Source organism: Lathyrus oleraceus, chromosome 5, assembly GCF_024323335.1.
Source record: "Lathyrus oleraceus cultivar Zhongwan6 chromosome 5, CAAS_Psat_ZW6_1.0, whole genome shotgun sequence".
Taxonomy (NCBI): Eukaryota; Viridiplantae; Streptophyta; class Magnoliopsida; order Fabales; family Fabaceae; genus Lathyrus; species Lathyrus oleraceus.
In genome coordinates, this window is record NC_066583.1 from 168,271,800 (window position 1) to 168,343,888 (window position 72,089).

General features: G+C 33.9%; 3 protein-coding genes, 1 long non-coding RNA gene and 2 pseudogenes across 4 annotated transcripts; 3 read left to right on the forward strand and 3 right to left on the reverse strand.

Moving 5' to 3' along the window:
* The first annotated feature begins 3,037 nt into the window (after positions 1-3,037).
* LOC127080828 (uncharacterized) lies at positions 3,038-8,456 on the forward strand. The gene is made up of 12 exons (XM_051021121.1): positions 3,038-3,285; positions 3,579-3,674; positions 3,887-4,057; positions 4,413-4,478; positions 5,502-5,567; positions 5,883-5,999; positions 6,882-7,087; positions 7,230-7,320; positions 7,420-7,488; positions 7,605-7,696; positions 7,989-8,052; positions 8,136-8,456. Exons 1-12 carry the CDS (start codon positions 3,217-3,219, stop codon positions 8,238-8,240), a joined length of 1,212 nt encoding a protein of 403 aa, XP_050877078.1. The 5' UTR covers positions 3,038-3,216; the 3' UTR covers positions 8,241-8,456.
* Positions 8,457-9,367: 911 nt separating this feature from the next.
* Positions 9,368-10,650, reverse strand: LOC127079471 (proline-rich receptor-like protein kinase PERK1; the record flags this gene model as incomplete). Its single annotated transcript, XM_051019850.1, has 5 exons — positions 10,586-10,650; positions 10,374-10,450; positions 9,986-10,133; positions 9,670-9,831; positions 9,368-9,484 (listed from the first exon to the last, which is right to left on the reverse strand). Coding segments are annotated over exons 2-5 (441 nt in total), but the record flags the coding sequence as incomplete, so codon positions are not given.
* A 1,385-nt stretch (positions 10,651-12,035) lies between these two features.
* Positions 12,036-14,078, reverse strand: LOC127080829 (uncharacterized). Its single transcript, XR_007788051.1, has 3 exons — positions 12,650-14,078; positions 12,480-12,546; positions 12,036-12,410 (listed from the first exon to the last, which is right to left on the reverse strand). It is a non-coding gene; the product is annotated as an uncharacterized LOC127080829 (long non-coding RNA).
* A 15-nt stretch (positions 14,079-14,093) lies between these two features.
* LOC127079472 (uncharacterized) lies at positions 14,094-14,841 on the reverse strand. The gene is made up of 3 exons (XM_051019851.1): positions 14,745-14,841; positions 14,216-14,655; positions 14,094-14,138 (listed from the first exon to the last, which is right to left on the reverse strand). The coding sequence occupies exons 1-3, from the start codon at positions 14,839-14,841 to the stop codon at positions 14,094-14,096; spliced, it is 582 nt and encodes a 193-aa protein (XP_050875808.1).
* A 29,192-nt stretch (positions 14,842-44,033) lies between these two features.
* LOC127079473 (cytochrome b6-like) lies at positions 44,034-44,741 on the forward strand (annotated as a pseudogene).
* Positions 44,742-46,759: 2,018 nt separating this feature from the next.
* LOC127079475 (cytochrome b6-f complex subunit 4-like) lies at positions 46,760-47,314 on the forward strand (annotated as a pseudogene).
* The last annotated feature ends 24,775 nt before the right edge of the window (positions 47,315-72,089 follow it).

Consider the following 72,089-nt stretch of genomic DNA (forward strand, 5'->3'; position numbering starts at 1 on the left):
AAAATCATTTTTTTTGAAAAATACCAAAATTTGATTTGATTTTCGAAAATTTTATTTTTTTACGAATATAAAAAAAATATATTTTTTCGAAAATAAAAAATAAAAGATTTTTAAATTATTTTTTTCGAAAATACAAAAATATTTTTTTTTTCGAAAAAAAATCTTTTTTTTTAAATACCAAAATTTGATTTTATTTTCAATTTTTTTTTACGAATATAAAAAAAACGAAAATAAAAAAAAAATTTAAATTATTTTTTTCAAAAATACAAAAAAATATTTTTTTTTGAAAAAAAAAACTGATATTGTTTTATTAAAAAAAAGTAAAAAACTTTTTTAAAAAAATAAATTTTAAAGGAAAAAAAAATGGATGGATGGATATCCCTCCACTAAAAATAGGGGTGTTCAAAACCAAACCAACCCAATAGAAAACCGCAAACCAAACCAAACCAAACCGAAACCGCAAAAAACCGCATTTGGTTCGGATTCGTTTGGGTCATTTTTTAATAAAACCGCACGGTTTGGTTTGGTTTGTGGTTTGTATTTTGCAAACCGAACTAAACCAAATCAAACCGCATTATGTTCCAACCCAAACTTCACTTATCCCACATCCAACCCAAACCTCAAACCTAGTATGCCTTAACCTTACAATTACAAACGATTTTCTCTTAATCACACTTAGGGTTTCAATTTCAACCTTCTTAAATCACTCATAATAGTATCACACGTTCTTCTCATCTTCTTTTCCATGTAGGTCTCGCATATTCTACTCTAATAAGTCCTCTATTATGTTCTTTCTTTTTTATCTTATATGTTACTATTTTCTTTTCCAATTACGTTTTTATTGCACTTTTCTTCTCAATCTCGCATTTCTTATGTTCTTTTTTTCATCTTCTCTAATCCCTCATCTAATATGTTTTTTTTATGTTTTATTATAATGTCTTTGATATTATTTTATGCTACTATTTATATTTGTCTTTTATTCCACTTTTGTCTAATCTGACTTTTTGTATATTGAATGAAACGTTTTTGTCTAAATATGATGAATTTTGATGTTATTTAGTAATGTATGAATGACTAAACACAAAGTTATGTCATTATTTATAGGAGTATATATGGCTCAATAAAAATATTATAAAAAACCGAACCAACCGAACCAACCCAAACCGTATTGATTTGGTTTGGTTTGGTTTGATTTTATTTCTAAAAGCCAACCGAACCAAACCAAACCGCATGCTTATTTCTCTTGCGGTTCGGGTGATTTTTATCAGAAAAACCGCCCAAACCGCACCGCGAACACCCCTAACTAAAAATATGATAATGGATGGATTTGATGGATTTTTATTCTTAATGGATGGATTGGATTGGATATTTTTAAAAACAATTTAGTGGATTGTTAATGGATAATGGATTGTTTTGATCCATCCATTAACGATCCAATCCATATCCATCCAATCCATCCATTTTGCCACCCCTAGATGAGAGTCACAAAAATCCTAAACAAAATAAACTAAAGGATCATAAAATTAGATTTTGTAATAGGGGGATCAATAGTTTAAAATATCTAAACTAGGAAGACCAAAAATACATTTAAGCTTATAGTAAATTTTTTATGATATATGAGATAACTTTTTTATTGTCCTTATTAGCTTTTGCCATGGGAATGTGGTGAAAATATGAGATAATTCGTTGTCCTTATTTTAATAGCAGCATAAAGTAGAAATAAAATGGAAGAATAATAATAAAGTGGAAGGGTCGAGGAGATACATAAGTATATTTTCAAAAATATATTTTTAAACTATTTTTTTAGTAAAAATGTGTATGACTCATTTACGAAGGAACATGGTATATATGAGATGAATTCGAAAATGCATTTCTAAATTCCGGAGATATTTTTGTATCTCCACAAGACAACTCTCCGTTAGGTTGGGAGAAACAATTTCTTTTGGGGAATAATCTTTCATCCTTACATGTGCGTATCACACTTTTGAAAATCTAAAACTATCATTCAAACGTCCGGAGATGCACTCAGGACCCACCCAAATCACAATTAAAATGCATTATTCTGAGATCACCATATTTTTTTTTACCAAATTATGATCCGGAGATGCATCTCCGTATGTGTATTTGGTGTATTCGAAGATGCATATCCAAAATGTCCCTGAAAAGTTTTTGAAAACGTGGTAAATACAAATAGGAAATTATTTTGGAGATGTATCTCCGGAATCCTCCCTGAATCATATCAGAACAACACCATTGTCCACAAATTCAACTTTTGTGAGACTAACTTATATTAACATAAAATCAAAATAAAGTTCTTATATTAAAGGTAAAGGAGTGTGAAAATTCATCCATAAATAAAAAATGTCAATATAATTCATATATCATTTGTCCGAGAATACATTAAAAATACATACAAAAATTATACATCCCAATATAAACTATTAGTATGTTTAACCGTCTGCCTCCTAGTACTGCACGATATTCTGTAACTCAGAAATCATGCGCTCCACTAGGGACAACTGGGGACTGCCATCCATAAAGAGTCCAGACTCTATGATTGCTCTATCCATCTCCGCAACACGTCGATGCCGTCACGCTCTCTGCCTGCTCATCCCAAACCTCAAATACCTACTGGTTAACTGATTTAGGTGGTTTTCCAAGAGCGTCTGGTCTCAAGATAGGGTGTGACACCCTATAGAACCATCTTCGAACAACCAACACGTTTTTGAATAAATGATATTTATGGAGATACATTTTCGGATACACTTTTAATACATTTAAAATGCATCTCCAGATTAAATTTTATCGTAAAAAAAGATGCTCTTCAATTTAATTCAAGAAATGGTGAAAGTAAATGCGTCCGAAGTTGTATCTCCGGATACTAGGGACATTAAAGACTTTTCATGATAGCGTGGAAGCACTCATAAGGATGGAAAAAACATTCTCTTTTTCATTATTTAAAGTCCGGCTCAAAATATTGGTTAATGGGCCTTCTAGTGTATCGAATAGGCCCAATGTTGAAATCCAATGGAAGCTAAGAAACCATTTCTCATTTCTCAATTGAAACAACCAGTAACCAAGAACACGACATACCCAAAAGAAATCAGCCAGAAACCTAAACCTAAAACCCTACATAGTGTGCAAGCACAATTTTGCAGATATACATAATTTGAAGTTCAAAGGAGAATACTAATTTTCATTCACCACTCCTCAGAAATGGCGTCCGTTGATTCCAGAAAGAAATCACTAGTTCTGGCTCTCTCCAAGCACTTTTCATTGAATCCTGTAAGTGCATGCTTTGTCCTATTATGCAATTTTCAATTTCATGCCGTATTGCACTCAACTGTGTTTTAGTGTGATTTATCATTATTCTTTGTAAGGATAGATTTTGCTACTTAGATATAAACTCGAGTTATGAATTGATTTCAGAGGACATTAGAATATTAGTTTTGTTATCGAAATTTGAAATATTCCTCAAGAAATACTCATAGATAGTAAAATATTAGATTGGTTCCTTCAATTTGAATGGGATATACATATGTTTCATGCAAATTCCATGACTCTATCATTGCTTGCAGAGTGTTATTCCAGCTGATGGTTTAGACGGCGATATTAAGTCTCTTTACTTGAGCATCACTGTGGCATCTGGACACGAGGTTAATCATTCTGACGAGGTAACCGTATCTTCGATGTTTTACTTCTTGTTCTTTTACTGGATTCGTTGTATGCTTCTGCATGCAGTTAACTGATATAAATCCATCAGAAATTGATCATTGGTTTTGAACATTAAAATCAAATGCTAATTTCGGAGTATATGCTCCATAGAATCTATTTGTTTTGCACTTGATCGGTTAATAATTCCGAGTGGTATATTCTTCATTTTTAGGTGTTGAAGTGGGTCGCATTTGCAGAGTCCTTTCCTGTGGCCCTTGATGAATCCTTTGAGAATCTCAAGAGATTAAATGATGAACTTTCTGGAAAGTCTGTGCTCCTTGGCAATGGATTGAAACCCTCTGAAGCTGATGTTATAGTGTTTTCAGTAGTTCATCCTTCCCTGGTATGCAAGTTGTTCTATTCACCATACTTACTTGCTTTTAGAAGAGATAACTACATATTCCCCTTGAACTAAAATGGTTTTGAGGCTGGTGTTTTTTTTTTAATGATAATCTATGTTTCTTGTTTTGTCAATATATATGGATCTAACTTTTATCAACATCGATGAGACTTTTGATTTGTGTTGGGTTACTTATATCAGTGATTATGTTAGGTTAATGTTATCTTTATTTTCCTTTGTAATAAAGAGAAGGCGTTGGTATAATTTTAAGAACAAAACAAAATACATTAAATTGGTTTGTTAAACAATGATTAAACTTTTAAGCTTTAACAGGATGTCTTTGGTTGCTTATTGCCAGATCAGTCTTCCAGATACTAACAAGGAAAAGTTGCCACATGTGTTGAGATGGATTGACTACATCCAGGTATTGTTAGTTTGCTACCGCTTAAGCGTGCTTCAGTTTAGTAAACTAGTGGCTATAGCAGCGCTATAGCGTCATAATGTAGTGAAATTTGACCAAACCACCATTGTGCTATAGCTTAGTGAAATTTGAACAAAACACCATTTTCTGCAAACCTCAATCGACAACACTGCTATGCTTATATGTTAATAACTGTTTTTTTCACTTTAAAGATTGCATTGCATTGTCATTAAGTGATACTGTACACGATATTTGTGGTGATTAGTGCAATGTCCATTGTAAATTTTTGGCTTCTTGAGAAACTGAATTATAGTAAATGTGTTGGTTGCTGTTGGCTTACAAGGCTGTGTTTTATTTTCATGTTTCATTCCTACAACAAATGGCACAGACCAAATGCTATCAGTCTCTTTTAAATAGTACATAAAGTAAACCACTGGCCCTTGATACTTGGTAATGAAAATTGAGCGATACCTTCTGATGTGATCAGAAATGGTGGAAGATTCTGTTCTGCAGTTTGAATATTATTTATTGAACTTATTTAGTTCCACATGGATGCGTGAACCTAAGTTCATTTAAATGTTTTTGGATGGGAAATTCAGATGTTTTTATGAGGCAAGATAATCCTACCTTTGAGTACACTTTATGTTTTTACTAAGGAAATGCCTTTCCTAAGGTAAAAATGTAAGTGTTTGAATTTCCATAAGTTATAGTCATATATGACCTCAAAGTTGCAGTTCTAATAGTTGAGTTTCCAACATGAAGTCCAAGTTCATTTCTTAATAATTATATAAGCACGTGCATCACTAAGTTGACTAAATCAAGAAGTGTTTTAACATGTATTATACAATATCCTCTGCTTTAGTACACACTTGTTTAGCCATGTTCAATAATATGCATGCATTAACAAATAGTACATTTTATTCAGTTTTGCTTTCACCTTTGTAGTAAAACCATTTGTTAATTGTTCAAAGTTTTGACTTTCTGACTGCTATTTTTTCCGGGACCCGACTGCTATTCTTTATTCAGCACAAACAGGAATATGTAGGCTTATTTGAGGAAATAGTGTTGCAGAAGCCTGAATTTGAGCCTCCGGTGAGAAATAATTCCTTCATGACTTCTTAGTGTTCTCGTCAGTCTTTTGGGTTGCAAATGCTACTGTACTGAGGCAAAATCTGAAACCTTGTAACTAGAAGACCTCAAGTTTTCACTTCAACTTGACGGCATTTGCTTTACATGAGAATCAGAGTAATCCTGTGAGAACTGCAGATGCCATTTAGAAAAAATAATGTTTCCATGTCTGTTTTAATGTATTTAGAAGTATTATTATGCACTTTTAAGCATCATTATGGAGATTTGCCAAGTTTAATAGGCACCAAAATTTTCATTTTCTTATTATTTTTATGCTAGGTGACAAAATCTGTTAGTGCCGTGGAATCTGATTTAAAATCAAACAAGACTGAGCAAGGCATAAAGAATGCAAGCAAGCCAGAGACAGACATAAGCAAGGATAAAAACAAAGCTGAGGTAAGCCTTTTTTTGGAGAAAATTATAGCTTAGTAATTGTTGCACATGTTGGGTAGATATTATTGCATGTTCATCTAGCTTGATCCTTATGTAATAATGCCACAATACATCAATATTTTTAAAACTTGAAAATTGATCTTGGTACTACAAATCTCACAACATGGTAAAATTATATTCATTATAGATTATAGATCTATTATAGGCATGCTTACCTTGAAATGTTCTAAATTATATTCAACGATGATTAAGATACTAAATTATCCTTTTTATACTGAGTGGATAAATCATTCAACTACATGCATTAATTGTTTTTGATTGAAATGGATGGTGTATTAAGAATAATAATATTAAATGTTTCTGAATTAAATGAATGGTATATTAGGAATATTAGCCTTAAAAATTTCAAAAGTAGTGAACTTTTGCTTATAATAGTGATCAAGATTCCCTGTCAAAAAATAGTGATTAAGATTTAAAGCATTTTTTTTGCTTATAATAGTGAACTGTAACTATGCCACTATGCCGATTCCACAAACTAATCTGACATTCTAATCACACAAAGAACTCCAAATGTTGTTCCAACAGTCTCCTTCAAATTTGAAAATTGATCATCATACTTAGAATTTGACAAACATAATGCTACAGTAAGAAAATAAAAATAGTAAAATGGTCTGAATTCTGAATACTACTTTAATTCCGGGCTGACGGTTCTTGACATAGTATGAATTTCTCCGGCAGTTGTCACTTATGTGGATAATCAGTTTTTTGTTGCTAGTAAAGAGTGTTACAACTTACGATTTCTCCTATTCTTTGTCCCTTACTAATTGCATCTCAGTACAGTTGTTTCACCATGGCTTTACAATTCAATTCATTTATTTTTGTAAGGTTAACGGAAAGTCCACAGGAGACACTGAACCTGCTAAAGCCAAGTCCACAGGAAACACTGAACCGGCTAAAGCCAAAGCCAAAGCAAAAGCCACGAAACCTGCTGGCAAAGAGGTAGCTGAGAAAGAGAATGAACTTAGTGTCAGTTTGCTTAATATTCAAGTTGGATTAATTCGTAAAGCATGGAAGCATCCGTCAGCAGATAGGTACTTTGGCAAACCTACCAAAGAATCTTATGACTAAACAGAATGTTAAATTTTTTGTCATCGAGTTGATGCTTCAGTACTTCGATATGTTTCACATCTGTTTTGATGAAAATTGATATATCTATAAAATTAATTAATGCAGTTTGCTAGTTGAGGAGATAGATGTTGGCGACGCCAAATTGCGGCAGGTTGTCAGTGGTTTGGCAAAGTACTGTAGTCCTGATGAGTTAACGGTAATGTAGTTATCTAACCAAGTGTGGTGTTTGACCGTATTCGTTTTGAATTGTAATTAAGTCTTGTTGTCCTGCTGTTTGATGTTGCACTTTGCACAGAATCGTCGAGTTGCACTTATTACAAATGTCAAACCTGGAAAACTACGGGATGTGACGTCTGAAGGACTGGTATTGCTTTAGCTTGTTGTGCCGTTACTTGTTACAGATGTTCCATTGTTTTCTGTCTGTATTGTGATGGCCAATTAGTCTGAAGGGCTGTTTGTGCAATTGGCTTCTCTTTCCAGGTCTTATGTGCTTCAAATGAAGGTTCCACCATTGTTGAGCCCTTGCTCCCTCCTGAAGGAGCTAAAATTGGGGAGCGTGTGTCTTTTGCCGGGTATGCTATTTGAAATCTTTTAATTAAGCAGTCAGATGCATATTTTCTATTCTCATGACTTTAATTCTCTAGCTAAAGCATTAAAGTGAATATCACTATTTCATTCGAGTTAGCAAGAGTTAGGTATATAGACCGAAGTCCGTGGTCAAACCCCTTAAAACCTGCTGCTCGCGGGGGGGCTTTGGAGACCAATCCCTTGGAACCTGCAGCTCGCTCGAGCTTTGGAGCAATTTTTTTGGTCCATTTAATTTTTAGTAATAGTTTGCTATTATTCTTGTAATTCATCATTCAGGATTGATGGAAAACCAGAAGACGTACTAAACCCGAAAAAGAAACAGCTCGAGAAGATCACACCGGTATATATATTCTTTGCACATATAGTTATTGCTTGTATTTATGATGTTCAGAAGCTCATGCATATTCCATTTTGCGCATGCAGCATCTTTTCACTGATGACAATGGCGTGGCCACATTCAAGGGGATACCATTTATGACTTCTGGTGGACCATGCACATCATCCATTTCCAGAGCAACTATAAAGTGATCAAGACATGTCCCATTCATTGTTGTTGACCACTCAGGTTGTTAGTACTGTGAATTATTTAATGTTTTGAACTACGTGAATTTAAACGTAGTAGTACAGTAACATTTACTAGTATGTTGCCGTTGTTTTAAGATGGTCTTGAATACTACAAAAATGATCTCGAATCCAATGTCTTCAAAAAACTCAGACTATAAGAAACTGCTAAAAACTTCCAAAGTTATTGATTTTAGAACGAATAAATCATTGCTTAATCTTTAAAATTCTGTTTGAATGATGATTTTGGGACGAACCAAGTAGAGGGGAAAATAAATAAAAATTTATTATTTTTTTAGAGTGTATTTTTTTGAAATTATTAAAGAATATTTGTTATTAATATGTTTTTAATTTTAAGAGAAGAGTTTATCCAAATCTATCAAACTTGATATAGTCTAAAATATCAATATCTTCGATTTAGTTTATATAGTATAAAATTAATAGGTTTAGATGTATTTTTGGTATCTTCATTTTGACTAAAGTTATTTTTTAGTTTATCTATAAAACTGAGTTTGATATGAAGTCAAACTTGTTGAAGTAAAAGATACCACTTGCAATAAAAAACCCAGTTGCAATTTGATACCACTTATTAGGGGTGGACATCGGTTGGGTTGGATCGGTTTTCGGGCTCAAATTCCCAATCCGACCTAACCATCGGTTGGAAAAAACATAACCAAAACCGACCGGTTTGCAATTCGGTTATTTTCGGTTTCGGTTTTGTTCGGTTCGGTTTCATAATGCGGTTTATTCGGTTTTAAAAATAATTGAGCTCATTCCAAAATAAACCCAACACAAGTGGATTTTATCTAGGAAATAATGTACCATTCCTAGTGAAAACATTGAAATCGCAAACTCGCTCCAACCGATTTCTGTCGCAACTTGAGCCGCCACCAAGTTTCCTATAACAGAAACAAGGTTAACAGGGTTTGCTACCACTGATAGAAACCTCTTTTCAGTAGGTAAACTTTGAGAACAATGGTCTTGTACTCACCAAAAACAAACATGGTAGCTCTGAATCCACCTTTCTTTCTCTTCCATTCAGCAAGAAGCTTGAGCTATTCAGTCTCCTCTTGATATGCCTGCAAAACAAAAAAAATTGAATTGTAGCTTTGAATCCACCTTTCGTGAGAACTGTAGACACTGCTGTGTCCAGGTCTTACTCCTTCATTAAGATCTGCTAGTGACACGTCTCCTTCTAAGGCACGCACAACCTACGGTTTGTTCCATTATTAGACCCAAAAAGATGCTTACATATACAAGGAACTCAGAATGGAAAGTAAGACCTAGGTTTGATTTTACAGTAGCAGCACAACGAATGATAGTTTTTCTTCTTAAAAAGACAGTTCAAAAGGAATGGAGTGCAGTAATAAATGATAGAACAAATTATTCACTTTACCTGGCTCATCCTTGGTCGACGCTTTGCTGAGTGGCGTGTGCAAGCTGCAGCACATGCTACCATACGCGTCATCTCACTAGGGTCAAATTCATTCTGAAGTCTTGGATCAATCAGAGAATCTAAATTATTTTCTTCTAAAGCACGCATGAGCAAAGGCCTAGCCTGTGATGACAATATGTCATCTTGTTCTCTTCCAATAAAAGAAATATTACACAGAAAACTCTTTATTTCATAATATATTATAAATGACTGAATTTTCAGTTGCAAATTATATTTAGCCCTCAAGAAAAGAGGAGGATGGTAACATGACACTTACCCATTCCACCAAACTATCATCCATGTAAGTCTGATTTTTATCAACCGGTCGACGTCCAGTTAATAGCTCAAGGAGCATGACTCCATAAGAGAAAACATCTGATTTGTCTGTAAGTTTTCCACTTGCTGCATATTCTGGAGCCAGATACCTGTAAGAAAGCAGTAATTGATAATTCATGAGTTTAGCATATCAGAACTGATATTTTGACACAAATTTAACAACTAATTTCAACAACAATTTGATTGGTTAACGCAGTTCTAAACCACCATATAGCACATTTCATGCCCTTTAATGCATTAATTCAATCTACCATAAACAATAGCAGATTAGAAAATACATTTCTTGCAATATCCAAATTTTGAGAGGAAGGGAATAAATTAGTTCTTACCCAAAAGTCCCCATCACTCGAGTAGAAACATGAGTGTTGAGATCGGAAGCAATCTTTGCAAGACCAAAATCAGCAACCTGTTAATAGAAATTTGACACTAAATTATAACTAAAATCCACACTTCATATTAAACAATTATTGCACAGAACTTCTTAGGGCATTTTAAATGGAGCATCACCACTGCTGCAAGGAAGATATATTAAAGAGCATACCTTTGCTTCAAACTTAAAATCGAGAAGGATGTTAGCAGCTTTAATATCACGATGAATGATCTTAGGATGACCTACACAAACAGATAATTACAATAAACATTGAGTTTGACAAAAACTAGCTTTGCTGAAAAAATTACAGTCAAGTACAGAGCATAGAATCTTCATGAAGATAAGCAAGTCCTTTTGCAGATCCTAAAGCAATTCGCAATCTTGTTGGCCAATCCATCGTTGGTCGTCCATTTCCTGCCGTTAAAAAATAATCATAAGAATTAAGAACACTTCTGGCATAAGCATTGTGCTACACAAAAGAATGACAAAAAAAAAATACCATGTAAATGAAATTCCAATGTATTGTTGGGAACAAACTCATAAACAAGTAGCCTCTGAAACTCGGTGCTGCAGTATCCAACAAGAGAAACAAGATGTTTATGATGAACACGGCTAATATCAAGGAAAGAAACAGATCTTAATTCACCCAAATGAAATAAAACAAACAAAAGCATGTACTATATCAAGAGCTCAATATTCATTCATATTAACTGTTCCTACATGATCTATAACAGTGTGCTTTATGATTAAATGAGAAACAACATGCTAGTTTAAGACAACCGAGCCCCTTTCTATCCCTATTTCATTCATTTCTATCATTCTTGCATCATATTTTCAAATCATGAATTGAGTGGCATCTTAAACTAGTGGAAATAATGCATCATGCTTGTGAAAACAGAAAACAGAAAGTTACCTGCATATGTGGGCCAAGGGATGCTTCCACAACCTCTGGCAGTACAGTGTAGTTCCCATCAATATAATGCAAACGAACCTGAATGTTGCTGCTCCCCACCTGAGAAACTGGCAAGGGGTGTTGCAGACCAGAAGTTCGGCGACAGAGGTCCATAACTACTAGAAAAAGAACCTTGACCTGCATTACTAGTGCTTTAAAACCTCAAGTGAAATAACAGTTCAACTGCTGTAAGCAAAGGAATGAATTGCCATGGTTTCCAAACATTTATGTCAGTCACAAATAACAAAAATAAGATATTTTAGGCAAGTTGTAACTAAGTTATACCTCTTCAAAAGTATACCCCTGACCTGCATTTCCAGTACCAAATCTTGAACGCCCTAGAGACTGTTCTTCACCTCCTCTTGACCTAGGCACAAGCTGAACTCGTCCTGTCTGATTGTCATCTCCAGGATGTCACTGTCCTTCAAGACTTGAGCAATCTTTGAATAAATAAAACTTCAACCAAACACATGCATGATCCATCAAGCATACATGACATGAAAATGTGCAGAAATGCACATGCACGCAGATTATGAACAGTTAACTAATCTTATAAAAAGTTTACTAATCTTAAATCATACCTTGGTGCGAACCCAACACACTCAATGGAACTTGAATGAGAAGGCACAAAACTAACAACCTGCCAATAGGATATAAGGTTTCTTAGAAATCAGGCAGAAAGCTAAATTTATATGCTCAAACGTCTTGGTTAGTGGTATTACACAGGCAAGAGAACATTACACAGGCCATCTCCTCAAGTAACATCATCCCAGTATACTGCACCACCAAAAACAGATTAGCATAACATGCAGTATTCAAACTCAGTTTGTAAGCTTGAGCACAAATGCAAAAGAAATACAAGTGACATTATGTTTGTGTACTTCGGTAAGAACAATTGCATAAGCCCAAGACAACGTGCCTGATGACCAGCAAACGCAGTAGCTACTGAAACGGTTCCATCCTTAGTTTCAAAAATGACTCCAAAAAAGAAAGGCTTGTCTTATTGAATCACAAAGTGACTCCAAAATATTCAAAAATTCACAGCTGCAAATCAAATCAAATCAGTATAGTTAAACCAATGTAAGACATAAAACAAAACTATATTTTTCATACCTAGGCGAGAATTAAACAGGCCCAGCCTGTGTAGGAGCAGCTGCTCCACCAGTAGCTACTTGAAACTCTACAAGTTATTTAAACATACGTTAAACATATAGCAAGAGGCTTAATTTTAACAAATATTTAAAATAATGTTAAAAGAGACAAAGTTTTCATTAATAACGTACCTGAAACAATTGATTCACTAATCTCATATTCTTCAGTCATATTAAGGACATTTAGATCATTGTCAGAAGGCTTCAACCAGTTTTGAGTACATATAAGCGCTTCGACCATATCTGGACTCAAAGAGCTCCTATAGATATCTAAAATCCTCCCCCCCGTGCTAAAAGCACTTTATGAGGCTACACTAGAAACAGGTGTTGCCAACACATCCCGAACCAAGGTTGCTAATATAGGATAACGGGTGCAATTTTCCTTCCACCAATTAAGAATACTAAAATTTTCCCCCTCCCCGCAACAAGGGTCACCTAAGTACTTCTCTAGTTCATTTTCATTTTCAATTGTGTCTTTTTCCTTCAGATGTTTCTTAAAAGCATTAGCCCTTGTAAAAGGTGATGGTTCTTTTGGTTGGGAAGATGCTTCTCCAAGGGAAGTGCTCCCTGGTGCACTTAAAGGACTAGCCCCAACATTCTTATCATGATCAGATTTATGCCAATTATATAGTTTAAACAAACTAGTTTTGACACATTCAATATTTTTCTTGGCAAGGTCACTAGAATGCCCATACATATCATTAAAAGACCACTCAATATAGTTAAACTTAAACCTAGGATCAAAGATCACTCCATAGTAAAGAAAATGATTCACTTTTCCCACATCCCCCCAATACTTATCATATTTAACCTTCATATGTGAAATCATTGGAGCCACATAAGAATTCAAGTTAAATGAAGCTTCTTGAAGCTCACACAAAATTGAAGACAAGTTATGAAAAGCTAAATGCAAGGACACTTCTTGCGAAGTTGAAAACACTTTGGTTGCCTCATAGAAGGTTTGTAAGAAACCACAAAAGCCCTAACTTTTTTCCAATCCTGAGAACCGGGTGGACCGGTAAGGAGGTCAAAATATTCGATGTATCCAGGATCCTCATCAATCATATTGTCAAATGCAGCTTCAAACTTTTCAGCAGCATCCAACATTAGGTAAGTGGAATTCCACCTTGTAGAAACATCAAGACAAAGTTTTTTTTTACAAGTTATGCCCGCAAGTTCAACACACTCCTTAAACTTCATAGCTCTTTGTGGAGAAGACCTTACAAACCTAACAACAGTGCGAACTGATTCAATAGACCCTTCATGTTCTTTTTCACCATCTCTCACTACCAAGTTCAAGACATGGGCAGCACACCTCATATGCAAATAATCACCTACACCCAGTAAAGCATTCTTGCTCTTAAGTCTTCTATCCAAATAACTCACAGCCACATCATTTGCTGTTGCGTTATCCAGGGTAATTGTAGACACTTTCCTAAGCCCCCATTCCCTCAAAACGTCCTCGACTTTCATGCCAATGGTATCACCTTTGTGATTTGGAACTAAAGAGAAACTAATAATTTTTTTTTGGTACTTCCAAGCAGTGTCAATGAAGTGTGCAGTGGTGTCCATATAACTAAGGTTTTGTATCGAAGTCCAACAGTCTATGGTTAGTGCAACCCTAGTACAATCAGATTTAAAAAAAGCTTTAAGACGTGACTTTTCAGCTAGGTAAAGCTGAAAACAATCCCTAGCAACGGTCCTCCTAGTAGGGATATCCATTTGGGGTTGCAATTGTTTACACATTTGCTTAAAACCAACACCCTCAACCACTCTAAAGGAATGTTCATCAAGGATAACAAAGGTATTAATGGCCTTCCTACAGGCTGCAGCATTAAACCTTTGACTAGTTGGAACTAAAAACCCACCCTCGCCGCTTACAAGGTTTGTCTGATTGGGGTCTTTCAACAAAAGGGCAGGGTTTTTGTAACACACTTTCGAGTGAGCTAGCATGTTAGAAGTACCATGTGTTTTAGGGTCACATCGGTACCTTTTATGACAGTGTTTACACGCGGCTATAGGTTCAGGCTCATCCGGTAAAATGTTAAACTCTTCCCAAACCGTAGAAGTTTTTCTACTACCACTAGCATTAAGTTTCCTTTTTCGAAGTGGAGGGAGTGCAGTACCAGCAGCTGCTCCTATAATTCATACATTTAAAAATGACAGCATAACATGTATCACTTATTAAACAAACACTCAGTATAAAAATGACAGGTGATGGCATTACCTTGACTCACTCCTTGATCTACAACTCCGCTAGGAACTCCAACTCCTTGCAAGCTAGGAACTCCAACTCCTTGCAAGCTACTTTTGCCGCGCTCCATTGGCGGCAGGACTCATCCAACTCCTTGATCTAACAAGCTCGGTGGTGATTTGTGGTTGAATAATGGACGGCGACGGTTCTTTGTTAAACGATGAAACCACGAACTAGCATCAACCGAAAATTGGAAGGTAGAAAGAGTTAGTTCTTAAACGATGAAACCACGAACTGGAAATTGAAAGGATGAACCCTAGAATCAACCGATTACCTGAGAGAATGATGAACCCTAGCGGAGTAACGTTGCTGTTTGTGCGTATGAATCTCACGAAGAAGTGGAACTAATGAATTGAGATTTGAGACTGAGAGAGAGTCTTGGTTTTTTGTTAGTTCTCTGTGGATACATCGAATATTTTGTGCGTATGAAAAAGTGAGATTCATACCACATCTCTAACTATAGGATTAGGAATGAACCTTAGATTTCTGTTTAGATTGGGCCTAGCCATAAAAATAACCTTAGATTCGGTCGGATTCGGTTTCCGACGGGCCCAAAACCAATCTCCGAATTCGACCGCACAAACCCGTAAAAACCTCTTGCTACTTTCCAACCTAACCCACCAACCGACTAAACCCGAACGGTGTCTCAAATTTTGGATCGGAACGGTCGGATACCGTCGGGTGGTTGCATTATGTCCACCCCTACCACTTATGACTTATTATGTAGTAAGAGTGACAAGAATGATAAAGTTTTGGACAAGCACAATAAATGAGCGGTGGAACTAAAACCCAGTTAAAAGACCCCGGATAAAAGAACCCAAAATAAAATAAGAGGGGGAACTAAAACCCAGTTAAAAGACCCCGGATAAAAGAACCCAGTTGCAATTAAAAGACCAACTTATTGACTAAATTTAAAAGATTAGTCAAATTGCATGAGTGACATTTAGCATCAGCCGGTTATTTAATGTTGATGGTTGAGATTGATTATTGATTATCTGTTAATTATTTATTATTATGTTTTAATTATTAAATATTTAATTAATTAAAAAAATTAAGTTTATCATGAATAGTGATTAGTTGGAAAATATCTAAAATAAGTTGGAAAATTAAGTTTATCATGAATAGTGATTATTGATGAATAGTGATTAGTTGGAAAATATCTAAAATAAAATCAATGAGTATTGATTAATTAAAAATATATGAAAATAAATACTTAAAATTATTATTTTAATATGATCAGATTACCGGCTAGGTAAAAAAACAACTTTTTCATTGTGGACAAAAAGTTGCTATTGCACGTGGTTAATTTAGTTTATGTTGGTATTTTAATTTCATGTTATTATAAGATTTTTTTTTAAATAATCACTTTTTTCAATTTAAATACTTAAGTAACATATTTTTAAAATTAATTACCTAAATAACCGCATTTGATTACTTATGCGTCAATTGGACTGACGCATCTAATTGCCATTTAAAGGAGGCGCCATATACATTGGCGCATGCCCTTGAAGCAAATGAGCAGAGACGCCAATGCCCTTGGATATGCATGCCTTGGCGCCACATGCTTTGGCGCATGCATGTAGGCATCTGAGTGTGCGTCATATGCATTGGCGCATGCATGTGTCATGTGTGTGTGCGCGCGCCTAAGACAATGATGCATGCATGTGCTCTATAAATACAGAGCGTTTCTCCTATAATTTTTCACGCAACTTCTTACCCTCCTTCCATTTTTCTTCAATCTCCTTCAATTTTCTTTTCTTTAACCATGTCTGAATATTTAAGAGAAATGTCGATTTAATCTTTTCAGTAGTGCAACCTCCAATAAAGATCAGACTTTGGAATATAGAAACGTTCGAACGTCTTAATAGGACGTTGAACCGTTGGTTAGATGGAGAAATTGCAGAAGGTGAAAAGATCATAAGAATTCAATGGCTTGAGTTCACGTTCAACCAAAATGGAGAAATTCGTGTATGGATGGATATTAAGACTGACAAAGACGTTCACAGGATGATGTATACGATGTTCAAAATTGTTTTGATGGTTGTAATCACATAGTTATGTTGTTTATGCGTTGTATTTGTTAGTAATAATATTTTATTTGTTGTAGTTTGTTGTGTTGTTGTTTATGTGTTGTATTTGTTAGTAATGGTATTTTATTTGTTGTAGTTTGTTGTGTTGTTGTTTATGTGTTGCTTATGTGTTGTATTTGATTGTGATGGTATTTTCTCACAAAGTTATCATATGAAATAAATGTTATTTTTAATATAAAGCAAAAGAGTTACAATTAAAATTGTCTTGTTTTGTTTGTTCCAACACTGTGACAATTAGTACGATTATGACCGGGCTGGCGACATGAACTACATAATCTAACCATTTTGTTCGCCGTATCTAATTTGGTTCGAATGCGGGTGCTGTTTAGGCGACTGTTTTCTTTCTTCACATTATTTCATTGTGCCAGAGAATGTCCCCTTGATATGCAGGCGAGTAATCCTCTTTTGCTACCATTGAAAAGCTAATTTTGTAAATAGGCTTATGACTTTGTAAACGTCAGATAGTAAGTAGGATGGATCCCATCGAAGCTTTGAACATGCTGCTATGACATGGGAGCAGGGCATACGAAAGGCTTGGAACTTTCTGCAGTTGCACTAACCTCTATCTAGTTCCACTCGATAGTGTCCCCTCGACACGCCTTCATTGTGATCCATGGACTCAACAACACTGTACCAACCTTTAGCACGGTTAAACACCGTGACCACATGTGTGTTAGCTTTGATAACTTCCTCTCTAATGAATTTCATTTAAGCATCACTAAACAACTTCCTAGATTGTAACACTGAACTCCATTTGGAACGTCCGATCTCAAACAGTGCCCCTAGCCTGAAATAGGTTGCTTGCACTAAAGCGGTTATAAGTAGTTTTCAGATGCCTTTGAAGACAAAGTTCATTGATTCCACAAGATTTGTTGTCATGTGGCCCAAACGTTGACCGTTGTAGTATGCCCTAGTCCACTTCTCCAATGGAATATTGTCGATCCACCTTACTGCATCTGTGTTTGACAATCTGATGTCTTCGCGATAGTGTTTGGAAGAATGTTCTATTAATGCATACCCTACGTTGACAACCTTCTTCTACAACGTTTTGTCTTTGATCTCCCCGCATGAAATTTTGAGCGATATGTCTAATGTAGTAGCCATGCGTCGTCGGAGGATCCTGTCAGCCATTATCAATGTTTTTGTAGGCACTCACTATTGAAGGGTTTCAGTTTGAGATCAAACATAAGTTAGGCTGAGAGCAATGTGCAATCTGAGTTTTTTTTAGGAAAAAACTCAATCCCTCAGCAATCTCCCCTTCAACTAGGGCAAAGGCGATTGCAAAAATCTTGATGTTGCCATCTTGTGCCATTGCCATCAGTAGCGTTCCTTTATATTTCCCATACAACCATGTACCACCAATTTGGATAATAGGTTACAAAAAGCAAAAGCTTCGATGCATGGTTGATACGCCTAGAAGAGTCGGTGGAATATTCCATTACCAATAGCACAAGTCCCGTCTGGGGTATAGGCCGACAATGTTTCCAAATTGACAATTGTCCCTAGAGCATAATGTTTAAGAGCCACCAAGCATTTTGGAAATTGTTTTGTAAGACTCCTCCCAATTTCCAAACACTTTTTCAACCGCCTTAGTCCTAGCTATCCAAGCCTTCCTGTATGATGGAGTATAGTTGTATAGTGTTACAATAAACGAGATTATTGTACTCACCTTTAACGATAAATTGTCGCTAATGACAGACAAAATTTCATCGCATATTAACTAAGAGCTAAGTTTGCGATGGTCTTGCACTGAGTTCGTGATTAAGCATGTGTGAATTGGACCCATAAAACCAATCTCCCAAGAATCACTCCTCTTCCGGTAAGATGCTGACAACCGGAACAGGCAGAGCTCATTTCGATAATAAATCTTATACCTCGTTGCATTAGTTTGATCAATCCTATAATCAGCTGATAATTCCATGTGATACTTTTTAATGGCTCTGACACAGTCTTCTTTTGTGCGAAATGTGTCTCCTTCTTTCAATGATCCTTGAATTTTCACATAAGGATTATAAAATATATCTGACGAAGGTTCATCTGCACCCAAATTTAAGTTTGTCATGTGTTGAGGTGGACAATATACATGACTAACTGGTAATGACTCTTCTTCTTCTTCATCATTCACCGTTGAATCAACCAATAACTCAACTTCTTCTTCTTCCTCGTCAACAATATTGACTTCAGCTTGTTCGTCATCATCAGTTTCACATAACACTTGTGAGAGATCAACGAACTGAGAAACTTGATTTTGTTGTGTTAAGGCAAGTGTACTGATTACATAAAGAATATGCAGGATTCCATGCAGAGACAAGACAAGGCAAGCGCCCTTACCAGTGGTGCCTGCAAGATTCTTCTTCCCTAATAATCCAAGGCATGCGCCTGCATGATTCTCTATAAAGATGCTTCTTCCCTAACAAGACAATGCATGCGCCCTTATCAACGACGCTTGATCACATGCATAAAGCAACCCATGTTCCCTTACCTTTGGTGCATCCTCACATGCATAGAAAAGTAAAAGGCACGCGCCCTTACCTTTGGTGCATCCTCACATGCATGCAAAAGTAAAAGGCATGCGCCCTTCCCAATTGCGCCTACACTTATACATCACATGCTGCAACTTGCCAACCTATCTCATCTATAAATATTGCAACAACTCAACCTCTGCAACACTCAACATCTGCAACACTCAATATTTGCAACACTCAATACCTACAACACTCAACCTCTGCAACACTCAACCTCTGCAACACTTAACCTCTACAACACTCAACCTCTACAACACTCAACATCACTGTAACACTCAACCTCTCTCTGTAACAGTCAATCTCTCTGTAACAATATGTCTCTATTGACTATGGGTGATGAACATCGATGAACAATCGATAATATTGTGACATTTGTATGTTATTACTTAATCTATATTGTTTATTACTTATTCTTATTCTTATCTCGTAACAAAATATCTCTATTGTTTATTACTTCTTCTTACTTATTTATTACTTATGTTTTATTAGGGCCCAAAGAGATTTCGATGTCGTGTACGTGAATATGTACCACACAATCCTTTGATAGAACCATGTATTTGAGGATGCGGTTTTGATAATCTACTCAACATAGTCTCATACTTGGTTGACTACAAATTTATTCTTGCTTTGTTAGAGAGATGGAGACCCGAGACCTACACATTTCACCTTCCTTTCGGTGAGTGTACCGTCACACTTGAGGACATCTACATGTTGTTAGGTCTACGTATCGATGGTAAGACCGTAAATGATAGAGTTAACCAAGATAACTCTATATGCAATGAATTGTTGGGTGCCACTTTGTGTGAAGACACAACTACGGGAGAGACTTCTAGTCAACCTATGAGTCAAGGTATTAATTTAAAATATATTAAACAATATTATTCTAGTATAACATTAAACGAAGAATCTACCGAGTATGAAAAGATGATTAAAGCTCGGTGTTATATTATGATTCTATTTGTTAATTTTTTATTTTCTGAAAGTACTGGTAATACGGTAAATATTATGTATTTGCCATTGTTACGAAACATAAATAAGGTAAACACATATAGTTGAGGTCCAGCTGTTTTGTCCCATCTATATAGTTCGTTGTGTAAAAATTCCAAAAAGAATACTTGCACGTTTTATTCTTGCGCCTATTTGCTACAAGCTTGGGGTTAGTCAAGAATGTCGTCACTCGTCCCAGTCAACGAGAAGCCATTCACATTCCCCTATGCAACAAAGTAAGTTTAAAATTTTACCATCAAATTTATTAGACTTTATACTACACCTAATTGTAACTAATATATTTCCAATCTTTTCGACCTAGGTGGTTAGTTAAAGGGATGAACTACAACAGGTGTCCCAAACACGCTGTAGAAGTCTATCACAATCTTTTAGACCACATTGGACCAGACGATGTAATACTACTACACAACTCTACATTTGATTTAAAAAAAAATTATCCAATTACATATCCTTAATCATGTTATATTCTTATATAGTTTATCTGGAGGCCATATCTGGATCTTGATCATCAGGTTAACCATGATGATGTTGCAGTTTGGACATCAAAAATACCAATTGTTTGGTTCACTACCGTGGAGATGCACCAGAGTGACCGTGTAAAACTGCAGTTTGACATGCAACAACAAATTCCAGAACCTCCGACGTGTTTGGGAGATTAGCATCAACAAAGAGTCGATGACCAATGAGATTATTCTGATTGGAGAGACTTCACAAAAGAGATGTGTCGTTATTTGAGAAATCGACGACAACACATCTTAAACAAACCAATCATACATGGTGCTAGACCAACTTAACATTATATGGCATGGTTTAAGTCAGTTACAATGCCATAATTTGTGTCTAAGCCAAGGTATTTGATTGATCCACGCCAACGAACTTTGTCATCAAACACCCAACAACAAATCTCCGACTAAGAACAATGTCAATCCACCCAAACCCAACGACCAACCTCACATCATCACCCTACCATATACACCCAACCACCAACCACCCAATCTCGCAACCAATTCATGCCACACACCCAAACTCAAAACCAGGAATCAAACCCTAACCACCAATAACCATACGCAACCGCCACAACAGTCTATAGCCTAGATGATTCATACGATTCAACGTCATGCCATCGTAGTCCCCCACCAATGAAAATCCAAACATCCCATCGCCACAACATCAAACCATTATTTGACTTTAGTACACCATATGAACCATTGATTCGTTTCCAAAATGATTCAATGTCCCAATTCAGGCAACCATACCGTCCATAATCCATCCAACTACAACGATCCAACTACGACAACATGAGCATCAAACTCAATTACGGAAGCGCCGTTGACGACAACCCCCCAGCTATTGGGGACAAATGATGACAAATTTGTCAAATATCGCTAGACCTTCCACCAGACCTTTACACCAACCACCATTGCATCAGGTCAGCACTCAAAGACCCCAAACACCTCAGGAAAATCGCGGGAGACCTTGAAGACAGGCTAATGCACCTGGATGTGGAACAATTGACCATTTCAATAGGACAAATCGTTGATTTTCTTGTCAATTTTAAGTATTTTTACTTTATAATAAAATATAATTTTTAATTTAAATATTTAATTTAATTAACTATAGATATAAAATATATAAAAAGAGGAAAGTGCATGCACCACATGTATTGTCACATATATTGATTTAGTGTATGCATGTGCCAAAGCATGTGGCGCCAAGGCATGCATGCGCGAAGGGCATTGGCGCCTTTGCTCATTTGCTTCCCATGCATGCGCCGATGAGTATGGCGCCTCCTTTCAATGCGAAATAGATGCGCCAGTTCAACTGATGCATCTGTAATAAAAAATAGTTATTTCGATAATTAATTTGAAAAATAAGTTATTTAAGTATTTAAATTAAAAAAATAATTATTTTAATTTTTTTTACTATCACTGCAATTTCTTTTGAAATCAAACTTATTGTTGAAGTAAAAATCCTTATTGGGTATTTTAAAGATAACAAATATATTGATTATATTTTTTTAATAAATTTTGATTTCATTACATATTGACTGTGTTTGTGAGTACGTTATCTAAAATAAAACTTAATAAGATTAATCTTGCTATATAAAAGATGAAATATTCATGAAAAAAATCACGTGACCTCATTATCAGATACTCAGATTATTGTGTGAAAAAGTCTTTTCAAATATCCTAAAAAGAAGAAGAAAGAACTTTCCTCTTTATCACATTGACCATCTTACATTTGTTTCAGCTTTATTGAGAAAATATTTTTTAATATTATATATTTTTGTTTAAAAAATTATATATGTTTTTCTAAAAAGTCTCAAATAAATTTTTTATTTAAATAATTATTCATAAAATGTTATTTAAAATATTTTACTTTTTTTACAATTTTTTTTAATATCAAAATTTCAAAACATCACTTAAATTTAAAGTTATTTTGAATAACTTTTTATAAAAATATTTTTACTATATATCTTTATAAAAAAATAAATCATCAATAGTAGTGTATATTTATGTCACTGAATATAAAGTTAATTTTTTATTTTATTAAAAATGAGTTAAAATCTTTTTTAGTAATTTAATTTATGTAATAAAAATTATTTTTGAATCTTCAATAAAAACTATACAACTTTTTAATACATCCTTTGTCCCATACTTCTCCTACTACTTTGGTAAACCGATTAATGTATTTTTGTAAAGTCTTTTTATTCTATTACTGAATCGGATTAAGTACAATTATCATGATGGGGTATTACTTTTGAAATGTGAATTGAGCAGTAAAAATGTCATAAAATTCCTTTCAAGAGTTTATGCTCCCGACATGGTAGTAGCCGAGTCTCGTGTCTACATACTCAATATGCTCATATGGATCTCTCGAGCCATCATGCCTGTCCAACTTGGGATGTTTCTCGAGAGATTTCAGGATCTTGTTATCGAGGATGCACTTTGAGAATGTATTCCTCTTCCTATGGGGAGCCTGCATTTCGACGTCGTGCCTTTTGTCTCTTTGGGAGTAGATGGAAAACCAGGGGCGAGGACGAATGATCTCGGGTGAGGTGTGACTGCCTCCCCTTACCTCAAACTCGCGTGGTGGGATATGGTGCTTTTAACTCCGGGTGCATTTCGGGGATTTAGGGACCATCCTGCGTGGAGAGATGATGTAACCAAAGACCAATTCTGACTTAACTCCCTGATTGTCGTGAGAGGCTTCCTTCCGTACAAAATGGTCCATAGGAAGAGCATACTCTAAATTTTATTTCATTCAGAGTACTTTTTCAGCCAAAGAGTGGGAATTATGTTGCTGCACCAGGTTATAGACATTGTTGAGTAGATCGTTAGTCTCTTGCATAACTAGATTGGCTTGCAGGTGTTGGATGTTTTGAAGCATCTCTTGTCCGAGAATCAACAGTTACATCAAAGGTTATCTCGAGGTTTGACCTTTGAGTGATTCTTGAAAATACTGGAAGATCGGAAGGACTTGGAATGTGCCTTGACCGATTGTTGGAGGGACTGGATTTTATACTGGAGGATCAATGGAAGAAGTCAGTGAGACAAGATAATCTTCGACCGTAGAAGGAAGCAGAGTCTCCCTTGTGAGACCAGGAGCATTGATTATTGTAGCGGCCACAACAACAAAGTTGCGAACCTTCAATGTCGTCATTGTTTCACGAGTTTTCACTACTACAAAAAACACATGTAACCTAAGATGCGAAGTTGATTTAACCTCGGCTAAAGAGGCGAGGTAGAGAAGGGAGTCATGAAAAACTGCTACTTTACCCCTCGATTTAAAAATAAATGAGGGATTTGTTTAAGTGGTCATGAGTTCGATCTCCAGTAATAGTTTTTTTTTTTATATTTTTCAAACTAGCACCATATACCTCTCGGTTTAATAATAAAACCGAGAGGATATATATATATATATATATATATATATATATAATATATATTATATATATAATATATATATATATATATATATATATATATATATATATATATATATATATATATATTATATATATATATATATATATATATATAAAAATTTCAAATACTCATCACATTGTTTACGCATAATATTAAGGTAGAAATGTTGTATCTAATTCGTCGTTATCGCTGTCGGTGAAAAATAAATGTTGGATATCTTGGAGAAGAGTAAATATTAGAGATCATCGTTTCATTGATATTAATGGAAGATCAAATGTCTGATATAAAAAAAGGTTAGATAAATAAAATACATATTCAATTATATGATTATTTAAGAACACAAACCTTGAATCCAAATAACTTTTTACTCTTGCAATCCATCTTTGAGAACCTTTCCGAACAAAATAATGAGAACCCATCCTTGCCGTTTTAAGTTTTAAAGTTTTCATGTCAAATGTTTCATTATCAATTTTTAATATTTAAAATGCTTTTATAATGAGAGTTTTTGGTTTCATGAGGATCACTAATAACAGTGTCTTGGGCAATGCCCAATGGGTCAAACCCGTTTTGCCAGCCCTAAAATTACAACAACAACGTCAATATCATTATGTGAGATAAATTGCAAGGGTAGAAAAATATTTTGTTCAATATCGAAGAACATTGAAGATTTTTTTTTATCTTGCAATCCATCTCAATGAGTGACGCATAAGACTTTGGAGCAACTACATATAAGTTAGATTTAAGATAAAATATGATAATGAATACTTTGATAGTAAAATATGATAATCTATTCCCTCAGTTATTAAATATAACCGAATGAATAGATCATTAATTTAAAAATTAAAAATTAAATAAAAACAAAGACACCACTTTTAAAGAAATAAAAACATAAACGGCTGATGTTGGGATTCAAAACATGTTCTGAATTATTTTTTCCCTCGGTTATATTTAGAAATCGATGAAATATGTGATATTTATTGAAAAATAAAATAAAACATGACGCACTTTGACATTTTATCTCGATTTTTGATTGGGTGAGATGAAACCTTTGTCATGAAATGTATTATTTGTATTAGTGTTTATCCGTGATTCGAACGAGAAAGGGATCATATATTTGTTGAATTGCGGTGAAGAGACAATGATTTATTGTGAAATTTTGCGGAAATTAGATGTAAGATTACCATATATGACAAGGAACCAAAAATAGTTGACGACGAAGTGAGATAAGGTCCAAATGCAATGGAGTATGCTTATGATACGACGAGGCTGAGTGGATCTGCAAAGTTAACATTTTCAACGCCTAAGTCATTAAATGAATGAGAAATAGTTTGAGTGCGAGAATGAGTAAATTACCTGGATTTTGGTGCGTTCAAAACTTTATATATAAAAGATTGTTAGAATTATTTTCGCTTAATCCGACATTTCATATGAATCACTGTCCAATTAGATTAAATAATAGAAATGATAGAGGTCGAAATTATGTATTTTGTGCTTGATTCAGGTCATGCATGTTACTCAAATCTTTTCGTGTAGTGCATATTGTTGGACCTTGATATATAAAGCTTCTGAGTTATCAAAAACAATTTTAAATATTTATATTACTTTAGATTTCTCCCATTTATAATAAAATTAATCTGTATTATATTTTGTACCGTGTTAATTATATGATGTCAAATTTTGATGTTAAAATAATATTTCTTTTTATTAGAAAGTTTTACAATCGTATAATTATTATGATTATTATTTTTTTTAAAAATTGGTCAAGTAACCAAATAAACACAGAATGAGAGGATACTATAGTGTTTATTTATTTATTTTAAAATAATTACTGTTTTCAAATTAAATATTAAAATAATTATTTTTTCAAGTTATTTAACATATTAAATACTTTTCAAACAAAAAAAATTATATGATAAGAGTAGTAATTAGAACAAATGACGCGTGCAATAAATGGCCAACCCTAGTAGCGCATACATGTATTGTCGTCATTACATGTGGCGCATGCATGCATCCACTTGATGCATGCGCCACTGGATATGACATATATGTTTTTTTTAAAGCATGCGTCAATCAATGATGCGCTTTCTAAGACAGAGAATCATGCAGGAATGTATGCATGCGCGACATACAGTGGCGACAGATACATGCGTCGTCACTGGAATTGACGTTTTAATGCAAAAATACAATGCATGCGTCATTTATCCTTACTATTCCTCTTGTCGTAAAAAGTTTTTTATTTAAAAAATGATTGATTTGATAAATAATTTTAAAAGATAATTATTTTAATATTTAATTTAAAAATAATGATTATTTAAAAAAGAAATTCTAAGAATGTACGATGTTAAATAAAATATTTTGTTAGTAAATTATTAAAATATAACAACCGAAATACTCATCAATCTTGATTTAAACTTTAATTTTAATCAAACCATCATCAATTTGTGAATACGTGAACAGATAGAATCTCAACTATTAAAATCTAGTTAATTTTGTTGTTGTTTGTACTCTACCAATTATAATTTAAAACATATTTTGTATTTTTAATTATAAACATTTTTAATTATTTTATAAGCTTAACTATTTAAATTAAACATTCATTCCACTTAACATATTATAATCGATAGAAGTACAAACAATATCTGGAAAATAATCTTAAATTTTGTCTTTGCTAGTTGCTTCTATCAAAATTGATACTATATGCATTGAAGTGCTGAACTGACATAAACAAGACAACATTATCCACATTTGCACTACACCATGGATTCTGATAAGATGGAACCAAAACCATTTTCCCCTAAGTCAAATTATGTTTTCGATAACTAAAATTATGTTTTTTAAACTGCTATCGTAATTACATTTACACTTTATTTTTTGTACACATGGAGCATGGAAGATAATTCGTTAATCATGTGAAAAAATATCCTTAATTAATCCAGTTTAACAAATAATTAATTTTAATTTATGATTAAAATTGTAGTTAATTCAATTGCATGAGTTAATCAATCTTTGGTCTAATAATTTGATAATTAAAATGTGAGATGTAGGGGTTCTAATTCCTATCCCTAAATAGAATATACATGCACAATTAATAATTAAATTGATTTAACAAAACTCATATTTTTAATGTTAATTGAGTTAGAGATTATATTCCATAATTAATATTTTTATACATAATTAATAACAAAACTCATTTGTTTCTTTAATCAATTATATTTTTATACATAATTAATAAATGTCGCCCACGTGTATACATTTTTTTTTACATAAAATACTGTTCTAAAATCTTTTTAAAGGTTTTTAAAATATTCCCTCGTTTGGTTATTTGGTTTATATATGATAAAAAAAATGATATAACTATTTATTGTTTTATGTATTTAATACATACTTGATAATAATATGCACTTGGTAATAACATAATAAAATTTATATTATATTAAAATTACAAAATAATTATGTGAAACAATTATTTACATTTGGTAGGTAAAGTATGTCCAAACTCAATTTGAAAATTGAACTCTTCCTAAAATTTTAAACATTACATTCCGATGAATGATCGAGAAAGTTTGTTCTCCACGAGGACAACCCCATAGTAATTAAAGTCCAAGTCCTCAATTGGGATGTTAAGAGATCCGAATTCTGGTAGTTTAGTTGATATCCTATGTTAGAAAGCATTTGAGGGGTTTTGAGATTCATTAATGGGTGGTCCATGTCTCATCATCATTTTAACATAAAATGACCCGATTTGTCTTTTCGAGGATATAAGTGATATAAGACATCTCGATTTCAAATAAATTTGAACAAAATGTTGTGATTTTGAAAGTCACTCAATACACATAACGCGATCTTTTGGATTTTGAGATGAGACAATGCGCAGTGGGAAAAAAGTTTCTGAAACACCGTGTCGTGTATGTCAATACAAACTCTATCATATGCACATGCTATGAGGTGACCCATTTCATGGGAGCGCATCCATTTAGCCTCTGGTGCCGATCCACTAAGACAGGGAACAAGAGACTCATAAATTGCATCAATTTTTTCTTTCTTTCCGTAAAGCCGCGTGTATAATTCTTTATGAGTCCTCATCACATGGATAAGTTGATGACAAACAAATGTATGATTATCTTCTCTTTTACCAAGTGAAGCTGAAACAGCTCCGCAATTACCATCTCCCTCAAGGTTGAATATCCGCTCGATATATTTGTGCATAAAAATCGACATCTCGTCAGTTAATGGAATCTTTGGCAGAGTCGGCGAATGAGATGGTTTGCTAATGTGAGCTCCTTTGAAAATATTTTTTTTTTTAGATTTTGGAGTTGTGAGTCCGAAAAAACTTTGTCAACATGTTCAAAGTACGAAGGAGACCGAACCGTTGAATTGTCACTCGATGTAGGCTTGCGCTTCTTCGAAGCACCTTTTGTTTTTACCGATTGAGAGGGTGGTTTCAAGTTGGTGGTTTCCAGATAAGCAATCTTCCTCAATTGTTCTTTGATGTGGAGTTTCATATTGTCACCGACTTTCAAAAATCTCTCTTGTATCCCTTCCTATTCGGTCAAGATAGAGATATTCGATTTACCTTCTTTCATGACACCATCATCATCAAACCAAAGTCTCTTCAGTGAGTGCAAACTTCATCAATTCTTATCGGGCTACCAAGTTTCACCTTCTTTGCAATAACATAAGCACATGGGAGACCATATGTTTTCACAATTGTGCATCCACACTTTGTGCTACCGGAGCCTACATTATCAACTCGTTTAGCTTCGTGGAAAATATAGTTTAAACCTTCTCGAGATATTTTGTCGACCAACTGAGAATAAAGATTGTTGTCTTTAAATCAGTGTTTCAAAACTGTAATGCTCCGACCAAATGATGTATGTATCTCATTATGCTGATTCCAAATCATTTGGTTCACGGAGTCCCAATCTCTACACAAATCGTCCATACTATTTCCCAACCAATTCTTCAATGTAGCATGGGCAAACTCAACTCGGTTAGTTGTTGTATTTCCAAGGTGTCTAACCCGATCGGTCCAAGCACAAATAATTTTCTCCTTCATCTGGTCAAGAATTGTGCTTTCAACATATTTCAACAAATAAGGAAATTTCTCGCACACTTTTCTAAAATGCATAACAGAATTGACATATAACTTTTTAGTGGAAGAATTTACTATACCATTCCATTCATCCATTATTTTTTCCACAACCACACTCGCCTTCCCCATTTTTTCATCTTCGGACTTTATCTGTTTCGTCCATACCGTAGGTTTAACTCGAGTTCTCACATTCTTTGTTATGTGATACCTACAAAGTAATGCATAAGAAGTAGAAAATATCTTTGCAACCGAATTCATCAAGGCGGTATCGCGGTTGATAACAATCACTTTAGGCATCTTTTCTTGGTCCTTCAACATTGTTCTCCATACCTCTAAGGCCCAAGTAACGTTCTCCTCTTTTTCGTTCTCTAGAAATGAAAACCCGACATAATAGGTCTTCTCAGTAGAGGTAAGACCAACCATCTCCAATAATGGAAGTCTGTACTTGTTGGTCATGTACGTTGAATCAATTATGAGCACAATAGAAAATATGCTGAATAACTTGATGAAATTTGGATGAGTCCAAAATATATCTCTAACAATAACTCCATCCTCGCACGTTCGTTACCTAGACACATAATTGTTATTATCCAACCGTTTTAAGAGTTGTTGCATTTTAGTTTTATCCCCCCTCAACGCCTTTTTAGGTTGGTACCAAGTATTGTACACTAGCTTGATATTTGAAATATTTTTGGGTCTTTTACGTTTCAGTGTTGAAAGTATATTTTTCGGTTGAACCAAATTCAATGTCATGTCAGGAAACACATTCATTCTCTTTCGGCATGAGGCGACACACAATTTGATGGTCGACTAACTTTTCCCACAAGTCATGGTTATGTTAACCACATATGACATTGCATATCCATTTATTGTTTGCCAACATATAACAACACAATTTAAAGGGACACTACTATTTTATGGAACCAATGTTGTCTCGTTTAAAATTCTGGAGAAGAGGTTTATATTTCCCGCTTCTTTCACATGTCATTGTCACAAAAATACATATTCTATCTGAACCATTACCGAACCTTCTGATAACCACACCAAATCCCAGTTTGGAGGGCTCCGTACGAATTCATTGAAACATGTGATCACGAAATTCAAACTCTTGTCCATTTTTAAATTGGTTGCCAACATCTACCTCCTTCACAACACTACCTTTGACATTCAGAGATACAACTTGTTTGGGGAAAACATCGAGATGCACCATATCTAATAAAAACAATTACCATAAAATAGTAAATAAGTGCTAATTCTGTAAAAGAGATGAAAAAAATGAACACAGACAAATACCATAAATGTATTTCAGAGTAAGTTCATAATCGTTCCGAAAATGCATCTCCGAAAAAATCGCATGTTTTTCAAATAGAAAACAAGATTAATGTGAGCAATGAGGCTTGAAATAAATGATCTTTACCTGAAATTCCAACTTTTTTTGCTCAATTTGATGTGATGAAACACAAGATTGAAGATTTGGAGTGAAAATGTGGATTAAGAATGAAATGATTTTTTATGAGGGCTTAGTGTTTTATTGACTTATTCCGGAGATGCATATCCGGAAATACCTCACATGCAAAAGTGACAGAAAATTTCAAAATTCCATCCCAAAATACTGAAGATACATCTCCAGAAATTTCACTGGGCTGATCAACTATCAATATATTTGTTGAAAATACCCGGAGATACATCTCCGATTTTTTTAAATATTCATCTAGGGTGACACTCATTTGATGCATCATAACGTTGGTGCATGGTCCGTTCGAAGATGTGTCTCCGAAATTTGAGGGGTAATTTTAGAATTTCATATGGTATTTTCCATCCTTAAAGGTGGCATAAGAAATTCCCTATTTTGAAGAGCTTTACTCTTTTCATCCTTAAGGATGCTTTCACACCCATGATAAAAGTCACAATTGTTCTTAACGTCCGAAGATGTAGGCTTGAACGCAATTTTTATACATGCATTTAACAACTTCATAACATAAGTGAATCACCTCTATTTTATTAAAAAAATTATCCTAAAATGCATCTTCTAAATTCAAAGATGCACACTAGTATCTATGTTATTTGAGGTGGAACACTACTTCTCCACTTTCATAAGTAGAAATACTACTTTGCCACTTGAAGACTTTCCTTCAAGTAACCGAACCTTCTCAGGCAGCTCTTGAATGATATTTGATGCTTCCTAAAAAGAAAGACAAATCTTATCAAGTTCATGATTCTCCTATATTTTGGATTGTAAACAACAATACTAAAAATAACTATGGACTGAAAGCATATGATAAGATCGTCGAACCTGGAGCTTCTTTCTCAAATTTTTTTCTTTAGCATTCCTCCCATCCTCTCTTCAACGAACACGTGAAATTAGAGTTTCTTGTTCCTTGTTCATATCTTCAATCTTTTGTTCGGCATCACGGAGATAAAAAGAAGATACAAATTTTAAGATATAATGTGAAAACTAACCAGGAAAAAAGCAAATTCAGGGGTTAGATGAATTCATCAAGTACATATTCAGGCTTGTTTGTTTTGATTTTTTTAATTTTTTTTATAATGTAATATAATTCTATGTGAAAAAAAATTATAATTTATTTTTAAATTTTAAATAAATTTTTTGTCTGAATAGTTATTTTTAGACAAATCCTATTCTTAAAATATTAATTTAAATATTTTATTATTTTATTGAAAAAAAAATAGTATCGAAATTTCAAAAAATTATTTAATTTTGAAACTATTTCAAATAATTTTTCATAAAAATTATTTTTGAGATATACTTTTTTTAAAAAATTGCGATTTCGACTATTTATATTTATATAATAGAATGTCAAAATTAATCTTTTAATTTAGAAAAGATAAATATAAAAAAATTATAATTTTTAAATTTTTTTTTTATAAAATCTATTTTTAAAAATATAAAGAAAAACTTCATTTTTTTAACGATAAAACAAACATATCCATAATTTGTTTATAAAACTTGCAAACGATATTATAAGATGGTGTAAATACTAAATACGTTTATGTGAAGAAATTTTACGGAAGTGAATCTTCATAATCCAAAGATATATTTTCGTATAAAATTTTTGGATAAAATAAGAGTGTCTATGTTGATGTAATTAAAAATATATCTGGAGATGCATCTCCGAACATATGAGAGACATATTCAGATTTTTAAAAGTGTGGGATGCATCCCTAAAAATGAAAAGAGAAATTATGAAAGGCATATTCAGATTTTTAGAAGTGTGGGATGCACCCCTAAAAATGGAAAGAGGATCAAGAGGTCTTCAAGCAATGTTAGCAAGACAACTTAATCAAGAAAAGAGGCAGTAAAAGTGTTCCCCCATTCGAACGTGACCTCACATACGTGAACTTCGTGCAAAGCTTAACTTACCCCTACCCTGTAAAAGACTCCAAAAGAAGAGTTTATAGGGCGATGGGTTGTTTGGATGTGACATGTGACATAATGCTGGAGACCACGACATATATCCATGTGGTACCTTATCCTCTTTGTCTCCTTTGGTGAGTTTAATGTTTCAATGTCTTTATAAATGCTTTTAATGTTAGCTCCACTTTCTATGTGGGACTATTTGCAATGCATTTATTGCCATTAACTCAAAAGCCCAATTTTGTCATATTGGAACATATCCATGACAATTATTGTTTATAATTTCCAACAATCCTCCACTTGTTCTAATACTGACAAAACTAATTCCAAAAAATAAGATATAAAGAGTGTTAATACAGTCAGGTATCTTTCGATTTAAAACTTAACCTTAGTGAGGATAACACAAAGTTTAATCAGAATATTAGGTAGCAATGCTTTTAAACCATTAATCCATATGATTAGACCCGTGTTACCTTACACACACTCTTTAAAGGTTCTTCCTCTACATATCCCGCGTAGCACTTATTTATGGCCATATGCTATCCTGTTTCATGATATTTTCATGAGAGAAACTCTAACTCTCACTTTGAGACGGTACCATCTCGAAATTCACATAGGTGAAGTTCATGTTGTATCCTTTTCCATGAGATACTTTTCCTCGGTTATGAACTTCATTAAGAGGTTTTGAAAACCTCAACCCTCTATTTAAAATAGTCAACATTATTTTCCAAAGCCTGACTTACATCCAAATCAACGACTTGTTGTTACCCATTGAATCTTGAAGTTAATGTTTTGTTAACATAAGATTGGGTTTCCGCCGTCGTTGGAACTCCTATTCAAGGAGTTTCAACCCCATGCCTCTTGAGGTTGTTTTTACTAAGTCTCTGACCAGTGGCTTAGTAAATGGATCGACCAAATTATAACTTGTTCGTATATAGGTGAATGAAATGATTTCATCCTTAATCATTTTCCTCACAAACGAATGTCTAAGTCCTATGTGCCTAGACTTTCCATTGTACACTTCGCTGAATGCTCTTGCTAAAGTGGCTTGGCTATCATAGTGTATCATCACCTTTGAAACATTGTCTTTAGCCAATGGAACTTTCAACAGAAGATCCCTCAACCATTCTGCTTCTTAACCAGCGGAAACAAGAGCCACAAACTCTAATTCCATGGTTGAAAGAGTAATGCATGTTTGTTTCTTGCTCTTCCAAGAAATTGCTCCTCCAGCTAGTGTAAATATCCATCCAGTTGTAGATTTATGATCTCCAACGTTAGATATCCAACTCGCATTAGTATATTCTTCTAGTATGGCAGGGAACCTACCATAATGAAGGCCAAGGTTTTTGGTTTTCAGTAGATAACCAAAAATCCTCGTGATTGCCTTCCAGTGTTCATTACTTGGATTACTAGTAAAAATACTCACTTTACTAACTGCAAATGATATATCAGGCCTGGTACATTGCATTAAGTACATAAGATACCCTATTACACTTGCATATTCCAATTGAGCTACTGCTCTTCCATTGTTCTTTTGAAGTTTGATAACATGATCAAATGGAGTGGTTACTTCCTTAAATTTTAGGTGTTTGAACTTATCAAACATTTTCTCAATATAGTGTGTTTGAATAAGTTCATAACTCCCACTATTTCGCTTAACTTTAATCCCTAGAATTGTGTCAACAAGTCCAAGATCTTTCATTTTGAAAGTGGAAGTTAGAAACCTCATTGTCTCTAGAATTCCATTTAAATCGTTGCTAATTATTAGCATGTCATCAACATAGAGGCAAATAAATATTACAGTGGTTTTGCACACTTTTATGTATAAACACTTGTCACAAGAGTTAGGAATAAATCCATTTGAAAGTATCATGGAATCAAATTTTTGATGCCATTGTTTTGGTGCTTGTTTTAAGCCATATAAGGTTTTGACAAGCTTGCACACCTTTAATTCATTTCCAGGAAGCATGCAGCCTTCTGGTTGTTCCATGTAGATTTCCTCATCAAGGTCTCCATTTAGGAATGTTGTTTTAACATCCATCTGTTGAACTATAAGGTCATTTAAAGAGGCTAAGGAAAACAACAATCTAATTGTGGTTGTCCTTGCTACCGGTGCATATGTGTCAAAGTAATTTATACCTTTCTTTTGTCTAAATCCTTTTGCCACTAATATGGCCTTATAAGTGTCTAAGGTACCATCACTATGATATTTCTTTTTAAACACACACCTGCATCCATGGGCCTTGATCCCTTTGGTAAGTCAACAAGTTCCCAAGTGTGGTTTGAAACAATTGAATCCATTTCATCTTGGATAGCATCCTTCCAAAAGGAGGAGTCCCTTGAAGTTATTGCTTCCTTGTATGTTTTAGGATCATCTCCTAATTGAAGAATGACCGAAATACTTTACACGAAATTCTTGCAATTTCCTTCAACTAGATAAAAGGAAATAAATTGAGGATCAATTTCGTCTGGTTCTAGATTCTTTGTTTTCCGGACTCTTTTGCTTATCCTAGGCTCGAGTTGTGACTCAATGATTCGAGAGGTGCCTTCAGGCTGTATTTCTACAATCTGAGATGAATCTTTTCCACAAGATTCTTTAGTTGCAGCCGACTCTGATTCTTTATCCCCGGTGATAAGATTTTCAAAGAGTTCTACATCCCGAGATTCTATAATTACATTAGTCCCTAGATTTAAGAGTCTATATGTTTTACTATTTTGTGCATATCCTACAAAAGCACATCTTATCCCTCGAGGATCCAACTAGGTTCTTTTAGGATCCATGTTTTTGTAGTAATCCACACACCCACACACTTTAAAGTAACCGATATTTGGTGATCTTCCTTTCCATGCCTCATATGGAGGAATACCAATTTTCTTTAAGGGAATTCTATTGATTACATGGCAAGCGGATAATAAGGCCTCACCCCACAAATTGAGGGGTAGTTCAGAATGCATCTACATGGAATTCATCATCTCTTGATATGTTCGATTCTTTCTTTCGGCCATGCCATTTTGTTGCGGTGTGCGAGGTTCTGAACATTCATGTATTATGCTGTGTTCTTCACAAAATGCATCAAATTCAGTAGAAAAGTATTCACCGACCCTATCACTCCTAAGGACTTTGATACTTCTACTTAATTGATTTTCCACTTCTGCTTTATAAATCTTAAAGGCATTAAAAGCATCATCTTTATGCTTTAAGAGATATATATGTGTGTATCTAGAAGAATCATCGATGAATGTAATAAAATATCAATTTCCCCCACGGGTTAACATGCCATTAAATTCACACAAATCTGAGTGTACAAGATCAAGTAGATTTGTATTTCTTTGAAACTTTTGAAAGGTTTCTTAATCATCTTTAATTTGACACATAATTCACATTTTTTGAAATCATTTATATTACATGAAATTAATCCAGATTTAATTAGTCTCTTCATAGAACTAATACCAGAATGTGTTAGTCTATTATGCCATAGAGAAATAGATTCAAGCATGTAAGCGGAAGTAGAAATTTCATTAATAATATTGTCGGTAGTACATAGTTTGATCATTCCCTCATCGGAATATCCTTTTCCAACAAATACACCATTACGGGTCAAAATAATTTTTCCCGATTCGTAAATAGATTTAATGCCCAGTTTTCCCAATAAATCCCCACTAACAAGATTCCTATTCATGTCATGGACATGAAGCACATTGACGAGAGTGACTTTCTTTCCTGAAGTGAAGTTGAGTTTGACTGATCCAGTTCCAACAACTTTAGAATGTACTTCATTTTCCATATGCACTTCTTGTCCATCATTTGTCTCATAATAGGTTTTGAAAGCAGCCTTGTCATACGAGACATGCACCATAGCGCATGTATCATACCACCAACCTTGAATTTTGCCTTTGATTGCCATAATTTCGTTCACTGTAGCAATTATGTCATCATTTGCATGGACTACATTGATCTCGTCTTTTGACTTATTGTGCCTGCAATCTCTAGCATAGTGTCTAGGTTTTCCATAGACAAAACATCCGCTTTTCGGACCCTTATGACCGCCAGAATTCTTGAACTTGTTATGTTCCTTTTTTGTCCAAGATGACTCTTTATGTCATCATGTTTCTTCTTTCCTTTGGTGGTCACGACATTGACTTTAGAAAGACCCGTAGATTCTGATTTCTCCCTCTCCTTCGATTCCTCCTCGATTCGAAGATGTTTCTGGATTTTCTCCAAAGAGAAGTCCTCAGAATTGTGCAACAATTTCTTTCTGTATCCTTTCCACGAACGTGGCAGTTTTGCAATGATTGCACCGACTTGAAAGGTCTCAGGGATGTCTATTTTCACCGCTTTTATTTTATTCACGAGGACTTGTAACTCATGCACTTGGGGAAGAATGGGCTTGCAGTATATAAATTTAAAATCAAAATATTTAGAAATTAAAAACTTCTTTGTACCTTCCTCTTCGGCCTTGAACTTGAATTCAAGTGCTTTCCAGATTTCTCTTGCAGACAGATTATCCGTATAGAGGTCATAAAGACTATCAGACAGTGTATTCAGAATATGTCCACGACATAACATTTCATCCTCCTTACGTTTCTTGCGTTCCTTCTTTAGTTCTTCAGAGTCATTTTCTGATGGTTCAGGAATTGGTGTTAAGTCAGGATCTAATGCATAATGAACCTTCAGGGCAGTCAGTAGGAATGTCATCTTGTCTTGCCATCTGGTGTAGTTGGTTCCATCAAAGCGATCTAACTTGACAAGATCCTGATTCAAAATTTTGATGCTTGAAACTGCAGCGTCGGAAGCCATTGTGTAAATACTTTTAAGACTGTTAGAAATTTCGAGAAGATTAAATGGATCCAGGTTGAATCGTGAACAAAGTCACTTTTCTTAAAAGTATTTCAAGCACTCTCTTTGATGTCTTAGAGTCGGAAAGAAAGAATACCCAAGATAATTCAGCCTTTTGATCGAGTCTACACAAGACAGGTGAAAAACTTGAATGCAAGGAAATGTGTCTGAAATGTTTAAGAGGATGTGCAGATTTTTGAGTGAATGATTTTTGAATTCAGAATCATGTATTTATAGGTCATGCATGTGTTGTTTCATAAGTTTGCATCTTTTGATGAAAGAAAACATTTTCATCATATGTTGCAATGGTTCACCTATGATTATACAATGCACCACATCATGAAGTGTTGTATATTTTGAATTTGAAATTCAAACTTAAGCAACGATCAAAATCCTGGAGCAATACATAAGATTAATTTACAGCATGTCAGCCGAAGGCCGGCCACCGGAGCGCCGCCTCATTAACGCCGTGAATAGTCTGATTGCTCTGCTCAAGTGCCGCCTACAAGCCGCCACCAGCGCCTCTACGCCCATGGACCAGGTCCCAGAGCCGGAGCCGGTGTCGCCGATGTAAGTGTTGTTTGGATGTGACATGTGGCATAAGGCTTGGGACCACCACATATGTCCATGTGACACCTTATCCTCTTTGGCTCATTTGGTGAGTTTAATGTTTCAATGTCTTTATAAATACTTTTAATGTTAGCTCCACTTTCTATGTGAGACTATTTACAATACATTTATTATCATTAATTCAAAAGCCCAATTTTATCATATTGGAATATACCCATAGCAATTATTATTTATAATTTCCCACTAATACCACACGACACCTCATATGCGAGACTTTTTCCAAGCTAGTATATTAATCAAACACCATGATTCCTACTAAGATTGACATCACATGTTGGCGCAAAGAACACACAATAAATGAATAAAATAACCTCAACCTTATAAACTCCTTGGACCTGATTGGTAATATTAAGGAAACAACCCACATCTGAGAATATTTGGCTAAACTGTGAGCTTCCAAAAAGTATGATTTAAAGGTTATCTAAAGAGAAGTGAAAGAATGAGGTCAAATGCTTAAATGCGCCACAAGACCAACCAAGATAGGGAATTTATGTCCTACTTGAGAAGGCCTATACATGATAAAATATAAGTTCATTGTTGAAGCATACAAACTCGAACCTCTGAACAATAAGGTACTACCTAGAAATAAAAAATCAATGAATCTCCTCTTTTGTTTCAGTTAAAATATTACTAATTTTGGATGTAATAAGTAAATTAATTTTCTACAAACAATTTTTTTATTAAGGGACACAATTGTAATTACATCTAATTTCTATTGTAATAGAATCTTGACAAAAAAATGATTCAGTTTATTAATAAAAGTAGTTAGGTACACACTATTTTATTATGAAAGAGATTTTTTTTTAAGGATATACCCATTTATTATTATCTTATTTTTTATGTTTAACTTCTTACATGTTGTACATAAATCTCAAATTAAGAAACAACCAATCAATCAATAAATGAAGTGAAGGAGAAAAATCTCTACCGAAAACAAAGTCTAGATAAAGCTCCTTAGTAAAGGCACAACGTGATTAAAATGTCTATCAAAGGTTGAGTCCAAGTGAAATTACATATTAAGGATTGAGCTTGAGCACAACTTCTTATCAAGTGTTGAGTCTGGGGAAGCTCCTTACCAATGGTTACACATAATTAAAACACCTTATCAAAGGGTAAGTATGGATTAAATTCTTTGTTAAATATTGAGCATGAATAAAATTTAGTAGACCGAGTTAAAACAACAAAGAGCTCTCCCTAAAGAGAAATTAAGCAAACATAATTCATTCACCAAAATATAAGGATTGAACGTGATATCTTCTGTGTGAAAATAAATACTGAGTTAAACCCCATAAGACCAAGAAAATAAACTTAAACAAACTCAAGAAAAACAAACTTAAACTAATTTGTTGTCGACTATAAATTTCATGGCGTCAACTTTTAATAGGACAAAAGTTGGGAAAAGAAAGTGGAGAGTAGTGTCCATCCTAAAATCATCGACTTGCATTCCTTTCGCTTCATACTATTCCTTTAGAACATCTGAGCTCTTCATCTAGCTAACAAAATCTTCTTTTAGGGATTCAATATTCTCATTTTTATTCTTCTCTAATTGAGTGCGCACAACCTTCTCAATCTCTAAACTCTTCTTGATACATTTTTGTCACATATGGAATCACTAGTTATATTCAACTTGTTCTTGGTGGACGTTAATTCATCTCGACATTTTCACTAGTTGGTCGCCATCGATTATAATTGATTATAGATAACCTTCTCAAAGAGGAAGGTGTGAATATCGTACTCTACCAACATATCACTTGTTTTTTCAAGCTCTGTCTTCTTCACCCTGTAAACATCTTTAAATAAGTTCATGTCAATGTTCACAAACCAACATTTGTCGAATTTTTCATTCCTTAATGAAACGTTATATGTTGAGTGTGAATAGGGAAGTATAAAAATGGTCTAGAGGGGGATGAATATACTCTTATTAAAAATCCAACCGCTTTTTCAAAAAGAGTACCGATGTTTTTCAAAAGATGCGAGTGAGAAGTTTGAAGAGAAAATATACGTTTATTAAAACTTGATCACGTTAACACTAGATTGATTCACAAACACCACAAATGGTTTTATGATGATACTCAAATGTATTCAATTAATTCAGTTGTATATTCCACAAGGTGCGTTTATACAACGATTCAGTATCAATGAATTCTAACCTCAATTATTTCTCAGAATTTAATTACCAATTTAGCTTGATTAGGTACCACTTCTAACAAAACCTAATCTTACGCAATAAATTGTTATCAATTGAATAAATAATAAACTACATTAGAATTGAAATACCTAAGCATGAAAATCCTATAAAAATTAAATGCCAAAATAAGGAGAGAGATGACACCAAGATTTAAGTGTTTCAGCGTTCATCATCACTTTGCCTGCGTGCACTCTTCAATGGTTTCTCATTGGAGTCTGCATTGTTCCTTTTTATTTGACAAATATTTTCAATATTTTATACAATCACCAATCCACAATAATGATGAGAATTATAAAATCTCCTATCAGGATCTTGAATTGTATATAGAGTAATGCTAAACTCTTATGTGTAATCTTTACTCGATTAACGCTTCTTGGATCTTCCAATATGACCAATCTGCTCCAAGCCTTCGCGTGTAGAAATCAACTCCTCGATCCTACCGATTCCTTGAGCAATGAATTATATGAATATTTGAGAAGAACTCCCCCTTGTCTGTAGCCTTCCACACAGTTACTACCAAGGAAATTTGGAGAGAAAAACCTCATTCTTTTCACTAGAAATTGTCAGCACCAATGACAATAAACTCAATCTTTCAAGCTACTTGAAAATCTCAACCAAATATTCAAGAACGCGTCTACTTCAATCAATTTTAAAATCTCTCGCTATCAAGATCTGGAATCAAACTGAATTTGTAGATGTAAGAGTTTCGTAGCAGAAACTTTGAACTTTCAAAAAATAGAGGGTGTTGATTATTCATAGAATCACACATAAATGATTGTGAATTTTTTCATTTGTTATATGAAAAATGATGACAAAAAGGTTTTATATATGCTTGAGATTAAATACAAAATATGGTTGAAAAAGTTAGTTAGATTCAAATCAAGAGCATTTCATGATTTGAATAAACTGAACAAGTGAAGTGGAATAAAAGAAAACAAAGTTTTAACCCATTTTTTCAGTTGATTTAAATCAAGAACAAAGTCTGATTCGAATCAAAGACCCCGTGATTTAAATCTAGTGTTAATTCTGAATCAAATTAATCAAGATGAGCCAACATAATAATGTGAGAAAAATTTCTGACTCGAATCAAGTGTAAAATCTGTTTCGATTCAAATCAAGCAAAGATGACCCAAAATTTCTTGATTCAAATCATATGTAAATTTTGATACGTATTAAATTATTTGAGAATTTCTGGTTTTACTCTGCCCAAAGTGATTCAAATCAGGATATGTGCTTGATTAGAATCAAACATGCAAAATCTCAATTTTTCATAATTTTCAAAAGACTTTGATATATTTATTTCCACCTAACTTGAATCAATAACATATATGTCTCTTATTCCACTGACTAATGCAACTGATTAAGAACATCATGATTAAGTTTAAACCTAACTAATGGTTTATGCATGCTAAAAATGAATCATTTCAAAAGTTGGTCCATAGAGGTGCAACCATGAAAGAGACTAAATAATCGAAAGTAAATCAAAATGAAAGCAATAAGACAAGCAACAAAAAAAACTATATTGGGGGTGCTCCCCCTAAATGTATTTGAGACATGCAACTACATTCTCCTCCTTTTTGATACTTGGCAAGATTTCACTTGGGTTTGAGTCTACTTTGAGTAAAACGCAAAAAAAAAAATCTTATGCTCCCCATAAGACATTGCACACAAACCATAACATAAAATGCAAAAAGCTATGATTTACTACAAAATAGTTTTAGCGAAAATAAAATATATAGCAAATGAAAGTAAACAAAACCATCATTCTATTTAAAGCACGAAGAGTCTAAGACTCCTAAATCCCTACAAATCTTGTGAACGGGATCCAATGCTAATGGTTTTGTAAAAATGCCAGCAAGTTGACTTTTAGTGTCAACGTATTCAAAAACAACATCCCCTTTTCCACAGGATCTCTAAGAAAACGGTGTCAGATCTTAATGTGTTTGGTCAATGAATGAAGTACTGAATTCTTAGTGAGGCTTATTGCATTAGCACTGTCACACTTAATCAGAACACATCCAAGTTATAAATCCCAATCTAGTAATTGTTGCTTTATCCATAGGACTTGTGCACAATAACTACCTGCAACTACATATTCAACCTCAGCAGTAGAAAGAGTAATGATATGCTACTTGTTACTGTGCCAAGAAATTAAGCAACTTTCAAATAAGTGACATGTACCACTAGTACTTTTCTTATCCGACTTTCACCCCGCGGAATTGGAATAAAAAAACCCTACTAAACTACACGCACTACCTTTAGGATACCAAAGACCGTGATGGGAGATTCAGTTAAGATAACTCAAAATACGTTTAACGATATTAAAGTGGGATTCATTAGGTGATGCTTGATATCTGGCACACATGCACGCATTAAACATGATATATGACCTACTCACGGTTAAATAGAGTAAGGATTCGATTATACCTCTATAACTGAATACATCAAAATCCATTCCTCTTTCATATTTTTCAGTAAGTACATTTAAGGCCATGGGTGTTGAAATACTCTTCAAATCTTTCATATCGAACTTCTTGAGAAGCTCTAAGCAGTATTTCGTATAGCTTATGAAAGTGCCTTCTTTGGCTTGCTTGATTTTCAATCCCAAGAAATATTTTATCTCTCCCATAAGAGACATCTCAAGTTCTCCCTGCATCAAACTCATAAATTCTCGACAAAGAGATTCATTAGTAGACATGGAAATTATATCATTTACATAAATTTGAACCAAGAGAATATACTTTTCCTTATGTCTTATAAACAAAATGGTGTCAACTTTCCCACAATTGTATCCTTATTTGATCAAAAATCCACTCAGTCGTTCATACCAAGCTCTTGGAGCTTGTTTGAGACCATAGAGGGATATTTTAAATTTAAAAACATGATTAGGATTATCATGGTCCTCAAAACCTAGGGGTTGTGATACATAACCTCTTTGTTTATATGGACATTAAGAAAAGCAAGTTTAATGTCCATTTGGAAAAACTTAAAGTCCAGGCAGCAAGTGAATTCCAAAAGGAGTCTAATAGCTTCTAGACGAGCTACATGAGCATTAGTCTCCTTGTAGCCTATTCCTTCAACTTGATTATATATGTCTGCCACTAATATTTCTTTATTTCTAGTAATTACACTATTTTCATTTATCTTGTTCCTACTCAGGGAATTCTTGGACTTCGATTAAAGTTTTTTTTGGAAATCATCGTGGTTTTGGTATGAATCTTAGGTTTTAAATTAATTCTATAGGGTCTTAACAAGAAAATTATTATCAATAATAATTATAAAAGAAATAGCGGTAAAATATTATTACAAACACAATATAAAAAATGAAGCAAATAATATAATATTTAAGAGTCCGGTAAGGATCAAGAGTAAAGACGAGTGAGGCGACTTGAAATTTTAGCATTATAAACACTAAGAATATCTTTTGGATTTCTATTTTTTTTTATCTTAAAAAAAGATTGGAATCATAGGCTTAAATAAAAAAGACTAGAATCATAGGATTAAGTTAAGAAGTTAAAATTTTTTTATTACACATATTTGTTTTCCAAATAACAGTTATTTAAGTATTTTTGTTTGAGCCGTACGAGATGAAATTTTCATATACGGTTCTACGGAGGGTCCCTTGGTTTACCTATCTAAATAAAGTTTATGATTGGTTCGAAGAACGTCTTGAGATTTAGGCAATTGCCAGTGATATAACTAGTAAATATGTTCCTCCTCATGTCAATATATTTTATTGTTTAAGAGGAATTACACTTACTTGTTTTCTACTCCAAGTAGCGACGAGTTTTACTATGACTTTTTATTATCGTCCAACCGTTACAAATGCTTCTGTTTAATATATAACGAACGAGGCTAATTTGGTTGTTTAATCTGATCAGTTCATTAATGGTTAGCAAGTATGATGGTCTTAATGATGATATTGCACGTATTTCGTGTGTATCTCACAGGTGGTTATAAAAAACCTCGCGAATTAACTTGGGTTACAGGTGTAGTTTTGGGTGTATTGACTGCATCCTTTGGTGTAATTGGTTATTCTTTACCTTGGGACAAAATTGGTTATTGGACAATCAAAATTGTAACAGGTGTACCTGACGTTATTCCTGTAACAGGATCCTCGGTGGTAGAGTTAATGCGCGACAGCGCTAGTGTGGGACATTTTTATACTTTACATACTTTTGTATTACCTCGGTGGTAGAGTTAATGACCTTGAATCATTTTTATAGTTTACATACTTTTGTATTACCTCTTCTTACTGTTGTATTCTTGTTAAGTCACTTTCCAATGATATGTAAGTAAGAAATTTCTAGTCCTTTATAGAGAATATGAATCATAGATATTTGTAGTCAATCATTTTAGGGAGGAGTAATATTATTTCATTGCTACAAATATGCATTAGTTTTTTAATAAGACGTGTATTTGGATATTTCCCTCAAAATTAACAAAATCAATTGGATTCTTTATTTTACATACATGAATAGTTGAAGGGAACTCTCCAAAAAAAGTCCTCTATAGAGGATAATCCGGTTTGCTTGAAGATAATCTTCTCTATGATCAGACTCGATTATATCATGTATGAACATGTTCTGTAATATCCAGTAAAATAAGTAATATGATATAATCTAGATTATGTCATATGTATTTCATTAAAGTTAATAGTATGGAAATGCATTCATTTCCTATGCATTGAGTCAATTTATGATACTATCAGAGTTAAACAAGTAGATATAAAGAAAATAGGGTTGTATTATGGAAATCCTTTCTATGTCAAAAATTCCGAAATTCTTTTTGAGGTATAACATGCGAAAGGTTTAAGATCACCCAAGAAAGGACTTTTGATTTTGAAAACTGACTACTTAAAAATATGAACCGGATTTTTTGCATTTGCAATGGATAGTTGTAGTTTCGGAAGAAAAAAAAGAATTAAATCCATATTATTACATAGAATCATGATATATGAGTGACTAAAATAGAAAGAGTTTATATGTCTGCATTTAGTTTGTTTGATTCGTGCTCGAGTCGAAGGTGTGAAAAAAACAAGAAAGCGGGGGGGTGGGTTGAACATGGTTTTAAAAACAAAATCTTTTTACCAACTCAAAAAATCCACACAAACTAAAGAGATAAAGACACAAAGATTTTATCCTTGTTCGCTTGAAATGAAAGTTACTCCAGTCCATCCGCCAATGTGATTTTGCCTTATACACAAGAACTTAATCCACTATAACCAAACAAATTATAGAAAATCACAAAGCATAACTTTCTTTGTCTTCTCAAGGATCCAACTACAACTTAGTCTCCTTAGGAAAATCGTAAAGAACAACTTTCTTTGTCTTCTCAAGGATCTGACTATAATCTAGTCTCCTTAAGAAAATACAAACGAACAAGTTTGAGTGCAACTTTTGTGTTACAATTTGCTTCTACACAAACATATTTTACACAAATGAAATACAAACACTTAAATAAAAGTAAGCACAAAATTGAGAGCTTTCTTACAAAGAAAATAATCTTGTAAATTGTAACATCTTTCTTCAAGTCTCCAAGTCCTAATTATATAGCATAAGAAAGAGACCGTTAGAGGGAAATTTCGGGATACCAAAAAGCAGTTGCCCACTAACGAATTAGTGACAGGTCTGAAGAATAGTATTGTCCTTCGCCTACATTTTCTGGTAGTTGAAAGAATATTTTTGATTTGTACAATGTACTATTTGATCACGTATCCACTTGATCTTATCTTCAAATTTATTGGCTTCTGATGAAAATTTGATGAAGCATGAAGAGAAGAAACACAAAGCTGAAATCAGAGTCTTCAGTCAGAATCTTGACCACGTCAGCATCTGACTTAAGATCTTCAAAGTCTTCAGCTAAGTAACAAAACTTCAGAAGCTTGATAATCAGAGTTACATCCAGAAGAAGAAGTGGAAAGATCATTGTAGCAACAACATAGTGTCTTTCCAGAATTTCTCAGGAGTGAATCAGCGAAGAAGCATAAAGAACATTGCAGCAACAACATAACGTCTTTCATAACTTCTTAAGAGTGAATTAGCACAGAAGCAGAAAGATCATTGTAGCAGCAACGTAGCGTCTTTACAAAACTTCTCATATGTGATTTAGTGCAAAAGCGTAATTAAAAAAAAATGTTCAGAAATTGATGATGTTGCACGTCATAAACTCTGAATCAGAATTGGCTGTGAAAGCTATACAATAACAAACTGTTAGAGTACCAAAATTATTCTCACACAAATACTAAATTGTTATTATCAAAACTCAAAGGTATAGATGCAGAATCAAATCTTGTTCTAACAGAAAAACTATCATGTCTGGTTCTTTCGGAGGATGGATCTATAAGCATTCACCTATCCCAATAAAAAAACCTGACTTGACTGGTCATGTATTAGGAGCGAAATTGGCCAAAGGGACGAGTCATAATTGTTATGGAAAACCCTCATGGCCTAACGATCTTTTATATATTTTCAAGTAGTTATTATGGGTACTATTGCATGTAACATAGGCTTAGCGGTTCTCTAACCATCAATGATTGGGGAACCTGCAGACCCGTTTGTAACTACTTCGGAAATATTGCTCGAATCGTATTTTTTTCCCCGTATTTCAAATACTTCGTACCGTACCCAATAAATTATTGGGCATTATTTTAATGGTTTGAGTACCCGTGGGATTATTAACAATACCTTTTTTGGAGAATGTTAATGAGTTACAAAACCCATTTCGGCATCCAGTAGTAACAACTGTCTTTTTGATTAGTATCGTCGTGGCTCTTTGGTTGGGCATTGGAGCAACATTACCTATTGAAAAATCCCTAACGTTAGGTCTTTTTCAAATTGATTCTATTGGAAAATTCACTTTGAAATAACTAATCCCTAAGTACATCTATTTCATTTTAGACATATTCTAGATTGATTTGTGCTAAAGATTCAAATTTAATATTTGAACATTTCTTTTTATAAATTTTTATAAAAGTGAAAGATTCAAAAAAAATACAATGGATTTTAAATTTATACAAAATGGTTTTTGATTTGTAAAATGTTTAATATACTTTTTAAATCTTCTACGCAAAAATGTTCAATTTTCATAAGGTCTTCTTGACTCTTATTCAAAAGTTCCAATATTATATATATATATATATATATATATATATATATATTAATATATATATATATATATATATATATATATATATATATATATATATATATATATTTAAACTTTAAAAAAAATTATAGATTCAGGGAGACAATTCTAATTGGTCAATAAAATGGATTTCAATGTAATTTTTTATTATTTTCCCTTAGTTTATCCTTAACGAATCTATCATGATCATGAAAAGTAAAAAGGGGCAAAGTCATTTTGTGTTGATTGCTTTCAAAATATAATTTTTCTTCTTTTGCATGTAAAAAAGGAATAAATAAATAAATCAAATTCCGGGAGGTTTCATAAAGTGCTTCCTTAGGAGTTAAACTTCCATTTGTCTATATTTCGAGAAATGGTATCTCTTCTTTTTCATTTCCATTCATATAAGAAAGAATACTATGATTTGCATTTCTAACATGCATGAATACAACATCTATAGTATAACTTCCATCTTGAATGTTGTCTAGTGTTTTTATATGATATCCATGGTTTCTTTCAATTTTCAATTCAATACACAAATTAATAGGTTCTGTTAGGTTAGTTATATGTTGTGTATTATCAATGACTTTCACCGAAGGTGGTAAAATGATGTCTTGAGTAGTTACATATCCAGGACCTTTGAAACAAATAGATGCCTCCCGAGTTCCATACATATTACTTCTCAATACAATTTCTTTCAAATTCATTAAAATTTAATGTATTGATTTTTTGAATACCTATTATGATAGAATATGCACTTGGTATTTTCTTAGATTTTGCACGTGTGATACATATTCCTTCTGTTTGTCCGAGAAAAATTATTCGCATTGCAATGCCTATTGTATATGCTTGACATTTCATAAGTGGAGACAGATTAAAATGACCATAATAAAGACACTCATTGCCTAACCTTGATTCAACACACTTCCAATGTAGTGCCTGATTAGGTACTTTTAGTTTTTCTCGAATTATAGTAATATATTTTTATGAAACTCTTGATTTAAATGTTTATTTCTCTTGAAATCATTTTCTTTAATGTTTATTGTTAGTTTTACACACGTCTTTTTTTAGGAGCCCTACATCCATTATGTGGCATAGGAGTTACATCCCGTATAACCTTTAATAGTATCCCACTTTTATAAATAGCTCTTAATGTTGCATCTCTTCCTAGACCGAGACCCTTTATCCTGACTTCTGCTTGCTGCATTCCTTGATCAACTACTGTTCAAATAGTATTTACCGCTACGGTTTGAATGGTAAACGATGTCCCCCTTCATGTACCCTTGAACCCACATGAACCAGCGGAGGACCAAGAAATCACCCGACCTCGTACATCTTTAATAGTCACAATGGTATTGTTGAAACTAGCTTGAATATAAATAACCCCTTTGGTATTTTACGAGGATGCTTATGCGAACCAATACGTCCAGTTTTTCGTGAACCAATTTTTGGTATAGATTTTTCTATTTTTTCATTTTTATAAAATATAAGTCTGAAATATATGAATATATCCATTTCCTGTAAAAAAATGATTCTTTACTATTTTCTAACTAGTTATTCTATTGTATTCTATAATCCGATTAATATAGAATACCTTTTTTTCAAATATCAAGCAATAAGCAATTCTATTTATTAGAATACTTATAACTATAGACTAGATTCAAATATAGAATCTAAATATTTCAATTTTTATGATTTAGTATTTGAATTTTGAATAGAATTCAAATACAAAATCTTATTAATAGAAAGTCATTTTCTCTTTTAATATTATCCTTGTCTTTGTTAATATTTTGGATTGGAATAAAATACTATAAGTCGACCCCACCTACTGATCAATCGACATTTTTCACATATTTTACGAACAAAGGCCGCCACTTTCATATTTTTAACTCCTTAGAGATTAAATTGAATACCAAATTTATATATTGGAATAAAATAGGGGTTCCTTCCATTTTGAACTTCAAAATTTTCCTCCTAAAAAAATATGTTCAAGTTATAAAATAGTCTAATCGGATTGAGTCAACTATACTTCCATTTTTTCCTTTACCGGTCGTATATAGTAAGTATTTTTTGGAAACATAGCCTAGAATTTCATTTGAGTTCTATTTATCTTGAATTTTATTTCTCTAAAGCAACCTGAAACATACCCTCGTTGTTGATTAATTTAATCTTCATCCCATAATAATACTACAACATATGTTTTCTCTATTTCCTTCACCATCATAATAATGTCTTTGCTAAGTTCTTCCAAGATATCAATTTCTCAGAGAATTCAGATATCACCAAAAGTAGGATTACCATATATAAAACCTTCTCCCCAATTATTTCTAATCGAGAATTTTATTAGAAGTGATTTATGTTCTCTTGAATTCTATTTCTCTAAAGCAACCTTTAACATATCCTCAAAAGTTATTGATTAATTTAATCTTCATCCCAAAATAATACCACAATATATGTTTTCTCTACTTCGCACCATCATAATAATGTCTTTTCTAAGTTCTTCCGATAATTATATAGAATCAATATCATTAGGTATTTCACGAAAGTACCTAGAATAACTAAGTTTGAAACGAACGCAAAACAAGGTCCCAAACATCGTTACATTTAAATTGGATAAGCTCTTCTTGCATAACAAGTCACCATCCCTCGTCAAGTAAAGCATCATATATCGATTTATATTCAATTTGAGAGATAAAAGTAGAGTACTTATAGAAATTATCAATCAATGACGTAGTACTTACACCTCTTTTAATGTCTCCAAGAATTTGATCTAACAAATGATCTTTTGAGATTGTTCAATCTTGAGGTAGCTTGTTCGAGGTCTCTTGTTTTTCATACTCATGTAAGCTTTCCTCTTTATATTCCTTAATGTCCTCGACCTTTATTGAAGGTAGATGATCCTCTTTGGGACTTTTATCGTTGATCAGCTTTTCCGTTATCACAACTAAAACCTCAGAACAAAGACCATCCTCTTCTTTTAGGGCGACGACTCATAAAAAGCAACATGAATTGACTCTTCTACCGAAGGAATTCTACGATTGTAAACCCTATACAATTTACTCGTAGATGAGTACCCTAAGAAAATTCCTCCATCGGACTAAGCATCAAATTTACCAAGATTGTCCTTTCTGTTCTTTAAAATAAAGCGTTTGCAACCGAAAATGTAAAAATAAGAATATTTGGTTTTCTACCCTTAAGTATCTCATAAGGAGTTTTCTCTAGGATGGATCGGGTGATCACCCTATTTAAGACATGGCATACGGTATTAATCACATCCGCCCAAAAATACTTAGGTAGGCTCATTTCATTTATCATAGTCTAGGCCAATTCTTCTAAAACACGATTTTTACGCTCAACGACACCATATTATTATGGAGATCTCGGACATGATAAATTACGAGTAATCCCATTTTTGGTGTAAACATTTTGAAATTTATGGTTAACAAGTTCACCACCATGATCACTACAAAGAATGAAAATTTTAAAACCAAAAACATTTTGGACAAGCTTAGCAAAATCAGCGAAAGCCTTAAAAGTTTCATCGTTATAGGATAAATATAACGTCCAAGTGAATCTAGAGTAGTCATCGATAATCCTAAACATGTAATAGCTGTCTCATAAACTTCTTGTCTGCGAAAGACCAAACAGGTCTATGTGGAGAAGCTCGAGAGATTTTGATGTCAAAATAAACTTTTTCGATTTAAACGACACTTTTGTTTGCTTTACTAATTGGCAAGCATCACATGGTTTGTCTTTTAAAAACTTTATTTAAGGAAGACCAAGTACTAGATTCTTGGATGCTATCTTATTCATTAAGTAGAAATGCACATGACTTTAGCACCTATGTGATAAACAAGAATCTTCACCCTTGACTACTAAGCATTTAGTCCCATGCACTGACACACCATCTAGATCAAGCATATAAACATTATTAATCATAGAACCCTTAAATATAAGGTCCTTACTTGCCTTATGCTCAATTATATAACTAAGAGTATCAAAAAACTAAAACATACCCTTTGTCGCATAATTGGCTATTGCTAAGTAAGTTGTGTTTAAGCCTTTTGACTAAAAGCACATTTTAAATGGTAATTGTGGAAGGATTTCCCACAATACCTTCAACAATAATTTTACCTTTCGTATTGTGTTCGTACGTGACATGACTGTTTTCCTTCTCATCGAACTTAATGAACATGAAAGCATCTCTCGTCATGTGTCTTAAACATCCACTATCTAGAAACCACAATATTTTCATGGAGGCAAGACTTCCCTGCGATAATCAAATATGTAATTTAAGTCCCCAACTAGGGGGTCCTTAGGGGTTAGTTGAGATACACTTAGAAACCCATGTCATTTTACCATTGGGAACTTGAATATTCCTAACCGTACAAAAAAGCCTAATGTGACCCATATCACTACAATAATGACAAATATCTTTAAATGAAATGCTTATTCTATTTCCTCTATTTACATGGTGGATTTTCTTAAAAACCTTCCCCTTTTCACTCGAAGAAATAGAGAAAGTGCAAGATAGTGAAATAGCATGTGTTAGTTGTCCTTTAAGAGTTTCAAATTCAAGTTTTAAAATTGGACACTCAACATATTCTACTATTTCCATCTTTTCAACTAAAGTATCTGAAACATTATAACGCTCATCAACTAGAGATATATGCGTTTCCTTAAGAGTTTCTAAAGCGTGATTAAGATTATTTATCTCCTCTTCAAGTTTTAAAATCATTTCTTTTTGGATATAAATATTATTAAAAGCATTTATGAAATTAGAATACATATGATTGAACGATTTAGAGAATTGACTACAAGAATACTCATTATCAGAATTAGAGATATATAACTTTGAAGTTTCACCTTTCTTACATGTCACAAAACATAGGTTGACACACCTATCATCCGAACTTGAACAAGAATCAGGGGAGGAGCTCTCATCCTTTTCTTCTCATGTGATATAGGCTCTATGACCTTTGGAGCTTTTTCCTTTCGTCTTGTAGAATTCCTTATCTTTCTTTTTATGATGTTCAATGAGACTTGGACAAGTGGTTCTAAAATTTCCTGATTTTTCACATTTGTAATACGTAATATCACCATCCTTTTTCTTGTGTTCTTTATTAGGTGTGTGAGTATTTATGAAATTCACTAGGTCCTTAGTCTCTATGATTGAGATTGTTTCTCTTTAAGTATCTATTGTAGCATTCGACGAATAAACCCATATCTTACTTTTTAGAATATTCTTCTTCAGAGCTATCACTTTCTTCCTTTGAAATCTTCCCTTTAGATGACGAAGCTTTCAAAGAAAGATCTTGTTTCTTTTCTTTTCCCTTCTCTTTACTTTTCGACTTTACTTCGCTATCGGCGAGTTAAATCAGCTCATTCTCATGCTCGGTAAACTTTCCAAATAGTTTTGTAATATCTAAAGTATTAAGATCGTTAGATACTTTAATAGCATCAACCTTTAGTTGCCACTCCCTGCACACAGACCTCAATATTTTGTTAGTAAAATCTTTGTTAGAAAAGATTTTCTCAAGTTGTGTAAAGTTTTGATTAAATAAAGGAATCTAGTTTGCATGGAATCTACGGGTTCTCCGGGTTCCATAAGAAATAGTTCAAACTCCTCTATAAATGTAACTCCCCAATTTTGATTATTTTATTTTTTAATTGAGTTTTAGAGTGATTTAATTATTTTATTAGTATATTGAAGATGGTTGGATTTTTAGTATAAATTATTATAATTTTTATTTATTTAAATTAATAGAGAAAAATGAAAATTTGTGGTTTTAGAGAGAAAACTAGATTTTTAATAAAATTAGAGTGGTGAATGGAATTCGTGAGAATTGAGGGAAGTTGGTAGAATTAATTAAATAAAAATAAAAATAGGGTTTTCATTTTAATAGAGATGGGAAATAGAATGAGGGAGCTATTTGGTGAGAATAAATTGTCAGCAAAGTTGAGAGCAAAACCCTAGTAGAGCAAGAGTAGGAGAGAACCTCCATAGGCAAATTCCAAAGCTTTTATGCAAATTCGAGGTAAGGGGATAGAATTATTTAATATATGAGTTTTAAGCATAAGGGGTAGTGGGGAGTCCTTATCCTCTTTTCCTTTTTCTCTTTTATGTTTCCTCTATTGATGAATGAATTGAACCTTGAAGGAGTTTTGTAAAACATCTTAGGGTTACTGTTGTTGATCCTAATTTTCGTGCTCTGTTAATTACTGAAATTATATAGTATGTGTTAAAATGTTACGATTGATGTTATAGAATCCTCTAATGATATGAATGTTATTAATTGATATTATATCTATTAAAATGTTATGATTTATGCCATAAAGTTCTCTATTAATATGGATGTTATAAATTGACATGTTATGTGTTGAGATTTTGTGATTGATGAGTTCTGATTTGCGATGAGCAATGTTATTGTTGATGAGAGAATGTTGATTTTTGAGTTTAAACCGCCATGAAAATGAAAATATAAAAGTCTAAAACTGTTGTAGAGAAAAAAATGCAAATATAAATAGAAGGGGAAGTTGGGTCACAGAGCGCTACAATAATAGAAGTTCTCTAGTTTTTATACCAGACGCATAGTCAAATTGCAGTCCTGCATCGATCATCTTGTTTCATGCGTAACTGGAGTTTTGTAACTCCGATCGAGATGCAAGTAATTGCGTTTGGAAGATGATTTGAATAACCTTTGAAATGGAGAGTTTCATAATTTTATCATAAGTCTATATTATTTGATGATACTGCGAAGTTAGACATTCTGTTTTAGAGTTGATGCAGGAAATATTGTGATATGGTTGAACTGAAATGAATAGAACTATAGTTAGAATACTCCAATTGAGACGCAACAAGTTGTGTTTGAAAGAACGTTTAAAGAAACTTCCAATTGGAGTGTTTCATAATTTTATCATAAGTCTATAATATTTGACGCTATTATGAAGTTAAACATTTTATTTTAGAGTTAAATCAAGGGTTTAGGGACCTTATGGGTAAACTTAAAGGGGCAAGGTTTTTTTGGAAACCCTTGGAGCTGCTTAAGGAATTTGAATATATTTATAAATAATTAGGAATTTAGTTATAAATACGTTTAGAGTTGAGTTTGATGAATAATTAAGTCATTTGACTCAATTATTTTTTAGTGGTTTCTGACTCTTCCGACTATTTAATGTTGTTTGATGAGTATTGATGAGAAAATTATATATTATAATTATGATGTGAGTTTATGGTGAATCCCTTATGAAAAGGGAAATTGTTGAATTTATGCTGAGATGTTTTGGTTCAGTGGAACCATTTATGTGGCCTTGCATTGGCGATGATTTTTGTTGAATTTTAGGTTCGAAGGAACCAGTGATGTGTAGTACTTATGTCTAGTGACGAGGATTAGAGTTGGAGGATTGTGGATGACGGTTTGTATTGTTTATTGAATTCATGCATCATATATATTGGAGATAGGCAGGAGTTCGACCTAGAGACGAGTAAGGACTTCGGTCCGGTGACAAGTAGGACTTCGGTCCAATGACGAGTTGACTAACTTCTGAATATCCGAATTTAGGTACCACATGCATTGAAGTAGATGAGATGAATACATTGAATACATAATTGGATTTGTTGATTAATTATTCTGTTGTTGGATTTGTATGATTGATTTAGCTGTGATAATATAACACCCTTGTTGTTTATACACAACTAATATATATATATATATATATATATATATATATATATATATATATATATATATACACACACACACACTAAGGAGTTTTAGTTGTTGCTCGTATTGAAGGATGACATAGTTTTCTTCTTTGTTGTTTATCTTTTCGTGTTGTTTAGTTTTCCTTGTGTCGCTCTGATAGTGTAATACTGAATTGGGAATACCTTATTCTTTTTTTGTTTTTTTATGCGAGATGATGAATTAACTATTTTATGATTAATTGAAGTTGATTTCTAATTATGATACAATTTGAAGTACTATGCTGAGAAATGTCACACCTTTATGATGCCTTTTATTTTGCATGCTTTTTAAATTATGTTTTACATTTTAGGGTGTTACAGTAAACATATTGATTTTAGAATCTGTGATGTCATTCGTTCCCTCAAAGAGAGTTTGGAGAGCGTCCCACGTACCTTTAGCACTCGTATGATGTGAAATTGAGTAGAATACTTTCGAGCTTAAAGCAAAGATAAATATGCTCATCTCTTTCAAATCATATGAATCCTTTTTGGTCCCATCATCCGTCCAATCCTTAGGATGTTCGACAACGTCCTTAACATACTTAGGGATATATGGTCCATTGGTGACAACATACCATAGGTTTTTGTCAGATGATAATAAGTGTACATACATGTTCGCTTTCCAATAGTATAATCTTTGCCTTTAAAAATAGGTGCTCTTTTATACACTCCCTTAGGATCGTCATCATCCACCATATTCACAACTTTTGGATGTCGATTAGATATAATCAAAAGACCAGGTCTTGATGCCAATTGTTGGGTGTGAATGGAGAAGTAGAAAAATGGTCTAAAGGGGGTGGGGGGGGGGGGGGGGGGGGGTGAATAGACCCTTATTAAAAATTGAACCGCTTTTTCGAAAAGAGTATCAACATTTTTCAATAGTTATGAGCAGAAAGTTTGAAGCAAAAATATGGAAATTATACGTTTATTGAAATTTGATCACGTTAACACTAAATCTATTTACGAACACCATTGATGGTTTTATGATGATACACAAAGGTATTCAATTGATTCAATTATATATTCCACAAGGTGTGTTTATACAACAATTCAGTATCAATGAATTCTAACCTCAATTATTTCTCAGAATTGTATTTGATCTTCCGATTCAGATAACTTACCATGGTCATAACCCTTAGTGGAAACTTATGACCCCAAGAATGGTCATAAACATTTTCAGGGCACCATGTTCTCTTTAGCTACTCATTTCGTATTGTTAAAAGATGAAACAAGCCTGCCATTAAACCATTACACATTATTTGGAAAAGAATTCTTAAAATCCAAAATATTAAGGTGAAATTGAAAAGGAACTACATTGACTACGTTAAGTATCCTACACGTAAAAGGAGTAACATGAACCCTTATATGTATGTCCTCAAACACACAATTATGTATAACACCTCATAAGCCACTCAAACAGGAATTGCATAATCATGCTCCCTCTGTTGGTGTAAACCGTAGAGATCAATAGTTTATTAGAACTTAGTATTTGTATCGAATTATTTATTAATAATAAATGATACTTATTTGATATGTTTGTTTTTCCAAAGTACTAAAGTCCCTATAATAGCTAGTTAGTTTAATGAAATATTAAGTGTGACTTAATCATGAGATCCCATTAAACATTACGACATTATTCTTAAAGTATTAGTAGTCGGTCTTTATTGTGAAGAGGGATGACATTAAAACATCAAGACTATTATATGGATAGACTGATGATCACATCTCATGGATCCTGGATAAAGAGTTATCAAGTATTCATATAGATATTAATATTAGGAGTAATATTTCTACTAGATTGACCCGTTATGAGAATACTACATAGAATATTATGCAAGTGTCTTAAGTTATTCTTATGGTCATAGTGGGGTATACCACCCTTTGACTTGAAACCACTATAGATCCTAGATGTGGAGTCAATCACTTTATTGTTAATCAAACATTGCCCGTAACAAGATGACCACAAATATGGTTGATGGGTTCTCCATAAATCATGATGAGGGACATGAGTGACCTATATGGAACTTTCCCATATTGCATAACAAGATATATGTCTATGGGCCTAATATTGAACTAGACAAGAGTGATATGATCTATGCCTTATTTCCATTATTGACATAAGGGAAAAGGGTAATTATACATACATTATCACAAAGGGTTTTGTTAGATCACATGACATTTTTGTGACTTGGGTAGCAATGATGTGTTGTGAGATACCGCTCACTGTTTATTATATTAAATGTGTTATTTAGTACAATTGATAATGTCTCAAGAATCTACAAGGTCACCCACATAAGGACAAATAAATGAGAAATATAATGAATAAGTGAAATATGGAACACCTAAGCTACAACGTACGTAAGATAATTATGGAACATTGTAAGATACGATGCGCTTAAGTGACTTATAGAACACCAAAAGGTACAATGAACTTAAGTGCAATACGGAATACCGTAAGGTACCATGTACTTAAGTGAAATGTAATACACCATAAGGTACGATGTACTTAAGTATGGTTTCATAGCTTGTATCCCACATAAACGGTTCTATAAATAGAACTCTTGTGCATAAGCTTTTTTACTTAATGAGATTCAGTCTTGAAACCTAGTCATACTCTCTCTCTCTCTCTCCCTCTCCCTTTCTCCCTCAAGCTCTTCATTCGTATCAGCTAGCGCTGGGATTGAAGTTATTTTATTCATTTGTACTGAGTAATGATGTTGTTCTTTGTTCAACACTTGTGATCGTTCTTCTGAATCTGCATCAAAGGTGTTAATCACCACAATAGGTATTTCCCTTTAGTAGTAGCAGAGCCACTTACGAAACCATGAATTAGATAGTTGTTTATTTTTTTCTATTTTATGTCTTAATTTGATTATACATACACAATGAATTAAATGATAATAGAGAAAATAATTAGTGGCATCATGTTTTGTATGATTTGGATGATTCTTTGTTGACTATGGTTCAAAATCCTACTTTTGTATCGTGAAGCAGCAATACATTGAACATCCAAAATTGATACAAATAAAATTGATAAATTATATATGATATAAATTATTCCGGTGTGACAACAATGTATTTGATATATTGTTTTGTTTCTTCCATTCGATTAGGATAATTATTGTTATTGTTTGAATGATGAATGTTCATTCTGCTTTAGTATCCAAAGTTTGTATGGTGAAACAATGACATTTTAATCAGTCGTATTAAGTAATCGATCATTATGGTTTGATGGTATGAATGTGTTACATTAGGGTTTATGACAACGCAAGAGTTGTGATTCCATAATTTATGAAATTAGAGTTTGTGGCGGTGCAAGAGTTATGCTTAGGGTTTACAAAACTCTCCTAAAGATATAAGGCATGTTGAGAAATGCCGAGTAGAATCTAAAATCAAAAGGCAAGACCATCCTCACGATCAATAATGGAAAGAAGCAGAATAAAAGGCCCATAAAGTAGGGGAAAAGTAAGAAAGTTTCAAGACCTAAACCTATTACTTGTAATTTGAAGCCTAGCGGAGGTATAACTAAGGAGGGAGCTTGCTTCTACTGTAGTAAGACCAGACATTGGAAGAGAAAATTCCCAAAGTACCAAGAAGATAAAAATAGTGGACTAGAGACTTCAAGTTCATGTATTTTTGTTATAGAAATAAATTTATCTACTTCTTCATCATGGGTATTAGATACTGGACGCGGTTCTCATATTTTTACTAATGTACAAGGGCTAAAAAGGAGTAGAGAATGGGTAAAAGGTGAAGTTTACCTACGAGTTGGAAATGGAGCAAAATTTGTTGCTTTAGTCGTAGGAACTTATGTGTTAACTTTACTAAGTGGTTTATTAATTCAATTAGAGAATTCTATTATGTACCTGCAATTAGCAGGAATATCAATTTCGTTTCTTGTTTGAACAAGTTTGGTTTTTCATTTTTAATAAAGAACAATTATTGTTGTATTTTTTGCCTAGGTAATTCTTACAAGCATATGAATACTTCTTTGACACATGTGAGTTATCGTGGTACCCTAAGCCCACACCAACTTCGATCAACCTCCATTTTCGTTGATCAATGTTTGTTTTATCTGTAGGTCTAATCCATTCACCAAGAGGAACATTGGTAGGTGGAACATTGATGATACTCGGTCATTGCATGTTTTCGATCGAAGAAACGAATCAAAACCAGTTAAAGAGGAGAAAAAATGAAGAATAAAGGCCAAAGACATATGCAAAAATGACTATGTATGAAGGAATAAGGACTTAGTGAAAATCAGATGGAAAAAATAGCAAAAACATGCAACAACTGAAATAATCACATGCAACACCGTGCACGTGATAAAAAAGCAAAGTCAGCATTACGTGTATAATATGTCCTTTTCTGGGCCTATTCTGACGTGATATAGACTGGTTTGACAAATATAAAAGGGAGTTTTTGTTATCTTTTTAAGGGTTCTACGTTTTAGACTGAAGGTGACGGTAAAAAGCACCAAGAAGGCGATTTTGAAAGCATTGGAAGCCATTAGAGGCCAGTTCTTCAAGCATTTTCAGATGCAATCTTCATCTAATAAGTTGGTATTCGATTGTATCATTATGAGTAGCTTAATATATCAAAGTTAGGTTTTGTTTGATGAACTTATTTTGAACTTGTTGGGACATATGTTTAATTTGTCATTGCATTAATAATTGGAGTTATATTTCTATTCAATTACTTATTTTACTTAATACTTTTTATGTGAGATACTCTTTTAATATGATCTTGGGCACATAAGGAATACTGACTGTTAGTTTATGTGTTGGAACTAGGGAAATCGTTGTATTTTACTCGTTGTATTTACCTCGAGTAGTGGTAGTTGAATACATTTTGTGCATCGCCTAATTTCACTTACGCTGGTTGAATAGGGATATGAGACCCTGAGTGGTAATTAGTGAGCTACACATAAAAGGATTAGGTATAATGGTTGTGTTAGTTAGCCGTGGAAATATGTTAACATTCTCATTCATATAATGTATTAGACATTGTAGCGGTAAATCCATGATCATCAAGCTATGGATGAGCTAGAGATCAATAAAACCAGAGTCGCCACCGCGCTTTTATTGTTTCCAAGGGAAAAGGGAAAAAAGTACAAACAAAACCCAAAAGTAAGAAGTTTTCAAATAAAAACTAATAAAATGTTAGAGATTACAGGTAAGGGGGTTGGTGACACAGAGGGAAGGTGTTAGCACCCAAAGTGTCCTAGGTACTCCTAGGGAGCCCTTTTTGTGTGCATATGTATTTGGTACAAAAATGATGTTTAAAAATAAATAGAATGGGGGGATGAGAAAAGAATTCATTAATTATATTTTTGTGTTTGACAAGACCTTCGGAGTTATGCCTACGTACCAACATAAAAATGAGGGATCAAAACCTCGTAGTTCGTGATACAAATTTCAAAGTGAATGCATTGCTTTTAACAAAAATTAAGTTTGAAAGGCACAAAGGCCTCAAAATGGTTTTAATGAGTTAGTTCTTTTTGGCTTTTCTGAAATTTTAAGTCAAGTATAGTTAAGTTCATTTACAAATTTGATTTAAGAAAAGAAGTTTGAAAATGCAATGGCATAAGGCCAAAGTTTCTATCTTTTTACAAAGTGGTCAAAGTTTAGAACAAAATAAGTTCAATCAAATAAGATTTTAAAAGGAGGGGGAGATTTTGAAATTAAAGAAATGAGGAGAAGATGAAGAGACTAATCCTATGCACAAAATTAAAAGTTAAGAGTTGAAAATGTCTGACCGATGGATAGCAATCCAATAGGCAAGAATGCCATATAGAAACCCCAAATTCCCTTGGACATTTAGAATCAAGAAACACACAAATGCAAAATTGTATTATCTTGAAGAGTAAGGCATCAAATAAAGATAGCCGCATCCAAGCTTGGCCACTCCATGATCTTCTTCAGATTAGCCCATGTAACAGATGAATTCCACAAGTCACAGGTTCAAAATAACAACTTCATAATGATCATGTTGTAGATGAACTAAAATGGGTTTTGAATGATGTATCAGATAAAGTTTCAAATTGCAAGCACTTGGTTTCACAGAAAGTTGGCATTGGCCAAGTCCTTTAGCATAGGAATGTTGCCTAAATTCTAAGTCCATTTGTCCAAGATCAAGCCAACAGTCCACACAAAAGTTTTTTTTAGGGTTTTTGTTATTATTATGTACATTAATGGTCAAAGACCACATAAACAAGCAAAGTATACACAAACAAGATATATCACACAATATGGTCCAAATGGACAAAGTGAAAATTGCATTAACATAAACAGTTAGAATGGTATGAATAATGGCAAACGAATAAAGAATAAAATTAAATGACATTAAAGTAAATGGCTTGAAATTAAAAGTTAGTTGTTAATGAGTTAGAAGTTAGTATTGTTTTGCTTTTGCTTTTCATTTTTAAGTCATTCTTTAGAGAACACTCAACCCACTTATCACAAGCATGAATTCTTGAGCCGAGACATCTTCCAAAGGAAGGAAAAAGGCCAAGTTTCCACATATTACCATGAAAGAGAGGAGACTTACAATCTCACTAACTAGAATGCTATGCCTTTTGTGTCATAAATTTAGCGCTATGTTAAGCAATCGTAATTGGAATTATGTAGAAGTCACAACTATTTAAGGTTGGGCAATAGAATTTTGGTGTTAATGCATGTTAGAGACATAGTATAATGGACTATGCTCATGAAACATACCATACACAAAAAGAATATGCAAAAGAGGTGGCTTAATCTCATCCATACTTATGTCGATTTTTCAATCAACTAGCCTTAGGACTTTGAGATATCATGGGCCAAATGAGATGAATGCATAAAGAATGGGAATGAGATGAAGAGGGATGGGAATGGATCAAAACTCAAATTGGTCAAAGGAGGACTTTTACCAAATTAATATCATCCATTCATTTTGGGAGATGGAATGTACATTCCATCAATCCCCTAAATCCAATGATACTAACTTGACAAAGTCAAATCAACCTTGACCAAGGCCCAACAACAAGAGTCAAACTCAAACAGGTCATCGCAATTGGTCAACACAACTAATCGACATTTATTCAAATTAAAAAGACTAAAATAATACATTTAAATTAAATATGGTTTGTCAAATTCCTAAAACCTCATCAAAACACCAAAGAAATGACCATGAGATTTATCATAGGTCAAACAAGGTCAAAGGACCTTGGAGAAAAAAATTCAGAATTTTTAAAGACTTAAAAGTATTTTTAAACAATTAAAAACAAACACAAAATCAATTAAGTCATGAAAAATATCAATAATGATCCAAAAAATAATTTTAATTCAAAATATGAAAAAGGAAATTATTTGAAATTTTTTAGTGAAACTCTCATATTTTTTGGATCAATATTAAAATTAATATGAATTAATGAAAATAAAAGGATTAAAATGAAAATCAGAAAATAGCAAAAAACGTGGACCACTTGACCTCCCTCATTAATTGAGGTGGCAGATCAAGTGGTCCTCAGCGTGCGTTCCATAATGGACACTAGTCAATGCGCTACAGGGATGGTAATCAGAAATAATACGTGAGATTAAAACATTTGAAAAGGATCCTGTGGTCTGGAGAGATGCCAACACATCGCCGGAGCTGTAACTCCGGTCTTCTTCTTCGATGGACTTCACCGGACTGGTCCACCCTCAACCATCACCAAAATAAAAAAGGAGGACATGATTTGAAAGAAAAAGTGGCGTAGAGCACGAATTTGACCTCAATTTCAACTAACTCTAAATATATAAAAAGATATGAGGAGTTGAATTTTGAGGTGTGTCAGCTGAGTTGCTTCGATTTGACCTCTAAGAAACTCAATCTTCTTGCCTACATTGGTAGGACTTCAGACAACCAAAGATCCAAGAGAATTGAGTAGAATTGATTGAGAATCGAAGAGATGAAGTTTTTTGAAAATTACCTTCAATGCTATGCAGTTCTTGATGTTGCTTGCTCCAAACACGATCTGATCACACTTGAGAAGCTAGTAGGAAGTGATTAGAGAGGTTGCAAGGCTTTGGATCCTGGAGTTCTTGAATCTCCAACAGTTGAGATTCAAACTCAAATTTCAAATTGAAATTTCTTAGGTTTTCCTTTAGAATGAGAGGGTTTCAATGGGGGGCAAAGTTGGCGTGCAAAGTCTTCCTCAAATGAGCTCAGAGGCCTTCTATTTATAGCCAAAGGGAATGATATTTGCACACATAAAAAATTTGTCCAAAATTGGCAATATGGATGGCACGAGTGCATGGGTATGTACAGACCCATGATGCAATGCATTAAGGTCCAAAATGATTCCAATTGAGGTCTGAATGAAGCTTGAATGGCAAGGCAATGTGAACTGAAGTTTGTGCAATTGATTCTTTCCAATGATGTAGCCCTATTAAAGCCATGCGTAGACCTAGAAATATTAATCCAAAATGCATGGAACAAGTTTGATGTTCAACACTTTTTCATTTGGAGCTTGGAACATGGAGAATTTTGAGGTGGAAGGTTGGAAATTTCAATATGTTGAAATTTTTTCTAAGTGTCAAGCCATATATCTCAATATTCTACCTTGCTTAACTTTTTATGCGAGCTTCAAATGAAAAACGTGTATTCATTAAAGTTGTAAATATTTCAAATACCTTCAAAATGGTCACCAATTTCATGTCATTTGGATTTAGAATAATAGAGTTATGCATTTTTTAAGTTTGGAAAAATCACTTGCTCAATGGTATAGGCAAAAAATGACCTATAATGTAACCTCATATCACATGCTCATAAAAGTTGAATTAGCTCTCACTCCAAACATAAAAGTTAAATTAGACATCTTGAATTTGATTGTGCAACTTGGAAATCTTTCATCTCATAAAATTGAGCAAGTTATGGCCTTGGGAAGTTGACTTTCAAATTAGGGTTTAGACAAAATGACCTATAATGTTTCAATATAGAAAATGATTTTCCAAGCAAAACTAGCTCTAGGTCTCAACTTGCTATCCTTCAATTATTTTGACTTTCTTGGATCATGGTAGATCATATATGCATAAGATGATGAATTTTGAAGTGTCCCTTGAGAAATTTGATCAATTGGTGAGATAACTTGTTGGAGAAGTTACTCAAGATACCCAGTCAAACTAGGGTTTCCAAGGCAAATCACCTACAAACTCTTGAAGAAAACTTGATCAATATAACATGTAGCAATCAATGGAACTCATATATGATGCTCATAACCATTCTTGGATCAATTCATGGTTGTGCTCTTTGTCATGAGGGTCTCAAATCCTAGATATGAACTTGATAGATCAATGGAGGTCATGCCCTACCTACCAAAGGAGTTAGGCAAATGCAAAGATATATTTTTGTTATTTTGGTTAGTAAAATGATGATATACAAGTATGATACACTCACATAGTACTTGGTAATCTCTCCCAAAACAAACCAAATGAAAGAGGGGTAAGGAGGATGCCAAGGTATGATCCCAATGCTAATGCATATGATGAAATTGCATGAGGGATATTAAGGTCAAAATTGGGGTCTTACAGACATCAACAAGGGAGAAATAAGAGATTATATAAAAAGCCTGAGTGCTTTCTTATTAATTAAGAACAACCTTTATTTTCGCGGATTCAACCCCCCCCCCTCCCCCTCCATTGTCATTTTTTATAATTGCACAACTATGTCTTGTTAAATAATATATGAAATAACCTCGATTGACAATTGGGGGGGGGGGGGGGGGCTGTTGAGAATTCCAACATGGCAATGCTTGTGCAACATTTGTTTAATTATTTTTTTATTTTTGTTTTTATTTTCTTATTAATTGTTTAATTACAATGCTACTAAGATATCTCTTATTTGTGTATGCACAGCTTAGGATCAACATTGACACCGTTTGATCCAGAAATTGAAAGGATTGGACGTACCTGTAGCGGTGTATTCGTCGCTATATGATCTATCGATTAAATCATAAGCTAAGAGATACATGAAAATTTTCGAGTCGCCACCGCACTTTTATTTATCCAAAGGATTGGCTAAAAAGCGAACAAAAGCCTAAGAAGTTTTACACGTAGAAAACTAATAAAAAGATCAGAGATTCTGGGTAAGGGGTAAATTACGCAATGGGAAGGTGTTAGGCACCCACCACGTCCTAGGTACTCCTAGGGAGCCCTTTTCACACTTGTTATGCTAAATATTGTTATTTGTTATGACATAAAGATTGTGCAAACATGATTGGGATGGTGAGAAAAGAATATACATTTTATTATTATTGGGTTCGAACGGATGAACCCGTTGCCTACGTACCTTCCGTCAAAGGTAAGGATCAGAACGCCGTAGTTCGGCTAAAAGATTTCCAAAAGTGGGTTAGGTTCAATTTTAAACACAAACCCTAGGTCTTACGTTATCCACGGGAGAAAACTCAACCTTATACAAGCAACAACGTCCACCATGTGAGAACAGCTTCAACTGACCAGAGAGGGGTTAACCCTATAATAGGCGAGGAAGACTTACAATTCAATCACTAAAGACAGAAGGCGAGATTAACATCAACCACTAAGATAAATCAAACCTATAGCTCATGTATGAAAGCATTAATAATGGACAAAGCCAAAATAAGCGAATGAGTGGAATTACTGATTATGATTATGAAAATGGAGTCAAAGTATGATTAAGATCAATTCAAATAAGTATTATGAAATGAAGTTTGAAAAAAGGTCAAGGACTTGAGTCCAGGTTTTTTAGTTAGAAAGCATGAAAATGTTTGCACAACACTTATGTCAAGTTTAGAAGATAAAGTGTGAAAAGGTTCTAAGACGTAATGAATGATGAATGGATGAGGATGGATAGTAAAACTTCTCAGAAGGTTCACTTCTTGAAATCATATAGTAGATGATTCAAGTGTGTCCTTTGGAATAGCAATTAATAATTAACAAACAAGCAAAGCAAGCAAAAGCGGATATCGGATGCCAATCACTGGTCTTATACCAATCTCCTAAAACAGAACGGGATATCAGAAGCCACTCAATGGTCTTACACTAATCTCCACAGGCAAAGAAATAAAATAAAAAGAAAGCGGATACCGGATACCAATAAATGGATTTACACCAGTCTCCTAAAACAGAACAGGATATCAGATGCCACTCAATGGACTTACACTAATCTCCTCAGAAGAAAACAAAAATGAAAAATGGAAGTCAACTGCCAATCTATCTGGACTTAGGTTATCTCCACAGTATGGTCCTAGGAAATCCAATGCCACATCACTGGGACTTATAATGGATCCTCACATACAAGAACAAAAGCAACAATATGATCACAGGAATGCAAATGCCAACTTACAGGGACTTATAATTGCAACCTCTCATACAAACAGATGAACAAACTATGATCACAGGAAAGCAGATGCCAACTTACAGGGACTTATAACTGTATCCTCACATGCACACAGATAAACAGAAGATATGAGTGACCAATGAGGTCTTACACTCTATCCTTCCATATCACAGGAGCAAATGCCAAAGCAATGGACTTACAATTGTCCTCAATGGGCAAACAACAATGATAGCATCACAAAACAAATGAGATGATCATGCATTAATGGCAATTGATGATGATGATAAATGCATAGCATACAGGCAAACAAATGCATATGAAGCAATCAATCAATCAATGAATAGCAAACAGCACACTCTATAGCCAAACAATGGGGGCTCACACAAGAGGGTTTGACTTTAAAAGTCCACTGTGATGGATAAAGGTCGCTCTTAACCTGGCCATTGAGGGACTCAGGTGAAGCAGATGAAAAGGAGATGAGGGGTGTGCCTCATTGCTTCTATCTCAAATCAGAGAGAGCATCAAAGAAAGTGTGGGAGTTCAGAAAGTAGGAACTCTCTCCACATTATTGACTCGATTAGATCTTGGGTTTTTATCTCATTGCTTCAACCAGGTACTGGGAGCAAAGAGAGGACACACTGACTAGTGGGGGATAGATTGCTTATCCCTACCTTCCACCAATTGCCTTACTTGAAGGACTTTTCCTGCTTAGGACAAATTTAAACAAACACAGGCATTGCCTCTTAAGGAGGACTTCAGACAGTTTGCCCGGTCAAATAACAGACCGGGTCTCCAGACTACATGAAGAAGAAGTATTTATACCTCAAAGCAAATGCTAAAAAGCAAAGCAAGCAAGTAAGTTCAAAGAACTTAGGCAACTAAAGCACCTGAAAAAAGTCAAACTCATTAGTAAACAAGTCAACAGTCAAAATCAAAGGAAATAAACCAAAAGTCACACAGTGGGACCAATTGTGCAAGGCACAAAGACTCAAGCATATGAGTCACCTACAAAACAAGGGTTAGCACAATATAAACAATTCAAATCAAGCACATTAGAATGATCCTCAAGGCATTGATGCTTAACCTGAAACAGATGAACTCAACATAAGCTCAGAAGACCACTAGGACTAGCCTAGGGTCAAAGATGAAAGAAAAAGTCAAGGCAGCAAGCAATGTTCAATCAAAGTCAAATTCAATCATGTAGGAAAGTGAACACAATTGGATTCAAACTCATATCATGCATCAAGGTCATTCCATATGCAAAACAATGCAAAGTATGGCAAGAGAAGCATACAAAAGTCAACAGCAAAGACTTCATTCAAAAGTCAACTCAAACATTTTCAAAAATTATGAAATAAATCACACTCAATCCTAACATCTAACATGGTATACATGCAAAATTTCATGGCATTTGGATGGGAGGAAGGCAGTCAAGTAAAATCATGAAGTCAAATCAAATTCAAGTAAGCATGGTGAAAGTCAACAAGCATGGGTCAACTTCAAAAAATCATATCAATTTGAAAACAGAAGAGAAATGAATGAGATTAACACCAATGCAAAGCTTGAGATGTCTAGTTATCACATATGAAATTTCATGGTCACACAATAAGATTTGAGAATTTCACAAAAGATTTGGCAATGCATAGCACAAAAAGTCAACAAAGGACCAAGTATGGAAGAAAATTCACAATCAAATGGAAAACAGCAAGATTAATTCCAAGAAAATTCACATACAAACTAGACATACAAAGGATGGTTCATGCAAAATTTGGGGTCAATTGGATAAGAGGAAGCATGTGAACAAAAATCATACATTTGCATATCATTGGTGTGACACAAATTGTCACACCCTAGTTCAAAAATTCATATCTATCAAACCACAAATGGGAAATCCACAAACTTTATATGGAAATGAAGATCAATGTGTCTAGTTTCACCATAAAAAATTTCAAAGGCATTGGATGCAATATGAGAATTTCACAATTGAAATGGCAAAGGGTATCATTCATGCATACATGTTGAGAAAATAATTATCATTAAAAATCCAGCCAATGGAAAATTAATTAAAATTCACCATAAAATTCTAGACACATTCATGAGTATGAGGAAAAAATTTCGTAATTTTTTGATGAAAATTGAATGAGAAATAAATTTGTGAAGTTGGATGAAATAATGATGCAAACATGAACAAGATGGTATGGCAATTGGTCAACATGAGAGTCAATGATGGCAGACTTGTAATTTCTGCCAACTTAAGTGAAACGACACAGCTTGGCAAGGCAAATAAAATGTTGTAATTGGTCCATTTCTTAATGGAATAGCGCACGGCCAATGGTTGTTTAAGTTGCTAAGTTCTCATGCATCCTAGGGTTTTGGCAATGTGGTTCATGCAAACAGCATCAAATAAGCCAATTTCGATCAAACAAACACGACAGCATGGCAGGGAAATGTATTATGCAACATGAGCAATAACAACAGCCAATGTTCATGCAATCATGAAAGCATGCCTTCTGGAAGGAAACAGCAGGTTTCTAACAACAGCAGCATTCATATTTATCCATCATCAAACAATCGATCATTCAATTTGAATCACACACACGGCGTGGCAATGATTACATAGCAAGCAGTCAAGAGCATTAACCATTAATCATGGCAAGGAGGTACTGTCATCATGCAGTAAATACAAACAACAATAGCATTCAACACAAATCACATTGGTTTTTTCTGAACATGTTCATAAGGTTTCAAAAAAAAAAAACTGCAGCAAGGTTTTAGCATCCAAGTTCAGCAATCATCATATCAAATAGAACACACAGAAGCAACAAACATGTTTCAGCACATAGCAGCAAGCATTTGGCAATATGTAGCAGCAGCATGCATCATGTATTCTCATGCTTCCAACACAAACAACAGCATGGTATTCAAGTCTATTATATTCAATCATCAATCAAACAACCAACACCATAGTCCAAGTGGATTTCTGGGCAGAGAATGAGTTTGGACAACAGCAGTATGAATTCATCATCATGTAATCAAATCAGCACATAACAGCATAGCAGTGGTACTCAACAGCAACACAAAAATCGACATCATGATTCAAACAGCAACCAAACAACAGGATATAGCACAAAACATATGGTTTTTAGGACAATGCTCATGAGATTTCGAAACCGCAGCATGGTTTGGCAACAGCATGGATTTAGCAGCATATAACCACACAATCTTCATGCAAAATTCTGAGCAACAACAGCAATAACATGGTAGTAGCATAACAGCAGAATGGCATGTTCATTGTAATAGCATCCTAACACAAACAAAAGAGCACAATCCATGTGGATTCTATAGGCAAGTTCAAGACAGCAACATGGTTCTAGCAGCATGTACATATTAAGCATCATCATCATTCGACCAACAAAAAAACAACAACACATGTGGACTTTCTAAACAGCTTAAGGTTTGAACAAACAGCAAACACATTCAACAACAGCAATGGTCATGGTATCAAATTCATCATCAATTTACAGCATTGGCCAACAGCATATTAGCAAACACAAACAACACTAGCAGGCAACAATAGCAGTACAGAAATTCGACCAACAATTACGACAGCATCGCATTACTAGGGACAAAGTATCTGGTTTAAACAATAGCAGCATATGGATTAAAGTTTTCAATCAGCATGGTACTTGGCAATGTGTAGCAGCAGGCAATCAACAGCTTTCAACATGGTTCATGTGAATTTTCTAAGCATGTTCAGGTTCAGCATACAAACATCATCATCATTCTTCATCATACACAACAGCAAGCAGCCAACAGGATATAGCACAAAACATGTGGTTTTTTGGGTTCAAGCATAACAGCAGCTGGGCATACTTCATGATATCATATCAAACAGAACAACAACACACGACAGCATGTAAACAGCATGAGAAAATTACTGAACAGCTCAAGGTTAATCAGCAGCATAATATCATCATTCGACCAAACCAAAACAAATGACAGCATGGTATTGGCAACTTCAAGCTCATGTTCATGAACAACAATCAACAAACAACATCAACATCATGGGAAGTTTTGGGCAGCTCATAAATTTGGGCAGGGATAAAGTTTTAATCATGGACAGCCTGTGTTCATCACCATCAAGTAATCACTTGGAACCCAGCAGAAACAACTAGTCAGGGCAAGGAGGTACTGTCATGATGCAGTAGCATCAATCAACAACAAAACAAAACAGCATAGCACAGTAGGTTCATGCAAATATCATGCAACATTGAACAACCAACACCGAACACAACAAACACAATGCAATGGATTTTCTGAGCATGCTTATGAGATTCACAACTGCAGCAGGTTTTAGCAAGCAAAACATCAAGTTCATGTTTCATCACCATCAAACCAAACAAGTTTTGAGCAACAACACATAAATGACATAGCATTAGCACTTGTAGCATCACAACAGCAACACACACAACAGCATAGTTCGTTGTCTTCGTGGTACCAACAACATCAAACATCATGTGTTCAATCATTCAATCAACAACTTTCAAACAAAGTCAAACAATAACATGGCATTAGTGTTCAGGTCACAACATTTAGCAACAAACAAACACACACCTCACATGAATTTCTGGACAGAACCATGGATTATGCAACAGCAGTACTCATCATCATCATGAGCTTGAAAATTCAAGATGTTCAGAAAACAAAATCACACATACTAACATCATCATTAAACATCCAACAACAAGAATTTCAAGTCCAAATTCATTAAATCATCATGAACAACACAAATTGACAGCAAATGTACTTTGCGCACAGAGATGAAAATCAAGATTTAGACCAGCATAGTTAACCAATTCGCATGATTCAAGCTACACAATACTCAACAAGGTAAACACTACATATAGTATTGCATTATTTTTAAGAAAAGAGTTGGTTGGAATTTTACTTGTATTTGAAGAAATTATGATGCAGTGTTCTTTTTGTGGTTGTAAGCAAAAACAGATGAGCACAATGGTTGATGATGATGGAGGCTTGAAGGACCTTGGCTCAGTAGTGCTTGGAAACCCTCAACACTCTAACTGCCATTTGAGATGCTTGGGAAAAAAAACAGGTTCTGCAGTGATGGTTCCAGCTGATATTTCACGCTTGGAAAGAGCTTGCCATGGTGATGGATGATCAAGAAAATAAGAGGAAGCTCGAGGGTTTGGAGGACTTGGCAGAAATTCAAAAATTGCAAAATGCAAGAGTGAGAGAACTGTCTATTTTCTGTGTGGTGGCTGTCAAAATTAGGGTTTGTTTGGACAGAAAAACCATTATATATCATCTGTTTAATACCACTTAATCAAATGATAAGCTGGTTTTGTGTGTAATGATGCATTTGCAAATTGCTAAGTGTGATCAAATGGAAGTGGAGGTGTGTGTTTTGCTGAGAATTTGG

Coding starts and splice junctions, on each gene's coding strand:
- LOC127080828 (XM_051021121.1), top strand. CDS start 3,217: ATGGCGTCCGTTGATTCCAGAAAGAAATCACTAGTTCTGGCTCTCTCC. Junction 3,286..3,578: donor AGCACTTTTCATTGAATCCT/GTAAGTGCATGC, acceptor CATTGCTTGCAG/AGTGTTATTCCAGCTGATGG. Junction 3,675..3,886: donor AGGTTAATCATTCTGACGAG/GTAACCGTATCT, acceptor CTTCATTTTTAG/GTGTTGAAGTGGGTCGCATT.
- LOC127079472 (XM_051019851.1), bottom strand. CDS start 14,841: ATGGAGCGCGGCAAAAGTAGCTTGCAAGGAGTTGGAGTTCCTAGCTTG. Junction 14,656..14,744: donor AGATCAAGGAGTGAGTCAAG/GTAATGCCATCA, acceptor TATGAATTATAG/GAGCAGCTGCTGGTACTGCA. Junction 14,139..14,215: donor ATATCCCTACTAGGAGGACC/GTTGCTAGGGAT, acceptor TGATTGTACTAG/GGTTGCACTAACCATAGACT.